Below are 72,089 nucleotides of genomic sequence, written 5' to 3' on the forward strand. Positions count from 1 at the left end.
CGATTTCAAAGTCAGGGGACCCGCTCATTTCAAGTGCAATTTGCACAACATCTGACACAGATCTCAATGCAAACCGCAAGAAAATGAATGCATGCACTACTTTAGAAATCTGTGTGGCTCCAACCAAGTCAGAACCGCAATGATATGACCGCTGTAATTGTGGACAATAAGGTGCGACTTGACATGCGATTTGCAAGTTGCCTGTCATGCAAATTCCATGCCAAATCGCACCAGATGTGACCGGGGGGCTTTGTGCACAAATGTGAATGGCCCTTACACAAAGATTAAACTGTGTCTGAGCACAAGCTGAAAATGCTATTCATTCATTTGTAATATTCAAAGCAATGGCACTATTCCATTTTTGTCTAAATACTTTATTTTGTTGAGAAATCACTTTGAAAAACGCCCATCTAGCATTTCTAGGCATCTTGTGTAAAGGCAGATAATCAATGTAGCATTTACTTCCTAGAATTAATCTGCCCTTAGCTCAGGCATGCAAGTAGGAGGATGTGCTTAGTTGAGAAAATCCCTCCTCCCCTCCTACAGATGGAAGAGAAAAAATGCCCATGAGGATTCCTGAAATGTATGACATCAATTTGGCCTAGGCCAGAAATCAGGAAGAAAAAAGATTAAAACAAGTAGGACCTAGATATTATATGCTTGTTAGGATAGTACCATGAGGATTCAAATGCTGAATGTTGACTGACAGAGTTTAGTTCTGCTTTAAGCTGAATGGACAATTTCCTCTTTTGCTGTAGAAGAGACGCCTCCTTAGGTTACACTTACAGGGATATTGTACTAGCTTTATTGTGCCACTAAAATGGAAGGCAATGCATTGCTAGCAACTGATCGCCAATCAACTGAACATACCATTCCCTATAAACTACAGGAGTAGCATGTAGTAGCATCTTGTAGTGATCAATCACACATGCTTAGAGTATCAGGGATCATGTAAAATCGATGGATATATCATAGCTTCCAACTATCCCCATTTCGAGGTACTGTCCCTCTTTTGAACCCAATCCCTTTGTCCCTTTTACTTTCTCCATCGTCCCTCCCGATATATCTATGGGTTCTTTCACACAGACGTTCCGATTTTTTCATCAGTTCAGTCATGTTTTTTCAAAGAAAAAACAGATCAGTTTACATCCATTTTTCATCCATTTACATCCGTTTTTTCATTGGTTTACATCCATTTTTCATCAATTTACATCCATTTTTTACATCAGTTTACATCCATTTTTCATCAATGTACATCCGGTTTTTTTTCATCGGTTTTTATCCATTTTTCATCAATTTACATCTGTTTTTTTCATCAGTTTACATCAGTTTTTTCATTGGTTTACATCCGTTTTTTTCATCGGTTTACATCAGTTTTTTTTTCATCAGTTTACATCCATTTTTCATCAATTTACATCTGGTTTTTTCATCAGTTTACATCAGTTTTTTCATCGGTTTACATCCATTTTTCATCAATTTACATCCATTTTTTTCACCAGTTCACATCAGTTTTTTCATTGGTTTACATTCATTTTTCATCAATTTATTATTATTATACAGTATTTATATAGCGCTAAAAGGTTTGCTCAGCGCTGTACATTATAGTGGGGGACAGTACATGAGACAATACAGTAACAAAACAAAGCACGAGGGGTTCAAGGGCCCTGCTCTTTCGAGCTTACAATCTAATTTACATCAGTTTTTTTCCATCAGTTTACATCAGTTTTTTCATTGGTTTACATCCATTTTTCATAATTTTACATCCATTTTTTTTATCAGTTTACATCCATTTTTCATCAATTTACATCAGTTTTTTAATGGGTTTACATCCATTTTTTCAATTTACATCCGTTTTTTTCATCAGTTTACATCAGTTTTTCCATCAGTTTACATCAGTTTTTTTCATTGGTTTACATCCATTTTTCATCAATTTACATCTATTTTTCATCAGTTTGCATCAGTTTTTTAATCCGTTTTTCTTCCGTTTACATCAGTTTACATCAGTTTTTCCAAAAGCTTTTCCATCAGTTTCCATCAGTTTTTTAATCCGTTTTTCTTCCGTTTTTCATCTGTTTACATCCGTTTTTCGTCCGTTCTGGGGTTTTTTTTTTGTACGGAAGAAAAATAGAGTTTTCATCCATTCAAAAAAACAGATGTTAATGGATACTGACATTAATGGAAGTAAACAGGTGATCATCAGTTTACATCCACTAGTCCATAGAAATACGTAGGTGTCCGTTTTTCATCGGTAAATGGACAGATGAAAAACGGACATGTGGAACGCCCCTGTGAAAGAGACTTCACTCTATAAAAAAATTAACTTTCTAACTACTAAAGTGTTTTTGCTTCTCTAAACCAACATCTAAATGATTGAATGTGTTATTTTGAAAAGCCAATATAAAGAAATATTAATGGTGGAAAAAAAGCCCTTTTCACTGTAACCAATCATTTTTACATGTTAATTTTATGTTGCCCATATAAGAGCTCATTTATGTTTAAGGATAATCACTCTTCAGAGGGCTTTTGACAGGTAGTGAGGAGGTGTTTTGTAATCTCCTCACTCCTTGTTGTAGCCCCTAAAAGCCTGTACCTAGTTGCATGCAGTTACTGGGCAGGTGTGGCACAGCCCCATTCACTTGAATGGGTTGCTATTGGCGGGCAGCACCACCCACCAAACACAACAGGGGGATACATTTTGTCTGCAGCATGTGTATGTCTCAGTACAACTGTCTTTGCATCTTGGAGGGTGGTAATGTGTTTTTTTTCCCATCTTGGAAAGTTGAGGGGGGGGGGGTTGTCCTACACTATGCTGCTACATGCTCCTTGTGTAGCCTGTTCCATAGGGAGCCATGTGTTCCATCTGTTTAGCAATAGGTTTCTACTAAAGTCACTAAAAACCTCCTGTGCAATTCTAGTCTGCTAAGGTGACTGTCTAAAGCAGTGTTTCTCAACTCCAGTCCTCATGGACCCCCAACAGGTCATGTTTTCAGGATTTCCCTCAGATGAAACAGATGTGGTAATTACTAAGGCAGTGAAACTGATCAAATCACCTGTGCAAAATAATGGAAATCCTGAAAACATGACCTGTTGGGGGTCCATGAGGACTGGAATCGAGAAACACTGGTCTAAAGGGTTAATTCCCCCAAACCATTGTTTCAGAACAGCCACCCCCATCACAAGTCTGCTGGGGCCTGGCTGCCTAGTTGAAAGGCAGCCCACATGGAAGAAAAATATATGTGAAATATATTTAAAAATATTCTTCCCAAACATATTGACATGTATTGAAATACTACAATTTTGGCTGTATTCAATATATTTAAAAAAAAAAAAAAAAAAAATATATATATATATATATATATATATATACTGTATGTTGAAATGTGTTGTTATTACAATATATATAAAAAATATTTTTAAAAGACATTTTCAAATATACTGTATGTCTTTAAAAATACAAATCTACATTTTTGGAATGCATTTACAAATACATGTAAAAATATATGTTAAAATTAATTTTTTATATGTTAAAAAAAATCTGAAGAATATATTTAAAAATAAATATTTAAAATGTTTTTTCGTATACTTTGTAATATCTAAAAAAATGCATTTCAACATGCAGTATATATACTGCATACTTTTTTATATATTACAAAATATATGAAAACTATTTTTAAAAATATATGTTTTTTAAATATATTCTTCAGATTTTTTTTAACATCTAAAAAAAAAATCCATCAGAAATACCATGCAGTGAGTGCAGACAGGAAGTGGCTGCAAAGAGGTTGTATGAGATCAGCAACACCGAGATGCAACAAAGGATGAAGAAAAACAAGCATTTTATTATAAAAAAAATTGCAGTGGTTTATGATACACAGCACTTTAGGAAACTAAATGTCATTGAGTTAGCATTTACATCTACTTTAAAGCTAGGTTCACATCTGTGCAGGTGGTGCCGCTGCGGATCCGCACGAAAATCCGTGCAGCCGCACCATCTGCACAGAGGAATGCGGACCCTCAGACGGGTGCAGGGGCGGACTGACAACTCATGGGGCCCCCGGGCAATAGGGGATCATGGGGCCCCTGTGTCCTTGCCCAAACTTAAAAAAACCTATGAAAAAGGTACCAGGGGCATCTCATGGGGCCCCCTACTGACCCCGGGCCCTCGGGCAGTGCCCGAGATTCCAAATGGTCAGTCCGCCCCTGGGCGGGTGCCATTAATTCTAATGGCACGCCGCCTACACTGGAAAACGCAACTGTACTGGGAACCGAGGTTCCCGTGTGGGCTGCGTTTTCAGAAGAAGTGCAGGGACTTCTTCCCTGCATATCACCGGGCATGGGAGTCCATTCAAATGAATGGTCTCTCCTGTCCGCACAAAAAGCAGCCCGCACGGCCGCATATACAGTTGCAAGAAAAAGTATGTGAACCCCTTGGGATTATGTGGAGTTTTGCATGAATTGGGCATAAAATGTGCTCTGAACGTCATCTAAGTCACAACAATAGAAGAACACAGTCTGCTGAACATAATACTACACAAACATTAGATGTTGCCATGGTTTAATTGCACATAACATGTAAACATTCACAGTGCAGGGAGGAAAAAGTATGTGAGGCCCTAGCTTAATGACTTCTCCCAGAGCTAATTGGAGCCAGGAGTGAGCCAACCTTGACTCCAATCAGTGTGATGATATTGGATGTGTTGCTGACAGCTGTCCTGCCCTTAAAAAACACACACCTGTTTTGGGTTTACTGGTTTTAAGAAGCACTGTCTGATGTGAACCATGCCTTGCAGAAAAGAGCTCTCAGAAGACCTACGATCAAGAATTCTTGACTTGCATGAAGCTGGAAAGGGTTACAAAAGTATCTCCAAAAGCCTTGATGTTCATGTGTCCACGGTAAGACAGACTGTCTACAAATGGAGAAAGTTTAGCACTGTTGCTACTCTCCCTAGGCGTGGTCGTCCTTTAAAAATGACTGCAAGAGCACAGCGCAGAATGCTGCATGAGGTAAAGAAGAATCCCAGAGTGTCAGCTAAAGACCTACAGAAATCTCTGGCACATGCTAACATTTTTGTTGACACATCTACAATAAGGAAAACATTAAACAAGAATGGAGTACATGGGAGGACACCACGGAGGAAGCCATTGCTGTCCAAAAAGAATATTGCAGCACGTTTGAAGTTTGCAAAAGAGCACCTGGATGTTCCACAGCACTACTGGCAAAATATACTGTGGACAGATGAAACCAAGATTGAGTTGTTTGGGAAGAACACACAACACTATGTGTGGAGAAAAAAAGGCACAGCACACCAACATCAAAACCTCATCCCCACTGTAAAACATGGCGGAGGAAGCATCATGGTTTGAGGCTGCTTTGCTGCCTCAGGGCCTGGACGGATTGTTGTCATTGATGGGAAAATGAATTCCAGAGTTTATCAAGACATTTTGCAGGAAAACGTATGACTATCTGTCTGCCAACTGAAGCTCCGCAGAGGATGGGTGATGCAACAGGACAATGACCCAAAGCATACAAGTAATTCAACAAAACAATGGCTGCAACAGCACAGAATACGGCTTCTGGAGTGGCCCAGTCAGAGTCCTGACCTCAACCCGATTGAAATGCTGTGGCATGACCTTAAGAGAGCGATTCACACCAGACATCCCAAGAATATTGCTACACTGAAACAGTTTTGTGAAGAGGAGTGGTCCAAAATTACTCCAGATCGTTGTGCAGGTCTGATCTGCAACTACAGAAAACGTTTGGTTGAGGTTATTGCTGCCAAAGGAGGGTCAACCAGTTATTAAGTCCAAAGGTTCACATACTTTTTCCTCCCTGCACTGTGAATGTTTAGATGTTATGTGCAATTAAACCATAGCAACATCTAATGTTTGTGTAGTGTTATGTTCAGCAGACTGTGTTCTTCTATTGTTGTGACTTAGATGACGTTCAGAGCACATTTTATGCCCAATTCATACAAAACTCCACGTAATCCCAAGGGGTTCACATACTTTTTCTTGCAACTGTATGTGAATCAGGGCTAAGGGCCTATTTACACTGGAAAAAATACATTGTGTATAATGTGCCCATAAGGTACTGCATTGGTATGCGTTGGGTGGATTTCAATGCAACATGCTGCATTGCAAATACAAATGAAGTGGCTTTGACACCTGCTGTGAAAACAAAAGAAAAATGTACAACAACGTCAAGCAGAACTTCATGCTCTCAATCAACATTGACTATTTTTAATCCCTATGCTGCCAGCATTGCTAAATATAAAGAAAGATGTATTATATTTACTTGTTTTAAACTTTTGTTTTTAACATTTCTTCGGTGGCTTTCTGGTTTTCAGGCATAGGCAAATTATGTCATACATCCCAGAAGCCTTCAGGAGGGGAGGAGGGGTTTTCTCAGCTAAGAGCACCCTCCTACATGCCTGAGCTAAGGGCAGATGGATTCTGGGAACTAAATGCTACATGAATCATCTGCTTTTACTCAAGATGGCCACTGCCAGAAATGTTAGGGGGTGTTTTTCAAAGTGTTTTCTCAGCAAAATAAAGCATAGAGGCATGGATGGCTGGGTGAGTTTGCTTTAACCACTTCGCAGCGATTCTGCCCACGATTCAAATGCCTAGGTGTGAATGGAGCCTAAGAGATGTATAGGGGTTGCTACTGCTGGGTTTCCTCTGACAATGCTAGTTTCCTGGCTATTCTTTTACCCACTTGCCCTCCAGAGGATTTACCCCCCTTCCTGACCAGGCCATTTTTTTGCGATACGGCGCTGCGTAACTGACAATTGCGCGGTCATGCAACGCTGCACCCAAATGATATTTACGCCCTTTTTTCCCACAAATAGAGCTTTCTTTTGGTGGTATTTGATAGTCTCTGTGTTTTTTATTTTTTGCGCTATAAACAAAAAAAGACTGAGAGTTTTGGAAAAAAAAAACAATATTTTTGACTTTTTTTGGTAAAACATATCCAGTAAAAAAATTTAAAAATCAAACGACTTCATAAATTTAGGCCAAAATGTATTCTGCTCCATGTCTTTGCTAAAAATCCCAATATGTGTAAATTAATTGGTTTATATGAACGTTATAGCGTTTTCAAATGGCGGTATATATACTAGAATTTGTTTTTTTTAAATACTAGTAATGGAGGCGATCAGTGACTTATAGCGGGACTGCGGCAGGCATTCTGACACTGGGGGGGAACTAACTGCCACTGCCCCAATGACACCAATACAGTGATCAGTGCTAATTAAAAACTGTACTAATCACACTGGGCAGTAAGGGGTTAACATCTGGGGAGATCAAAGAGTTAACTGTGTGCTGTGTGCCATTTTACATCATGTGCTGTGTGTGCTTTACTAGGGAGACATGCTGCTGTGCAGAGAAATACACAGCAGCATGTCCTTGCTGGCAGGAGAAAGACCTGTGTTATTTACACAGAGGTCTCTCCCGTTAGATTTTCTCAGCGATCGCTAGGTGCAGGTGGGGTATCTCCGGCTGGGACCCGCTGATTGACATCCATAGCCGCCAGTCGCGGTGCAGGTAGGGCGGCGCAGGTAGGGCGGCGCAAGCACACTCTCTACCCGTAAATGCAAATCAAATCACGTATGTATACATGATTTTGTGTAACCTTGCTGCCCTGTAGCAGTAAGTTAACTAATAAAAATGAATGAAATAGTGTTTTTGGTTTGTGGCGCACAGATGCTGTGTAGTTCTGCTTTAACAAGTTAAAAAGTGTACAGTATGTGAACACAAGTGTATTTAATGCACGTCATCGGATGTTAATTGTAATGTATGGGGTGCAAATTCATTGTACCAGGTAACGGAAGACCCCCATACACCTGCCAACATCCCTATTTAAGGAACATGCAAAAAAATAGTGTGTGCTGGAGGACTCCCAACACGTGATGCCGTCATACACAGCAGGCGGAGCGTGCCGATGTCTGACATCATCGCTTGCTGGGGTTTGCGTGGCGGCGCTTGCACAGCAGGTGCTCAGGGGATCCTTTATTGATGGGCATGGACATTTTGAGGGGTGTTTTTACCCTCTGCCCCCCATATCCTACAGGTGTTACGGAGCATTATATCAGTGTCACTATATATATTGGCATTTTTTTGGCAGGTTCATGCAGTCTTCCAAAGGTGTGCGTTAGATGTTTGCTTACCCACTGACACAATACACCAACGTAAGGATGGAGTACATTTTTGATTTCTGCCCAATGGCTGTTTTTTTGGGAAGAGTATTTTTACTTTTCTGCCTATTTATGCAGAAAGTTTTCTCTCCGTTTCTTTCACACACACACACACACACACATATATATATATATACAAGAGGGAGAGAAATCTTTCTGTATGTGTATATATATATATATATACTGTATATATATATAGTTTTGATAAATGGTTACTTTACATATATCTTTGTATTTGTTGATCTATTATAGATCCCCTTAGCTTGGAAGAGTGGAAGGGGTGACTGCACAGTGGATGAGGGCTATCCTCAAGTTTATGGGGAGTATTTTTCAACTTTTTTCATCTATTTCGCCTTTTATCTTCTTGGGTACAGGTGGGAGCTACCCCCCTTTTTTTCTGTTTTCTCACTTACACACATACAGTCCTCTTCCATTTTTCCTGGTATTTCAGGCAATCTCAGTGTCCGTTGTGTCAGACTGCAATATGAATTGGAGACCCCTTTTCTCTTCCCACTAAATATGCAAGTGGGTTTCTTTGTGGCAATCATTTTGGAAGACGATTTCCTTAATACATTTTAATCGATGTAGGTTTTGAACACATGAGTATTACATGATTACAACTTATAAATGCTAAATATGCAATGCGTATTATAATGATGTATGTTATTTCAGATTAAGACTGCTTTGTTTATACAAGATATCCCTGAAGAAGGAGCCATAGTCTCCAAAACGCATTGGACATTGATCCTTGGATCTTTGTAAACATGTAAAAAGTGTTATGTATTATGATTGTGTACAAATATATTGTAACTAACAATTCTTTAATATAAGAAAATAATTTTTATGATGATAACGGAATAAAGAGTATTGTACTTTTAATAAATGGTATTTTTGCTTTGAAAGTCCCATTTATAAGGGAGGAATCTTTTTTTGTGTGGTGCAAATTCAATACAATTAAAACTTAAGTTTAGTTACATTTTTTTCAGCAACAGTATTTACCTTGAACCAGAAGGGCCCTTTTGTTGGTGGCTGCTCTCTTATGCAGGTCATACATGGGTTGAACTCTGAAAAAGTTTAATTTGCAAATCATAACTAAGAATTTTCATTCGAATTTCGCACCATTAGTGATCATTTCGCACCATTAGTGGTCATTAGTGGTCAGCATTGGCCGATTTTTGTGCAACCATCAAATTTGAGTGATCGAGCATGTTGGAAATTTTTTGAAAAACAAATTTCTAATCAATGATGGGAGAATCATGCAAGAAATATAATCGAAAAAGAAATGAGCATGACCTGTGATCTGGAGAGAGGTGAAACTGAAGGCTTGGTTGGTCGAATTTCGAAATCAATGGTGGTACCATCGGATTACACAACACACAAAATTTCTGATTTTCTAAAGAAAATTCAGAATTCGACCCATGTATGGCCTGCCTAAGTTAAAATCCTTCATTATCTGCTCCCTCCAGGACACACCTGTCATAAGCACTCCTCAAGAGCCTATGCCCACCCTTTCTTGCCAACCCACCCTATCTCATTCAATGTAAAGCTTGGTTCACACTTTTCTGCTTTCTCAGTGCCATGATTTCGAGGGCACAGCATCCCAGTCATTTAAATGGGCTGTTGTACCTGCAAGAAAATGCCGGGAAAAGGTCCCTGCATCTTTTCAAAATCACAGACTCATGGAAACCACACGGTCCTTTTGCATCATGCAGTTTCATGCATCTGAAAACATGTTGTATGGGGGTGCCATCAGGAATTGCAGCTACCCTTCTTTCCCACCCCTTGGCCCGAACCTGTGCCCAAGCACCAGGGAGTAGATGCTAACCCTGGATAATGGCTGAACAAAGATGGCTTCATCCTTCTGGAGAGAAAAGTAGATGGAAGCATTACCATGGGGAGTTCTATGATCTCAATGAGAGGTAATACCTGAAGTGTTACTGTTACACAATACTTTGTGTAATTAAACTTAAATTGATTACATCCAATTTAAATTGATTACATCCAATTTAATATCGGTTCATATTAAAGCTGTGAAGTTTACTTGTCTTGCTCTGACAGGTTTCATGGCTTCACAACTCACTGCTCTCTATGGCACCCCAAGGATGCACAGACAATTGAACACCTTCCAAGGTGGATAAACCCTCAATGATCCTTCCTTGAAACAGTTAACAATTAAAGTATTAAATAGGGCATTGGGTCACAGGACTTAATGCAAATTCTCTTTAGCAGATTTGTAATTCTATCCACTTAAAGTAAGAATTCCTAGCCCAGAGGCTCCACATAAACCTGCTGGTAGCTCTTTTGTCCCATTCATAGGAACATTCTGCAGCCTTTGTTCCGGGTGGCCATAACAGCAATACAGTCTCCAGACTGCTATCCAATTTGTTGAATTTCATTATCTTCATTTCAGGAGCAGTGGGGGGCCATGGACCAGTAGATCTCTTACCAGGTAAAATGGCGTGGTAGTGAAGGCAACCTTAATTAGGTGCAGTCAAAGTGCTAGTCTTCTGGGGAGGAAGGGGAACAGTTTTCCATGTGGGGCATCTGCTGTTGAGGGATGAGTAGGGGAGGCACAATTAGGGTGTTTTTTATGGTTTTTGAGGGTAAAATGAGATTTGAATGGCTTTGGTGAGGATTGGGTGGAGGTAACGGAAGCTCCTTTCAACCATACCTTTAAAGTAAAGCTGGCCATATTCATTTAGCCTTCCTTTCAGATGCAGGCGCTGTTTGTCTGAATATTTTCCAGTAGTCAAATGATCAAATTTGCTGAACAGATCAGGACCAGCAGGGCCACCCACTGCATAAATTTTGGCCAGTCCTTGACCTGAAATTTACACAGTGTATGGTCTCAGCTTAATATAGAAAAGCTAAAATAGTATATGGTAATTGGTCAAACCTAAATGATTTCCCTCAATTTGAAGTCTATTATATACAATAAAAATTACACTGCTCAAAAAAATTAAAGGAGCACATTTGAATCAGAGTATAGCATCAAGTCAATTAAACTCCTGGGATATTGATCTGGTCAGTTAAGTAGCAGAGGGGGTTGTTAATCAGTTTCAGCTGCTTTGGTGTTAATGAAATTAACAACAGGTGCACTAGATGGGCAACAATGAGACAATCCCTAAAACAGGAATGGTTTTACAGGTGGAGGCCACTGACATTTTTTTCCCTACTCATCTTTTCTGACTGTTTTTCGCTAGTTTTGCATTTGGCTAGGGTCAGTGTCACTACTGGTAGCATGAGGTGATACCTGGACCCTATAGAGGTTGCACAGGAAGTCTAGCTCCTCCAGGATGGCACATAATAATGTGCCATTGCCAGAAGGTTTGCTGTGTCTCCCAGCACAGTTTCAAGAGCATGGGGGAGATTCCAGGAGACAGGCAGTTACTCTAGGAGAGCTGAACAGGGCCGTAGAAGATCTTTAACCCATCAGCAGGACTGGCATCTGCTCCTTTGTGAAGGGCTAACAGGAAGACCTCGACAATCAAACAATCAGAAACAGACTTCATGAGGGTGGCCTGAGGGCCTAATATCCTCTAGTGGGCCCTGTGATCACTGCCCAGCACCATAGAGCTGGATTGGCATTTGCCATTGAACACCAGAATTGGCAGGACCGCCACTGGTGCCCTGTGCTTTTCACAGATGAGAGCAGGTTCACCCTGAGCAAATGTGACAGATGTGAAAGGGTCTGTAGAAGCCATAGAGAACATTATGCTGCCTGTGACATTGTTCACCGTTTGGTGGTGGGTCAGTGATGGTCTGGGGAGGCATATCCATGGAGGGACACACAGACCTCTAGAGGCTAGACAATGGAACCCTGACTTCCATTAGGTATCAGGATTAAATCCTTGGACCCATTGTCAGACCCTAAGCTGATGCAGTGGGTCCTGGTTTCCTCCTGGTGCACGACAATGTCCGGCCTCATGTGGCGAGCGTATGCAGGCAGTTATTGGAGGATGAAGGAATTGATACCATTGAATGGCACCCATGCTTCCCTGGCCTAAATCCAATAGAACACCTCTGAGATATCATGTTTCGGTCCATCCGACACAGCCAGGTTGCACCTAAAACTGTTCAGGAGCTCAAGGATGCCCTGGCCCAGATCTGGGAGGAAATACTCCAGGACACCGTCTGTTGTCACATTAGGAGCATGCCCCGACATTGTCAGGCATGCATACAAGCCCATGGGGGCCATACAAACTACTGAGGACCATTTTGAGTTGCTGCAATGAAATTTCAGCAAAATAGACTAGCCTGCTGCATGATTTTTTCACTATGATTTTCTGGGTATCTTTGAATTCAATCCTCTGTAGGTTGATAATTTTAATTTCCATCAAATGATGGGGCATCCTTATGTTCCTAACACATTACCCAGTCCATATCAGTATAGATATCCAGCAGGAGATTTTTCCCCATTGAGATCTGATGTGTTTTCAAAGTGTTCCTTTAATTTTTTTGAGCAGTGTATAATGGATAGTAGTAGTGGAATGAATAGTGCTATACATATATATATATATACACAAACTATACTGCCAAAAGTATTGGGACACCCCACCAAATCATTGGTTTCAGGTGTTCCAATCACCTCAATGGCCACAGGTGTATAAAATCAAGCACCTAGGCATGCAGACTGCTTCTACAAACATTTGTGAAAGAATGGATCGCTCTCAGGAGCTCAGTGAATTCAAGCGTGGTCCCGTGATAGGTTGCCATCTGTACAATAAGTCCATCCATGAAATTTCCTTGCTACTAAATATTCCTCGGTCAACTGTTAGTGGTGTTATAACAAAGTGGAAGCAACTGGGAACAACAGCAACTCAGCCACAAAGTGGTAGGCCATGTAAAATGACAGAGCGGGGTCAGTGCATGCTGAAGCAGATGTCGCCAACTGTCTGCAGAGTCAATAACTAAAGACCTCCAAACTTTGTATGGCCTTCAAATTATTGCAACAACAGCGTGTACAGAGTTTAATGAAATAAGTTTCCATGGCCAATCAGCTGCATCCAAGCCTTACATCACCAAGTGCAATGCAAAGCATTGGATGCAGTGGTGTAAAGCATGCCACAACTGGACTCTAGAGCAGTGGAGACGTGCTCTGGAGTGAAGAATCATACTTCTTTATCTGGCAATCCCATGGACGTATCTAGGTTTGGCGGTTGCCAGGAGAATGGTACTTGCCTCACTGCATTGTGCCAAGTGTAAAGTTTGGTGGAGGGGGAATTATGGTGTGGGGTTGTTCTTCAGGGGTTGGGCTTGGCCCCTTAGTTCTAGTGATGGTAACTCTTAAGGCATCAGCATTCCATGACATTTTGAACAATTTCATGATCCCAACTTTGTGGGAACAGTTTGGGGATAGCCCCTTCCTGTTCCAACATCACTTCGCACCAGTGCACAAAGCAAGGTCCATAAAGATATGGATGAGCAAGTTTGTGTTGGAGGAACTTGACTGGCCTGCACAGAGTCCTGACCTCAACCCCATAGAACACCTTTGGGATGAATTAAAGCAGAGACATCAGTGCCTGACCTCACAAATGCGCTTCTGGAAGATTGGTCAAACATTCCCATAGACACACTCCGAAACCTTGTGGACAGTCTTCCCAGAAGAGTTGAAGCTGTTATGGCTGCAAAGGGTGGGCCAACTCAGTATTGAACCCTATGGGCTAAGATTGGAATGCCATTAAAATTCATGTGCGTGTACAGGCAGGCGTCCCAATACTTTTGGCAATATAGTGTATATATATTTGTGAGAGTGGACAGCACCAGCAGAAGGAAATGTAACAATCTATGTACAATCGGGAGCAAGGTGTGTTCCTGACAACTACCCAAACAAAAAAAACAGAGAGGGCTTGGAGACCACCATGTGATGTTGTAGTTAGTTTTGAGGTTATTGTGAAACTAAATGATATCCTTATTCTCCAAAAATAATCCATACACATTCATTACTTGTGATCTATTTATCATCAAATCATTGAGAGGGTGGCTACATTCCCACATACAGTGGGACCATAGGGGTGAATTTGGTCACCTCTAACAGGAAGTCTGATCACAGAGACAAAAAAAGAAATCTTGAGATTTCGAGGTGGCTGAGATCTATAGAAGGGATTGGATAGAATTCCTTTCTTTTTTTTTTACCCAGAGTTTGGTGTCACTAAGGGACTGCCATTTTCTCACTATCACTGGAAATGTGGTAATCTCTATGCTCAGCTTTCTGTTTGTATTGTAATCCTGAAGAGTGAAACCATTGGTAGATGGGTGTAAATATTGTGTGTAAACAGTGCTGGCATGTTGTCTATAGAGAGACTTTTTCATATTGTAATGTGAGCAGCAATTTACATTAAAAACAATGGGGACTTCTGAGAAGTGCTGGCTAAGAACCTTGTCCATTCTAGGACCTTGTGTGTCCTCCTTACATGGGTTTATATTTGTACTGTAAATACACTTACAAGCACAATCAGTGTTTTTGCACAAGGTACAGAATACAAACTGTCAGCTGGAAGCGATCACTTTCATATTTTTTTATTTATAAATTGTAAGTAAGAATGAGCATTTTATCCTTCAGTAATCTGTACCCTAGCACCATTCGTTCTGGAACTCAGTGATTGTACAATGGAAAACAGACACTTCTTTTTTGTGAAAGCTTTATTCAAAATATTGGATAATATATTTAAACAGATTTGTCTTTGTTCTTTTTTTACATTGCCATTTTACAAATTTGACATTTTGTCATACAACATGTTATTTCTAAATGTACCATATGCAGTATTTATAATAAAAAGAAAGTAACAAAAAATACACATTATAAAGAAAAACATTAACATGCAACTAAGAGGAATTTAGTCCCCTTATTGCTGTTCCCTCCCTTACTGGTGCTTCTTTGATGGTCTGGTGTGTACGCAGATGTGCTGAAGGGCTCTGTTCAGCCTTTGGAACCTAGCAGTACCTCTTGGCATATCTGAAAATGCTTCGAAAAATCAGTGCGTGCATAGACCAAATAGAGGTACCTCCTTTAATTCTCCATTATCGCACATGGGCATGAGCAAACCTGTGCACATGCAGATCTGCTGCAGGTTTTTGCTGGGTACTGAAGGCTGGGCAGAGCGCTTCAGCATATCTGCGCATGCGTAGATTGGGTGCAACATCATTCTCACCTAGGCAAGGAAGAAGGAAGTGCTTCCCTGCAGTACAAACAAAATAAAAAACAATTTAAAAAATTAAGAAAAAATACTTTAAGAAATAAACATCCAGTTGTGGGAGAGGGTGGGGGCTGGAGCCCAATACAAAGAATCTGTATTTTTGGGGAAACAGCTGTCCCTGTTGTATTTTTGAGGTGACAGGTGTCCCTGTTAATGATGGAACCAAAGGTCTAGTTGTGTTATTAATAGCAGAAGTAGTAGACATGGTAACTATAATATCAAAATAATAGGAAAGGCGGTGGTGTCTGTCTCTCTGTGAGAAGTGATCTCAGAGCAAGTGTGAAAGAGGACCTAGTTGATGGAGAGTGATGAGCTGAAGCATTATGGGTGGAACTGCACGTGGGGGTGCGTACTACAAAGGTAATCATTTGAGTTTGTTATAGGCCTCCCAGTGTTAATGAGGAGGTGGAGAATCGGCTCCTTGCACAGATCAAAAGGGCTGCAAGGGCTGCGACAGTGATAATAATTGGGGATTTTAACTACCAATTGACTGGAGTAATGGTACGGCAAGAACAGTTAAAGGACAAAAAAATTTTAAACCTACTATAGGACAATTTTATGGTACAGTTCATAGAGTCCCCAACTCAGAATGATGCTCTGCTGGACTTGGTAATCTCAAACCATGCAGAGCTTATTACGAATGTCCATATAAAAGAACATCTGGGTAGCAGTGACCATTTATTGTTAGCTTTAACAATCGCTTCTCGGCCTTTTGGCTAAGATCAAGTGTAGTATCTGTTCTTATCAGTGTCCAGTGGGGGTGCTACCGACCATTCTAGTTTACGGGGATGGTTGTTGTACAGTACCCTCACTGGTATGATGGGGGTCCGGAAGGCTAGTACCGGAGGGACAGAAACCAGGGAGCGCCATGATTCGTTCTGGGGCCTTGGGAGTAATTCCTCTGGGGAGACCGGAAAGACCCAGTTCCTCCTGGTTTGAGCAGGCTACCTTGGTCTGGCCTGGGGTCGGGGACGCAAAAAGTCCGCAAACTCAGTGCCCCCTGGGGAAGACGCTCTCAGGGGTGTCACTAGTAACACTTGGGTGTGGGACCCCACGGTGTGAAGATGACACATGGCCACTGTTTTTCACATCTTTTTGCACAGCGCCCTAAGGACCAGGTCTTTTGGCTAAGTCCAGGGCAATTTTTGCTACAGGCCTCAGGGCCTGGTCTGTGCACTATTAGGCACGGTACCACTTTTTTATTTTATTCTATTTATTTAAACCACTCCCACGTTTTGTCACTTTTTGCTTTCTTATGTGTGTGTTTTTCACGGATGGAGGGTGTGGGTCCTCGGGCCTTACCTGAAGTCTAGGGGGAGGATGTGTGGCCATACGGTTCCTTCCTCCCCTGATCCCTAGGGGGTTTTCTCTTCGGGAGAACCCCCTTGCCTAGTACTGGATGTCCGGCTTCGGCTGGGCATAAGGAACGGTGGTCCACCAGGCCTTTTGGCCAGGAGGACCAAATGGGAACCTTGTCCCTGTCAGGAGCTTCGTGCCCCGGGGGATCGGGTGAACGGTCCAACCCTTTCGGGGGTAGGACAAACACACCCCTAAGTGCACGTTTTTCGTGTGTGTGTTTCTGCACTTGCACTTTTTTGCGGACACTTACGGGTTTTTTCGTTACAGTTCCACGTTTGCGGACTTAAAAAAAAAATTTATTGTTAGCTTTAAACAGCAAGCACATACGGGAAAAATAAAAATGCTCAATTTTAAGAGAGCTAAGTTTCCAAGGCTGAGAGCTGCTCTCCAAGGCTTAGACTGGAAGGGAATATTGGCATCAATGAACACAACACAGAAATGGGAATTCTTCAAAAAGAATGTATGTGTACATACTGCAAAATATATTACAAAGGCTAAAAATCAAATTTATGTGGCTTATGGCCAAAGTTAAAAAAGCTATAGATAATAAAAAAAGAGCTTTTATTAAATATAAAAATGAAGGAGCATTATCATCATTTAAACATTACAAAAAATATAGCAGAATATGCAAAAAGGAAATAAAGGCCAGAAAAAACTGAAAACGAACGACAGATTGCAAAAGATAGCAGGACCAAACCCCAAAAATTCTTCAAATATATTAATGGTAAAAAGTTCCGGTACGAGCATGTAGGCCCTTTACAAAATAATCTAGAGTGGGTAACTGGGGACAAAGAGAAAGCAAATTTATCAAATACGTTCTTCAGCTCTGTGTATACAAAGGAGCATGGAGGAGCTCTTGTTCATAATGGGCATGGTATTGACACAGCTCCAGATTATCCTCATTGGCTCACAATTGATATGATCCAAAAATATTTAGACAGAATAAATGTGAATAAAGCACCTGGACCGGATGGCATACACCCACGGGTCCTTAAAGAATTGAGCTCTGTCATTTAAAAGCCATTGTTTCTAATTTTTAGGGACTCTTTAATGACTGGCATAGTACCACTGGATTGGCGTAAGGCCAATGTGGTGCCAATATTTAAAAAGGGGTCAACATCTTTACCAAGTAATTATAGACCTGTTAGTTTAACTTCCATAGTTGGTAAGATACTGGAGAGTGTAATAAAAGACCACATAGATGGAAAAAAATATTTTAAGTAACAGACAGCATGGATTCATGAAAGGCAGAAGTTGTCAAACAAATCCGATTTCTTTTTATGAGGAGGTGAGCAAAACCTTGGACAGAGGGGTGGTGGTGGTACTTGGATTTTGCAAAAGCGTTTGACACAGTTCCCCACACACGGCTAATTGGAAGGTAAAGTCTACAGGCTTGGAAAAATCTGTATGTAAATGGATAGAAAACTGGCTAAAAGATCGTATTCAGAGAGTAGTGGTTAATGATTCATACTCTGAATGGTCTGGGGTCATCAGTGGTGTACCCCAAGGTTCAGTGTTGGGACCCTTACTTTTTAATATATTTATAAACAATAAAGGGTCTGGGATTATAAATCCCATTTCAGTCTTTGCAGATGACACCAAGCTGTCCAGTGGAATAACGTCCTTACAGAATGTCTTCAACTTACAAGCCGACCTCAATGCACTGTGTAAATGGGCAACTATGTGACAAATGAGGTTTAATGTAGATAAATGTAAGGTTCTGCACTTGGTGGATAAGAATATGCATGCATCATACATACTGGGGGGGTACAACTGGGGGAATCAATGGTGGAGAAGGATATGGGAGTTCTGGTAGGTCTCAAGCTTAATAATGGCATGCAATGCCAAGCTGTGGTTTCTAAAGCGAGCAAAATCCTCTCTAGTATTAAAAGAGATATAGACTCCAGAGAGAGAGATATCATATTACCCCGGTACAAATCATTAGTAAAACCTCATCTGGAATATGCAGTTCAGTTTTGGGCACCAATTCACAAAAGGAACATTGGGGAACTGGAGAAAGTACAGAGAAGAAAGATTATTTATTTTCAAAATTTTATTTGGACTTTTTCATTTATATAGCAAAAAAAATAAAAATCCCAGTGGTGAATAAATACCACCAAAATAAAGTTTTATTTGTCTCAAAACAACTCTAAAAAATTCATATGGGTACAGTGTTGCATGACCGCACAATTGTCATTCAAAGTGTGATAGCGCTGGAAGCTGAAAATTGGCCTGGACAGGAAGGGGGTAAAAGTGTCCGGACTTGAAGTGGTTAGTGGTTGAACTGGATGGGCTTTTGTCTTTTTTCAGCCAGACTAACTATGTAACTATATGTCAGTATTAGGGGCTAGGGAGTAAAATGAAACTAGTAATAGAAAAATCAGTAAAAGTAGATGGAACCAGAAAGCTCTAGTTATGCTATTAATTGTGGTTAGCAGCAGTGCTGGTATCAATAACGGTAATACTGTAGCAACAATAGTAACCACTGTATTTAGATGTAGCATTAGTAGTAGTAACAGTAGTACAAAACAGTAACAATAGTATTGTAGTGGTAGCCATGGTGAAAGTCATAGTTGTAGAGCTATTACTAGTAATAGTAGTGATCAGTATTAACAGGTTGAAATAGTGAAGTGATAGAAGCATTGTAGTATTTTAGTACTGCAAATAGTACAAGTTACAAAAGTATCATGAAGAAATAGAAATAATAGTATGTTAGTACCAGTAGTATTGTACTTATAGTGATAATAAGATTGTAAGCTCCAAGGATCAGGCCCTCCTAACCCTCTTGTATTGAACTGTATTGTTGCTGTATTGTCTCCCTTTATATTGTAAAGTGCTGAGCAAACTGTTGGCGCAATATAAATCCTGTATAATAATAATAATATAATAATAAGAAGAAGAATAATAGTGGCAGTAGTAAAGACAATAGTAGGGGTGGTGGTAGTACTAGTTGTATTGCAGGATCAGCATTGGTAGTATCATTAGTAGTCATAGTAAAAGTAATAGTAGTAGCAGTGACATCAGTAATAACAGGTTATTTGTTCTAGTATTAGAATCAGAAACATTACACTATTGCCAGAAGAAGCCGTAGTAGTGGAAAGCTTATGTTATTAATTATTGTATCAGCAGCAGTGTTACTAATAGTGATAATAATATAGTAGTCAGGGGCGGACTGACCATTTGGAAACTCGGGCACTGCCCGAGGGCCCGGGGTCAGTAGGGGGCCCCATGAGATGCCCCTGGTACCTTTTTCATAGGCTTTTTTGAGTTTGGGCAAGGACACGGGGGCCCCATGATCCCCTATTGCCTGGGGGCCCCATGAGTTGTCAGTCTGCCTTTGATAGTAGTTACCAAAAAAAGTGGCATACAGATAATAGTATTGTAAAGGTAGTCATTCCATGATATTTTTGTTTTAGTTTTGTTTTGCGCTCACTTACCTCGTTATTATTCCATGATATCATTGCTGAGTGGACAACCCCCTGTGATCATTGTGCAGGGGGGAAGCCACTGGCACAGAATCTGAGGGGGACCCAGATGATCGCGGCTATCACTGTAGTAGTGCTGACTAATGCAATGATTTCCAGCTTCCCCAGCCATCCATCAGGTAAGATATATTAATAACATACAGTAAGTGTGCAATACAAATAATTCCTGGAATTCAACTTTAAATATATTTTATAAAAAAGTAGACTTCTAAAATACAATCCTTACAAAATTTGATAATTTGGGCAACTGTGTATTGTCTACTAGCCAATAGCAGGCACAAGGCTGCATGATTTTTCGGGGCCGCCAGTGTACTGGCTCCATTGGCTTTTTCGCTTATACATATTCCTGTCTCAGTGAGGATAATAGAGAGACCTGTGTGTAAAGTAATGTAGTCAGGTGTGTCTTGAACCTCTAATTGTCTACTGTCTCGGCATTGTCTACCTTTGGGTGATTTCTATGCAGTTGTGCTAATGATTTTGTGGCCATGTAATTATCGCTCTCTTTGAGGCGGCAGTTAAGTGATGCTCTTTAATGACTGAGATCTGCTATCACAAAAGAGAGAAATAAAAGGAGGCAATTTAGGAGTGGACACTGAATAAATAGCTATATATTTATAATGTAACCAGCTAATTTGGGGGTTTGTTATCATGATGAGGGCACACTGCTTCAAATGGATGTAAATATTGTGTCTAAACACTGCAGGCAAGACGGCTGGAGGAGTCTTTTTCATATTATAATCCGAAAAGGCCCCATGTGTTCAGCTGGAATGAAGACTTCAGAGTCATCTCCTAACCTTTTCTTTCTTGAATATAGCAAAGGGTGATAACATTGAGTGTCCTCAATACATAACCTTGCATTTGTGCTGTATATCGCTATACATACAGTGAAGGAAATAAATATTTGATCCCCTTCTGATTTTGAATGTTTGCCCACTCATAAAGAAATGATCAGTCTAAAAATCGAATGGTAGGTGTATTGTAACACTGAGAGACAGAATAGCAACAAAAAATGTATGTCTAACAAATGATGCACTGATTTGCATGTTCATGAGGGAAATAAGTATTTGATCCCCTTCACAAAACATGACTGAGTACTTGGTGGCAAATCCCTTGTTGGCAATATTCCAAAACTATACAAAAAACTTAATACAACAACACAATATAACATTTAAATTTTGTTCAACATAGCAGTGCATCATATTCAGAGAAGATGGTTCTTTTTGGCTCGATGCGTTTCTTGGGTGTAGTTCACTTCTTCAGGAGCCATCAGTATGTTTATGTACAAAACATTCTAACAAGAAATTCCCACAATCAATAAAATAACATCCGACAATTGTATCATTCATCATCCTGTTATATATTCCTGTTGTTGTACGGGGCCATATAGGAGGTGTGTCCAGAAAGTAATGAGAATGATATTTTAAAAATTATTTTATTGAAAAATTTTAAAATTGAACATTGTCTCCTTCAAAGTACGCACTTTGTGATTGTAAACAACACTCCCAGCACTTTTTCCATTTTTCATAGCATCCCTGGAAGCCTTCAAGTGGGATGGCGTTCAAGGCCTGCGAAGTGGATCTTTGGAGGTAATCCACACTATCAAAATGGTGTCCTTTCAAACCCTTCTTCATCTTTGGGAATATGAAAAAGTCGCAAGGAGACAAGTTGGGGCTGTAGGATGAATGGGGAAGCACCGTGATGTGTTTTTGAGCCAAAAACTCTTTGACAGCCAAAGCACTGTGACTCAATGCGTTCTCGTGATAAAGGATCCAAGCTGAACCAATCTCAAGACGCACAAGAAAAACTCTTTGTCTCAAGAAACCAGGAATTTCCAGGTAAAATCTTTGATTCACATTTTGATCAGTAGATACAAATTTCTTATAAACAATTCCATGTGAATCAAAAAAAAACAATGACAATTGATTTTACTTTTGATTTGCTTTTTTAAGCTTTCTTGGGGCGAGGTGACAACGGTGTGTGCTTTTCTGAACTTTGTGTCTTCGTCTCAGGATCGTACTCAAACACCCAGGATTTATCTCCCGTGATTGTTCGACTCAAAAAATCAGGCTCTCTTTCCAAATGGGCCAGCAGGTCTTGGCAAACAAGTTGATGGTGTCCCTATTGATCAAGTGACAAATTCTTTGGGACAATTTTGCACATACTTTTCTCACATTCGTGATTTCATGAACAATTGACTTGGTAATTCCTGTTTCCTCTGCAATCATTCTGGTGGTGAGCCAATGGTCATGGTTGAGAACAGACCTCCATCCACATTCTGTTCTGTTTTTGATGAAGAGGGGGTTTCTGATGCACTTTTACTCAATTTCACACAAAGTTTTATTGCGTACTGATTTTTAAAATTTGCTTGCATTTTTCTTACGACTCACTTGAACAGAGTGTTACAAACAAAATGTCTCAACTCTCTACAGGGCTGGAATGCAACTGATCAGTGTTCTAACGTATACCTGGCACCCCACCTCAAGTGGCCTTGGCCAGCTTCTCCCTTCACAGAGCCCTTCTCAAGCATAGGAACTTCCTTCATTCCTATTATATTCTGGAGACCCCTCATCTATTCCCAATTTGGGTAGCATACCCAGAGTGTGCCTAGGAAGGGGAAAAAACCAAGAGTGGGGACTTAAATGAGAGCTCATCAGCAGCCTGACCCCACTCCACACCCCTCTTCTAAAAATGTAAAAATGTAATAAAGGATCTCATAAATATAGACAATGAATATGTCATAAAAATATGTCTCACTGCACTTCATGTGCAAGCTTAAAAGACTACATCTAGAACACTGGATCACACATGGTGCTACCCTAAAACCTAGGGGATATGTGGGGAAGAACATGCAAACAATTCTACCTTTGTCAATACACCTGTCCCCTTCCAATGGCCAAAAATAGGAGAAGCTTTCATTTTACTCAAATATAAAACATTTCTCCTATTTTCGACCATTCGGCAAGCCTCTAGAGGAGTTTTTTGTTTATTATAATCTGAAAGGTCCAGCGTGTTTAGATGACAATGAATACTTCTGAGAAATGTCAGCTAATAACCTTTTAGGATAGCGCCATGTGGGATCCAGTGTTTGAGATGTGTTTCTAATTTGGAGTTTTGTTATCTTGATGATGGCATAAACCTTCAAATGGATATACATGTTGCATCTAAACAGTGCAGGCAAGCAAGCCAGAGGAGACTTTTTCATATTATAATCCAAAAGGTCCAGTATGTTTAGAAACAATGACGACTTCTGAGAAATGTTACCTAATAACCTTTACTTTCCTGAATATGGCTAAGATTGATAATGTTGAGTGTCATTATTACATGACCTTATATTGGTTTTGTCAATAGCTATACACATATACCGGATGTTTTCAAAGCACAGGAACACAGGGTATCATGCAATAAAAAAAAAAACTCTTTGGTTGCTGTATTCTAAACTGTGAGGAGCAGATCTTCATGGTGGGACTAGACAAGTAGCAAAAAATATAGTGAGAGCTGGGCAAATTGGACTTACTGTATATTGGAGCATTGTGGTATGAATGTAGCCTACAATTCCCATCACTGACCTTCTTGTGATTTAGATAATTTTATTACCCATGTTAGTAGTGACACGACTGTTACTGTTGCATGCGACCTGATTTTGTGTATATTTGAGGTATATCTGAGGCAATGCCAAAAGCCAAAGTGAGATGATCTGATCAGGCTTTAACATCTAAACAATGTCTGATGTCTGTGGCTAGCCAATGATGTGAAATGATAACTGACTTATTTGGGGTTTTGTTATCATGATGAAGGCACACTGCTTCAAATGGATGTAAATATTGTGTCTAAACAGTGCAGGCAAGCCGTCTAGAAGAGTCTTCTCATATTATAATCTGAAAGGCTCAATGTGTTTAGAAACAATGAAGACTACTGAGAAATGTCACCTAATAACTTTTTCTTTCTTGAATATGGCAAAAGTTGATAATGTTAAGTATTGTCATTACTTTGCCTTGTATTTGTGCTGTAAATATCTATACACACATAACAGATATTTTCAAAGGAAAGGAACAACGAAGATCATACAATTCATGAGAAAAAAATACCCTTCAGTTCTTGTATTCCAAACTGTGAGGAGCTGATCTTCATGGTGGGACCAGACAAGTAGCAAAATCATAGTGGGAGCTGGAATTTGTACTTACTGTATATTGGAGGTTTGTTGAATGAATGTAACCTACAATTCCCAACACACCTTCTTCAGAGGCAGATAATGTCATTACACTTATTAGTAGTGACTCGACTATTACTATTGCATGCAACCTGAAGCAGGGCCAAACGCCACTGTAAGATGATCTGATCAGACTTTCACATCCAAGCAATGTCTGGTGTCTGTGGCTAGCCAATGATGTGAAATGATGTTAACCATCTAATTTGGAGTTTTGTTATCATGATGACTGCACACTCCTTCAAGTGGATGTAAATATTGTGTATAAACAGTGCAGGCAAGCCAGCTAAGAAACTTTTTTTCATATTATAATCCAAAAGGCCCAATGTGTTTAGATATAATAATAATAATTTCTAAGAACTATCACTTAACCTTTTTCTTTTCTAGAATGAAGACTTCCAAGCAAAGTCACCTAATAAACTTTTCTTTCTTGAATACAGCAAAAGTTGATAATATTGAGTTTCGCCATTCATTTACCTTGAATTTGTACTGTAAATATCTATACACATATACCAGATGTTTCCAAAGCTCAGGAACACAAGAGATCACAGGAGACTAAAGAATTTCCTTTAGTAGTAGTGTTCCAAATTTGTGGAGCAGATCCTCATGGTGGGAACAGACAAGTAGCAAATTGGAAAATGGGACCTACATTGGAGCATTGTGGAATGAATGTAGCCTTATATTCCCAACACTATGGGATACTAGTTTCATATACACTTACAGGAACTGCACTATCCCTATGATTAAGAGCAATTTTTGGAAACCCTGACTGGGTATATACAATCTGGTATTTAGATGCCTGCATGACTTTTTTGGACTATGTATATGTAGACTACCTGGATTTCCACCCCCCTTTTCACCACATAGGATATTTTGGTCATAATTCAAGTGAGAAGGAATCTCTTTGATCTTTTTTCTGATAATATTTTTTATCATTTCCTTATATCTATATATTCCAAGTATCACTGTGACTTGATGTTTACCACTCACATTTATCCATCCTCAGAATCATTCATTTCTGTGGATACATTTCCAACTGGGGTGGTTACCCAGGAAGGTCTCACATCAATCATTTATTCATGATGGCACAGCCCAAGAGAAGGTAAAGGAGAGCCACTACATAGGTTCTTTGAGCATGCGTACCCTGTTTAGAGCATGACTAGTGAATTTCCCTATGTTTCCACTGCATTCATCACTTTTTCCATGATTTGATTCCTAGGAGTTCACTCCATTTCACTGTGGTATCTATGAAGGAACAACCTATGAAGAATTTCTCTTTACTAGGATACATTATATGGAACTTTACTTTTGATGTATGCAGAAAGGAAGCTCTATTGCCTCATATGGATCCATTCTTGCCCATACAGCCAGATTTGAAGACGCTGAATGGTTTCTTTTATTTTAATTCTTTGATTTTACTATGATTGCAACATGTTCACCATGTCAATGTCAAACCTTTCCATGATCTATGTGATCTAATAAATATTTCATTGCATTGAGCTTTTGTAGCAATATTACTCCGCATGGGATTTGAATTAACCACTTTTGCAGGCAGTCATGCACTAGTCAACCGCCATTTTTTCTGTGTTCAGTATTATGGGTTTATAATCCACGCTTACATTTAAGTGAGACGGAGATATAATTAGGACACGGGTTATCATGTCTATTTAGGTGGCTTTTTTGTTTTTGTCTGATATATTCCCAACACTGGCCTTTTTGAGATGTAGATAATGTAAATATTAATGGTAGCAGTGACACAGCTGTTACTATGGCATGCAGCCTGTTTCTGTGTATACCTGAAGCAGGCTGAAAAGCCATTGAGAGATGATCTGGTCAAGATTTTGCATCCCAGGAATGTCTGATGTCCATGTCTAGCCGATGTTGTGAACTTATGTTAAAGGAACTCATTGCAAAAGGTTTTTTGAAAGGGCCTAAGTCATTATAATTAATTAATTATAATTAATTATATAATTGTATTAATTATATAATTAATAAAATTATATTTTTGTAATAGGTGGAGGTTGCATGCATTGTTAATTTTGTTGACGAAAATATTTTAATTTTTGTCAGTGACATGTTTCCAGTGCCGAAAACTAAACGACAATTACTCTGAATTGACAAAAACTATGACGAAAATCAATTCCAATTTTCAATGACGAGGACAGAACAGGAATGTGAGGGAGGGACGTCTAGACAGTTCTTTCTGTCCCTCTGCTGATCAGATGCACCCTCCCAAAGAAAAAATAAACTTTCTAGTCATGCACACTAAACTGAGCATGTGCAGAGTGACTCCCAGAGCTCTGTACTATCAGTAAAAGAAGGGGAGGATCGGAGAAGACATGATCAAACAGCATTTTTACACAATGCAGAGGATTCACCCCTTAGGTTCCACAGTGAGTAAAACAAGCATGCTTTACTGCATATACAGACTGGTTTTACCATTGTGGGTTTAGTAACACTCTAAATAATGCATTACAATTTAACTATATCCATTAGATTTTAGTTGAGTAAAATGTACTGGAGATTTTAAGTCGACTAAAATGTGAGATATTTTATCCTACCAAATTGTACTGGAGATTTTAAGTTGACTAAAATGTGAGACTTATATGAACTGCATTGGATACTTCACCAGTAAGATCTCCTTAATACGATTCCCAACTACATTCCTGTCCACTCTGAACGTTTTGGTGTTCCTGTCCCCGTTTTCAAGTTCTAGCTCCTCTTGTTGCTTTTTAAAATATAATATAAAATAAAAATCAAGTAAAGATAATGGTAAAGATAATGGTAGCTCCTCACAATGTCCACACCGAGTTCACAGACCAGGGTACTCAGGCACAGATATACAGCAGAATCCTGAAGAAATATAAGATATACAAGGAGGTTTGGATTTCCAGTATTCAAATTTAAACATATCAATTTTGGGCTGACTGACCATTCAATAAAGACACCCATCCTCAAGATTAGTTGGCCAGAAGAGTGTGCAGAGGGAGCAGTGTGTTAACAGTCATGTGATAGTTTTCCAATCCAAACATTATTGGCCAGATTGGACATCAATCTTTTATCCCTGATTTCCTGGTGTAGCATTAGTGGCTGAGATTTGACTAGCTTACCCAGCTATTCCTAGGTACTTATTTGACTTCATGCTTCTTAAGATGTTAAAGGAAATTTTCATTGTGTAGTGGTTGTATATGAAGGGCAGTAGTCACTTTCTTGCCTTACATGCCTTACATATTAAAACTGAAACACAAAAGCATAACTCCAGAGCAGACTCACAGTCACGAAGAAAGGAATTTCCAAACCAAAGCTTTTTGTATATTCTCCCAGGATAGCAGGCCAATGGAGGTTCTTGTGTGTCCTTGAAGAATCTAATTTATCAAGGTCATGGTATATCTAGTAGTAATTAGTCACAATAAACTGGACTTGTTCTGCAATGTTGAAGACATTTCATAGCACATCCAATCCGCACAGGTAGCACAGTCAACTTAATTTGATCATCATAGAATGTGTCAAGGCAGATGTTGATTCTAGAACAACACAATGGGATGTGTGAAATGTAACCAGTTCTAATTAAATTATGCCATCTTTGGTGTCAGGAAGGGTGCACAGTAGATATTATTGCAATTTGCATGGTTGAAGGTGTGAATTGTTGCCAAATTGCAAGGGTAAAGAAGTTAAAATTGAATTATATGTAACTGACAGAAGGTGTTGAAGGCCCCAATCCCTGTTCAGGGATGGTTTTTCCACTTTGATGTAGATGGCCTCTTTCAAGTCTCTTGAATCTAAGGTCCCTAATTCACATACATACAGTATGTACCAGGGCCAATTTAAACAGGAGTCAGTTACCCTACCAACATGTCTTTGGAATGTGGGAAGAAACCCACGCAAACACAGGGAGAATATGCAAACTCCAGGCAGGTAGTGATATGGTTGGGATTCAAACGAATGACCCTAGTGCTGCTAGGCAGAAGTGCTAACCGCTTATCCACTGTGTTGTCTCTTTTCCCTGAATGGGTGAGGCATGGGGTTTGCTTTGTGCTATGACCAGCAATAGTATCTATCAGCAAGGATGTAAGGAGGGTCTATCAACTTTCTACTTGAGCATAGGTGTGGGTATTGAATCCAAGACACATGAAGACAAACGTATTCCTACACCATAAGGAATAAGGACATTCTTTCAAGCTCAGTGAGGTGCACATTCTGGAGAGAGGACAACTGAGATGGCCTCTTTCAAGTCGCATGGAAATATGTATTTTTTTTATTGTAGGCTGTAATTTTTAGGAAAAACTCACTGAAATCTGTCCGAACAAGAGTCTAGTAAGCATCCCGGGTATGATAAAATTTGAAACACAAAATCATAAATTATAATTTAATAAATAATCATAAAAATAATAAAAAATTGAATTCAATAATATAATCAAACCAAAAACACTGAAATGTGAAACAGAGCGCCAAGTTCGCACATTGCTGAGCTCAGTCGCAAAATCGTTTTCAGTGTCTGATGACAAATTTCCCCCACGAATCATTATCACTCAATTCTGCAAGTGGTTCTGATTTACTATCGCTGTTCTCTAGCTGATCTAAACCGCTTTTGACCTAAAGGGACACTTTTTGGACGCCATGGACATTTCTCAGTTTCCAGGCAGAAAGAACAGACAAAATGCAGGCAGGGCGCAGGACAAAGCACTAGGGACAATATGTATGTGAAATTGATTGAGACAGCAATGTTTTACTATGTAAAATGTAAAAAAAAAAAAAATGACATTTTTTAAAATTCTTAAATTTCCCGCCACCGCCGGCGGCGGCGCCCGTACGTCCCGACGTCACAGGGACAGGACACAGAAGCCGGATGCCGGCATCGGCCGAAGGAGATGGCCGGGGACGCTGCAGGGGACACATCGTGGGAGCGCAGGGTAAGGTAAGTGAAGAACACTTGCCGGAGCAGTGCCGCATGGTATTCCCGAGTGTAGCTCGGGGTTACCGCTTTTGGTACTGAAATGTTACCCCGAGCTACACTCGGGAATACCGCCAAGGAGGTTAAAGTGAAAAAAAAAGAAAAAATCCTTTAAATATCATGCCTGAGGGGTCTCCTTAAACTACCTGCAAAGTAGCACATCTGTACAATGTATAGAACCTGCTGCAGCAGGACTGACATTTTTTTAAAGGTAGGTAGGAAGGTTAGGAGGGACCCCACAGTGAACTTTTTTTAAAAAGTACCCTTTAGGCCTGATAGGGCTTTTAGGGGGAACCTCACCCCCCAAAAATGTGGGAAAAAGCATGGGATCCCCCAAATTCCTACAAGATTCTTGATCCGAGCACAGGCCTGGCAGGGCAGGAAAGGGGGGGGGGGTGATTGAGCACCCCATGCTGCTTACCAGGCCACATGCCCTCGGCATAAGGATGTTGTCCCCATGCTGATGGGGAAAAGGACCTCTTCCCCACAACCCTGGCCCAGTGGCTGTGAGGGTCGGTTGGTAGGGGTAGCTCATTAGCATCAATGTACTACTTTAAATAAGGGGGCACTCTGTTGTTGCCCCCCCCTTGTGAATGAGTAAGAGGTACTTGCACCCTTACCCATTCACCAAAGGGTTAAATTCAGTAAAAAAAAATAAAGAGACCAGTCTTTTGAACAAAAACCAAAATAACAGTTTTTGACACTTCCTTTAATTTAAAAAAGCCAAAAAAATGGTTCCATCATCAATTACAGTTTTTCACAATGACACCGACAGCCAGAATGTGGGCAAAAGGCCCTTGTCCCGATCAGCATTGGGACACCGTACCAATGCCAAGGGCACGTGGCCTGGGAAGCCGCAGGGATCGCCCCCCCCCCTTTCCTGCCCTGTCAGGCCTGTGCTTAGATTAAGAGTCTGGTAGGAATTTAAGGTGGACTCTCCCCCCCCCCATTTTTGGGGGGTGGGGTTCCCCTTAAAAGTCATATCAGGTCTAAAGAGCCTAGTTGGGCTACTAAGGGATACCCCATGCACTTTTTTTGGAATTTTTTACTGTGGGGTCCCTCCTAACCTTCCTACCAGACCTGACAAGCATGGTATGGATTGGAGGGGATCCCACACTGTTTCTTTTTTTTCTGTTTTTTTTTTTTTGTTTTTTATTTATTTAATTTATTACTACTATTTAAATTATTATTATTTATTTTTATTCTTTTTTGAGGAGAGTATTCTCCCCTCTTTGCTCGGCAGTGTAAGCAGACTTATATAGTGTGGGGTGGGGACTGTGCACTGTGATGCAGAAGAGCAAACAGCAATTATGCCCTAGATATTTTTGCTGCAAAAAAAATAAAAAATTTTATTACATTATTGAATTAAAATCAGAAAGCCAAGAGAAAATAAAGGGAACCACTGCTGACACAGAAGGAGGAACACCTGTGACGCATAATGGGGAAGAGCAATTATACCTTGAATATTTTTTCTGCTGCAGCAGCAAAAAAGTAGATAAATATTTTGTTTAAAAAAAATTAAGAGAGAAAAAAAAAAAAAAAAGGAGGAACTCCTGTGACACAGAAGGGGGAACGCCAAAGATGCAGCAACACAACCTGATGCTGCAAAAATTAACAAATTAAAAAAAAAATTGAAAAAAAAAATGTAACAAAAAAAAAATATGGGAGTAAATTGGGAATACTGTAAAACACACTGACACTTCATTGACACCACTACACTGCTCTTCACAACACCACACTACATGACTAGAGCACCAGAGATAGGTCATCCAAATCCCCCCCCCCCCTTACTATACTTAAATAAAAACCATGACACCAATTTTGGAGTAAATGGCCAACATGGCCCTTTATTAACAAACATTTTTTAACACCAACCATTCCTTATAACAGAAACATACAGAGTTGTTGTTGTTGGTCTTCGAAGGCACCCCACAAAAATGATCTGAAATGCACCTGCGGACAACCATATTACACAAAGGCCTCCAGCCGCAACCAACCAGCTCGGAGACAACCATACCGTCCGCAGTGCAGCACCACCACCTTCCAGTTAAACCTTGGTTAACTGGAATGTCCCCGGGCACACCATACCACCGATGGGTCCCACACCATTATCTGTACCTCCAAGATAAGAACCGCCTCCAAGACCAACAACCGCCCAAGACCGAAATAACCCCCTGTCCCCCGAGAGGAACACAATACTCCCTAAAACATGGGAGGGCGGGAGGGAATCTTACTCACCAACGTCCAGCTCCGAAATGATGCCTCCCCCTCCCGGGACACCCCACCCTAAGGTGCGGCAGAGCCCACCCACGCTCTCTCTCCACCAACCAGCACACCCAGCTATACTTTTCCACACCCCCCTGGCACATCATTAACCCTTTCTTATTCTCCTTCCCACTCTAGGCCTAGTCATGCCTGCCCTGCGCTAATTTTCCTTTCCTTTTTTCGCTACGGGCATTACTCTACACTCCTAACACACCACTAACTCCACTGAACTCCAGGAACACACTACACAAGGCTGCTGTATAAGCATAGAGCGTGGACTTAACAGTGAGCCATGACTGGCCGTGACTTTGGCCAATCATGCTTATCACAGTGCATTGTGCTGTGATTGACCAAAGCATAGCATCTAACCTGTGGTCAGGTGCATTGCTTTGGCCAATCATGTCTCTCACAATGCACTGTGAGAGCGCAGGCAATTGTGGGGCGCTCGGCGGGTGAACAGCCTGCCAAACCCTCTTACCGTTCGTGTGTTAGGTGAATACATGAATGGCCAATGTTCAAGTCAAACGTGTGTTTGACTCGAGCATCAAGTCCAACACTATTCACGGGAACTAGTATACCCATTGGAAGATTTCCCTCAACCCAAAATATGGTATTTTCTTTTACTTTCACTCTCAGTGATAACTGTAGACAGAACAAAATGGGTTAGGGGGATCTCTCTAACTGGGACACAAACAGCAATAAAAATTTGTTAGGTGTTCTAATCCCACATCACTCTAAAACTAAAGTTGCCTTTAGGTATACCCAGGGGCGTATCTACCGCAAGGCAAACAAGGCGTTTGCCTAGGGTGGCAATTTTTAGGGAGGCGACACCGCCCCCCCGGAAAGACAGCGGACAGAGCCATGCAGGGCCACCAGCAGAAGGATCTCACCGGTACCCTTGCAGTGGCCCGGACAGCAGAAGGATTGATGGAGGGCAGTTGCAGAACAATTCTCCTGTACCTCTCCCTCCAGCAGCTGAGGAGCCAGGACCAGGGGATAGTCTGGAGCAGCGAGAGGAGAAGTGTTGGAGATGAAAGAGCCTAGAAGAGGTGAGCTGTGCTATATTCTGTGGGATCTCCCTGCCTCCCTCCCTATACTGACAGATATTATGAGGCTGCACACATCTCCCCCCCCCCTCCTTCCTGCTGCACGGAGGGGGGAAGAGAGAGAGGGAGAGAGAGAGGGGAGGGAGAGAGAGAGGGGGGGGAGAGAGAGAGAGGGGGGAGAGCGGGAAGAGAGAGAGGGGGGAAAGAGGGAGGGGGAGAGAGGGGGAAGAGAAAGAGAGGGAAAAGAGAGAGAGGGGGGTGGGAAGAGAGAGGGAGGGGGAAGGGAGAGAGGGGGGAGTGGGAAAAGAGAGAGAGAGCGGGTAGAGAGAGAGGGGGAAGGGAGAGGAAAGAGAGGGGGGAGAGAGGGGGAAAAGAGAGAGGAGGGGAGAGAGCTGGAAAAAAGAGAGAGGGGGAAGAGAGAGGGGGGGAGATGGGGGCAGGGAGGAGGGAAGAGAGAGAGGGGGAAAGAGAGTGAGGGAGAGAGAGTGGGGAGGGGAAGAGGGGGGGGAGAGAGAGATGGAAGAGAGAGAGATAGGGAAGATAGAGGGGAGGGGAGGGGGGAGAGGGGGAGAGAGAGGGAGAGGGAGAGAGGGAGAGAGAGATAGAGAGAGAAGGAGGGAAGAGAGGGAAGGAAGGGAGAGAAGAAAGAGAGAAAGAGGGAAGAGAGAAAAGAGAGGGGGGAGAGAGGGAAGAGAGAGAGAGAGGGGGAAGAGAGAGGGGGGAGAAGAAAGAGAGAGAGGGAGGGGGAAGAGACAGAGGGGGAAGAAAGGGAAGAGACAGATGGGAGAGAGAGAGAAGAGGGAGAGAGGGAAGAGGGGAGAGAGATAGAGAGAGGGGGGGCTGAGAGAGGGTGAGAGAGAGAGGGAAGAGAGAGAGGGAAGAGAGAGAGAGAGGGAAGAGAGGGAGGGAAGTGAGAGAGAGGGAAGAGAGGGGGGGAAGTGAGAGAGAGAGGGAAGAGAGAGAGGGGGAGAGAGGGGAGAGACAGAGAGGGAAGAGAGAGGGGGAAGAGGGAGGGAAGAGAGGGGGGAGGGAGAGGGAGAGAGAGAGATGGGGGGGGGGTTAAGAGAGGGAAGAGAGAGAGGGAAGAGAGAGAGAGGGAAGAGAGGGAGGGAAGTGAGAGAGAGAGGGAAGAGGGGGGGGGGGAAGAGAGAGGGAAGAGAGAGGGAAGAGACAGAGAGGGAAGAGAGGGAAGAGACAGAGGGGGGAGAGAGGGAAGAGGCAGATAGGGAAGAGAGAGAGGGAAGAGGGAGGGAAGAGAGAGGGGAGAGGAGAGAGAGAGAGGGGGGAAGAGAAAGGGAAGATATATAGAGGGCAGAGGGGGAGGGAAGAGGGGGAGGGAAGAGAGGGAGGGAAGAGAGAGAGGGGGGAAGAAAGAGAGAAGGAAGAGACAGAGAGGAGGGAGAGAGAGAGAGGGAACAGAGAGAAAAGGGGGGGAAGAGGGGGGGGGCAGAGAGGGAAGAGAGAGAGAGAGAGAGAGAGGCAAGATAGAAGAGGGGGGAGGGGGAAGAGACAGAGAGGGAAGAGAGAGAGGGGGGGGGAGACAGAGAGGGAAGAGAGAGGGGGGGGAAGAGACAGAGATGGAAGAGACAGAGAGGGAAGAGACAGAAAGGGAAGAGAGAGAGGAAAGAGAGAGGGGGAGAGAGAGGGGGAAGAGAGAGAGAGGGAAAAGAGAAAGAGATAGGGGAAGAGAGAGAGGGAGAGAGAATCATATATACATACACATACTTATCTCGCTCTCTCATTGGGGGGGGGCGCTAAATTTTTGTGTTGCCTGGGGCAGCACAAAATCTAAATATGCCACTGGGTATACCTTCTTCATGATTCTATTTCACAGTGTTGAGCCAATTGCTGCCACATGAGAGGAAGGGAAGTGAGTAACTTGCTCCTCCATACCTGGAAGTACCGAGTTTTGCCTTCACTCCAGTCCAGACCTTTGAACGGAACTGCGGGAGAGGGCACCAAAAGTAAAAGAAATCCCTAAACAATTTATCTTAGGCCTGCCAAAATAACCATGAACATGTAAAAAGGACTGATGCATAAGGACTTAGGGACGGGATCCTTATTCAAGAACAGCCCTGAAGTCTGACCCTGGAAATGTTGAGCAATGTTTAAAATGATAACCAAAGCCCTGTTTTTGAAAGGTAACATGCACTTACTTTATTTTTATCTCTGTTCTTTTTTGTTAAAGTGCCTTACCAAGACAAAGTGGGGTTGATTTACTAAAGCTGGAGAGTGCAAAATCTGGAGCAGCTTCCAGTTTTTTTTTTGGTCAACATTTAACTGAACAAGCTCAAGTTAGTATGCGTGCCCCTGAAGACGTTCATGCGCACAAAATGCGTTGGGTGAGACTTACGTGCTGACGTCACGCTGCCGCAGTCGGAGTTCTGAGCAGCGGCCATCTTGACATGCTTTTATGCATTTAACTCTTTGCTGTATACACGTGGATTACTTTTAACTATTTACAATAAATACTACACTATATTGCCATACCTTTGGCTCCCGTGGGGAGCTTCTACCCCTAGGAGGATCCTTTGCTGGTTTTGCATAGCCCTGACCCTGGAGAAGTCCGGTCCCTATTTATGGCTTCCTGAGACCCCCATAAGGATCAGCATTAATGCCATCATACAAGTAGCGTTCTGGTGAGTGCACATCCATATAAGATGGTGGATTCCCATGCTGGATCATGAGCACTCTCGAGCATCCCAGGTGGTATTGCTGCACCTTGTAGTTCCACAATCACTGGGCATTGCTGTGACCTGTAGTGCCACTAACTATGTATAATCACTAATATTGCTAAAAAGCACACACGTATCACTCGGCACTTCTGTGACCTGTAGTGCCACGGACTATTTATATTCGCTATTTATGTTCAAAATTTTTTTCGCCTTTTCACAGACAATTAAAAGGTCAATTAACACCTTAAACTATCTCTCTCCACCAATTTCAAACCCCCCATCCTCCCCAGTACCATAGGTGATTAACGGTTGCTGTCTACACAGCCAATGCAGAGGTTCAGGGATTTGGAAGCCCCACTCTTCTTCCCCTTCTCTCCTTAAGGCTTCCTGGACAGATCAGAGAGATTCCAGTTGGTCAACATGGTCACATTCCAACAGAGCAATCAGAATTGCTCTGATCTGTCCCAGAAGCCTTAAGCAAAGATGGAGAAGCAGAGAAGGGCTTCCAAATCCCTGGACTTCTGTACCAGTTGCATGGGCAGTGACAGCTAATCACCCACAGAGGTAATGCAATGGTGATCAGAGAGTTGAGGGTGTAGGATACTAGTTTACCTTTTACCTTTTTTTTGTGTGGAAAGGAAAGCTAATGCAGCCATTACTTCAAGAACTGGGAAGCAACAATATAATATACTGTTGGGTTTGGGTTTAATACTACTTTCAGTTGACCTTTCCAGCCAGCCTGTGCCTATTTCAAAGGCATAATAATAATTTCCAAAGCCAAACATCATTCGCAATTGGGCAATGCTCCTCTTATGTCTATGGGTTACCGTCTTTCATTTCATGCTGTAACCTCCATAGCTGCTACACATTGTGGCCCTTATATTGTTTGTTGTGCCATCAGAACCTAAACCCCTCTCTTTGTTTTCAGATGAGAAGACTGGAAGAGAAAATGCTGTCAATTGTGATTCAGTGCAAAGCAATGGAAGATGTCTTAAGCTTGTTTACATAGTCTTTTGGTGTCATCCTATTTCGTTCTGTGAATGGATTAATAGCTTTACAGCTCGGGTAGGTTTAAATGATAAGCTATGCAATAGTGGGTAACCCTACACCAGGGCTTCTCAACTGGAGTTGTGTGAGAGGTCTCTAAGGGTGCCACCACTGGAGGTGGCTGGAGGACGGGGCTATGTGCCTGGAAGGAGGATTGTGGCTGGGCTGGAGGAGGCAGAAGAGTTCCAGGCAGAAGCAGCATTAAAATTTCCACTAGCAGCAATCACACTGGATAGAAGTAGAACTAAGGACAAAACTTTCTTTTTTTATTTTGAATAGAGTAAGGGAGGGTTATAACATCTGGTAGTTTGTTTTGCCACTTGTCAGGTACATACACCACTCTCATTCACTATGAGGGGCATATTACTCTCAATGACACCAATGTGAGGGATTTTATTTTCCCACTGACGCCAATGTGATAGGCATTGGTTTTCCACTGATGTTAATTTTAAGGGCATTGTGTTCTTAATTATGTCAATGTGAGGGGCTTTGTTTTTCCACTGATGCCAGTGAGAGGGGCATTATTTTCCCACTGATGCCAATGTAAGGAGGTTTATTTTTCTACTGATGCAAATGTGATAGGCATTATTTTATCACTGATGCCAATGCAAAGGGCTTTTTTTCACTGATGCCAATGTGAGGGTCATTATTTTCTCATTAGTGCCAATGTAGGGGCTTTATTTTTCTTCCAATGCCAATGTGAGTCCTGTATGTGTTAACATGTTTTGCAGCTCACAGTACATTGAAGTATTTTTAGTCAATGCAAAAGTATTTTTTTGGCACCGGATACTAGTGCCATTATATTGTTTCCACTGAATTGAATTTTGTGCAGCAAAAAACAAGCATGTTTCTTATTAGAAAGTTGCTTTTTATTATTTATTCTCTAATTTGTTTTTATATAATAACCTCTCTGAACACGCAAACATACAATGAGCTATAGATCTGAAAAAAATGGAGGCAATCCCAGAGACCTGAAACCTCTTTGGGAAAGAAAGAGAGAAATGAAAGAAAGAAAGAAAGAAAGAAAGAAAGAAAGAAAGAAAGAGAGACATATAGAAAGATAGAAGGAAGAAGGGAAAGAAAGAAAGAAAGATGGAGGGAAAGAAGGAAGTAAGGAGGCAAAGAAAGAAAGAAGGAGTGAAAGAAGGAAGGAAAGAAAGAAGTAGAGAAAGAAAGAAGGAAGGAGGAAACCAGGAGACAGAGAGAGAGAAAGAAAGAGAAAGCTGTATAGAAGGAGGGAAAGAAAGAAAGAAGGAAGGAAATAGAAAGGAGAGAAAGAGGGAGAGAGAGAGAGAGAGAGAGAGAGAGAGAGGGAGAGAGAGAGAGAGAGGAAGAAAGAAAGAAAGAAAGAAAGAAAGAAAGAAAGAAAGAAAGAAAGAAAGAAAGAAAGAAAGAAAGAAAGAAAGAAAGAAAGAAAGAAAGAAAGAGGGAGGGAAAGAAGGAGGGAAATAAAGAAGAAGGGAATGAAAGAAGGAAGGAGGAAACCAGGAGAAAGAAAGAAAGAAAGAAAGAAAGAAAGAAAGAAAGAAAGAAAGAAAGAAAGAAAGAAAGACATATAGAAAGATAGAAGGAAGAAGGGAAAGAAAGAAAGAAAGAAAGAAAGAAAGAAAGAAAGAAAGAAAGAAAGAAAGAAAGAAAGAAAGAAAGAAAGAAAGAAGGAGTGAAAGAAGGAAGTAAGGAGGAAACCAGGAGACAGAGAGAAAGAAAGAGAGAGCTGTATAGAAGGAGGGAAAGAAAGAAAGAAGGAAGGAAATAGAAAGGAGAGAAAGAGAGAGAGAGAGAGAGAGAGAGAGAGAGAGAAAGAAAGAAAGAAAGAAAGAAAGAAAGAAAGAAAGAAAGAAAGAAAGAAAGAAAGAAAGAAAGAAAGAAAGAAAGAAAGAAAGAAAGAAAGAAAGAAAGAAAGAAAGAAAGAAAGAAAAAGAAAGAAAGAGGGAGGGAAAGAAGGAAGGAAATAAAGAAGAAGGGAATGAAAGAAGGAAGGATGAAACCAGGAGACACAGAGAGAGAGAGAGGGAGGGAGAGAGAGGGGGGGAGAGGGGGGAGAGAGAGAGGGAGGGAAAGAAGGAGGGAAATAAAGAAGAAGGGAATGAAAGAAGGAAGGAGGAAACCAGGAGAGAGAGAGAGCTGTATAGAAGGAGGGAAAGAAAGAAGGAAGGAAAGAGAAAGGAGAGAAACAGGAGACAGAGAGAAAGAAAGAGAGATGTATAGAAAGAAATAAAGAAGGAGGGAAAGAGAGAAAGAATGGAGGAAAAAGAGGAAAAACAGGAGACAGAAGGAGAGAGAGGGAGAGAGAGAGAGAGAGAGAGAGAAAGAAAGAAAGAAAGAAAGAAAGAAAGAAAGAAAGAAAGAAAGAAAGAGAAAGAAAGAAAGGATAGAAACATGAGACAGATGGAGAGAGAAAGAAAGAAAGGAAGACCCATATGGATCCATATTGGTGATCCTCGGTGTGCTGGTGACATTCTCCTTTGCAGTTCTGTTCGGTTCCAGCCGACGGTCGCTGCAGCACCCACTTATACACTCAGCTATTTTTAACATAGAAACGTGTGTTTGGATTGTACACTTCTTTTCTGTATCAAGACGCATGGTTCAGATCAACAGCTTTCTGTATTCTACTTTACTTGTTCAGTTTTCTTACAAATAGGGATCACTAATCTATATAACCTCATAAGACTGTCAATGGAAAAGCAGTTTATTTAAGCCTTGAGCTTGTATAAACTAGGAAGCTGTAATGACTTCCCCAATTCATATGAGTCTTGTCTGTTGGCCAACACTTTAATCCTTTCCACTCACAATAGTCCTTGTAATAGTACCAGGTTCCTTTTATCCCCAGTAAAAAAAGTCACACTGGTGATGTGTGATAGCTAATAATGCCTTGAGTAAACATCAATAAAGCACTCCAATGTTACAAGCAAGTTATTTTTACAGACTCATGACGACTTGCATAAAAACATGGACACTCAGTCTGGCCATGTATGAGTAGAATTGCACTGAATTTTAATTGTAAGAACATTTTTTGATTCTCTAATCATTGGGGTTGAATTATAGTTTATTTTCAACTGCAGTGATGAGAAAATTTGAAGGAACAAAATGGAACATTTTTCTCGAACTAATTTCTAACAGTGTATGTCTTTTTTATCCAGGATAGTCCATGTGTTCCAAAATGAATAAGCCATAAAGAGAATCAATAGTAAACAACATTTTGAAGTACTTTCAAAGAACATTGGTCAAGTCATCAAATGTACCAAGAATTTTCATATGAATTTTCCTACAAATGTTCAAAAATCTACTAGTATATGACTAGCACAATATTGCTCAATATAGCTAATTAGAATTTTGTCTTATTGACCATTGCACAAAAATTGAGGTGATAACCAAAATATTACAATTTCCAATGAAACAGGAATAGAGGGGAAATAGCCCAATGGGCACTATACATTGTTTTTCTGATTTGCTCCTGGATCTCTGGGAAGGAAAATGAATTAAAATTTCCCCAATAGGAGAAAACAGAAAAAAAAATCTACCAGGTGTTCAACCATTTCACTGCTCTAAAAGTGGGGAAAAAAAACTTCTGACTTAAAATATATATATATTTTTAATTAAATATCCATCTGAAAAAAAAAAACATAATTGTGTGTGTGAGAGTTTCTGTGTGTATATATTTATTTTCAGAGCCTGCAGTGACCAATTGATTGGTCTGTCTCATAAACATATCAAAAAGCTGTGTTAAAGGTAAAAAAGGGGAATGTAATTTAAAAAAAATTCAAAAGCAGGTTTAGCCTGTTTCTCATGCCAACCTTTAAGACTAAAAGCCACATTATCTTCTCACAGATTTGAAGCTTACTATTCCAATATTCACAATTATATTTTTTCTACGTAACTCTCAAATTAAAGATGAGTAATTTTTTTTTTAAGCTGAGATTTTAATCATAAAGTATAAAAAGGCCCAAACTTTTTTTTATCTTTGTAGATAAAGGAAGAATGGTGAAAACACCTGTCAAGTTTTGTTTTTTTTTTTCAAATAATCTGTGATTATTATCACATTTCTGTAATTTTTATTATTATTTCTGTAATTTTCTTACCTGTAGAGAAAGCAGTAGCAGTCTCTTCTCCATCTACACCTCCTCCCTTGGCCAACTCATACACTCTCACAGCTTCAACTACCACCTATATGCCAACGACACACAAATCTATCTCTCACCCCCTCAGTCTCTGCCCGAATCACACACCTACTGAGTGACATATCAGACTGGATGTCGCTCCACTTCCTTAAACTGAACCTCTCCAAGACTGAATTTCTTGTCTTCCCCCCAGCCCGGACACCACCCCCCATTGACTTCTCCATCACGTCCAGCAACGCCACCATCAAACCCGCCCGCAGGCCAGAGTACTGGGTGTCATTCTGGACTCCAACCTATCCTTCCAGCCCCAAGTCCAATCTTTAAAAAAACTCGTGCAGACTCCACCTCCGCAACATCGACAAAATCCGCACGTTCCTAACCCCAGAAACCACTAAACAGCTCATCCACTCCCTCATCATCTCACGACTCGATTACTGCAACTCCCTCCTCACTGGCCTCCCTCACCACTGGCTATCCTCGCTTCAGTCGATCCTGAATACGGCTGCCAGACTCATTCACCTTTCCAACCGCTCCATCTCCGCCACCCCCCTCTGCCAATCCCTCCACTGGCTTCCGATTGCGCAACGGATCAAATTCAAAATCCTAACACTGACGTACAAAGCCGTCCACCATACTGCCCCAAACTACATCACTGACCTAATATCCAAGTACCGCCCAGCACGCACACTCCGCTCCTCACAAGACCTCCTTCTCTCTAGTTCCCTGGTCTCCTCCTCCCATGCCCGCCTCCAGGACTTCTCCAGGGTGTCACCCATCCTCTGGAACTCCCTGCCCCAACCCATCAGATTATCACCTACTCTCCTCTCCTTTAGGCGCACCCTGAAAACCCATCTCTTCAGGGAAGCCTACCCCACCCCCTGCTAACTTGCCGACCTCCTCCACTCTTCCTACCACTCCATCCCCCACAGCTATCTCCTCCTGTGCCACCATCCCCTCCCTCCTAGATTGTAATCTCGAAAGAGCAGGGCCCTCAATACCCTCATGTTTTGCATTGTATTGGTATTGTTCTGTCACATGTTCTGTCCCCCTTTGTAATGTACAGCGCTGAGCGAACTATTGGCGCTTTATAAATACTGTATAATAATAAAAAGTAAGAGGAAATCTCTGAAATCTCTCCAACATGAAATGCCAAATTAAACTGTTGTCATAAGAATAGGTCTCCCCATTGGAAGATTTCACCTCTATTCCTGTTCTGTGGCAACTCTAATATTTGATTCCTCCCTTGCTTTTAGTCCTAGTGAACAATGGTCTTATATAGATAAAGTTAATGATCACCAAGACAAAATTTGCCACAAAAATAATAAAAAATCAGACCCCCTGCAGGTTTAAGTCATAATGTACTATAATGCACTGCATGCTAGCACATTATGACAGACTTACCTGCACCCTTCAGCGCAGTGCTGTCATGGCTCCCTAGGGCTTCCATCTTCCTCCCTCCTTCTGAATGGATGGGGCCGCAGTGATGTCATTCCCGTGTATGCGCACAGGAGCCCAGGCACAGAGCTCTGAAGGTACGGCGTGGGTATGCCGTTGCTTCAGAGCACATGCACAGGTGACATCATCGGCTGCATCCTGTGTGAATGCCTCCTAAACAGTTCAAGTTTAGGAGATGAACAAAAAACAAAAAAAGGGCGCACTCTCATCGTGCATTACCGTGGTATACCACGTATTTATTGTGTAATCAAATAGATACATACTCACAGACCAAAGCATAATAAAAGCAGTATGAATAGTCCGCAATGGTAGTCAATGCAATGCTGTGCCTCAATTGGGGATAAGCTGACACGTTTTGGGAGACAAACCCCCTTCCTCCCGAAACGTGTTGGTTTGTGAGTATATATCTATTTGATTACACAATAAATACGTGGTATACCACGGTAATGCACAATGAGAGTGCGCCCTTTTTTTGTTTTTTGTTCATCAGTACCCAGATTTCCCGATCTTTGAAGGGCTGCACCTCTTCGTTTGCCATTGTGAATGTGGAGATTTGAGCGCTGGTTTTGTTTGTTTGTCAAGTTTAGCAGATATTCACTGTACCTACAGGCAAGCCTTATTATAGTCATACCTATGGGTACAAGTTAAAAAGTAGACTTTATTTGAACTTTAAGAATAGCGCTGGATATTTTACTGACCACCAGCTGCCCATGTGAAAGCTGCCTAAGTGTATGCATTTCCCATTCCCACTTCTTTATCTGTACTAGAACAGTTGTCACTGAGAATGTACATGACGGGAAAGTTGTTCCCAGAAGATAAGGGGAAACCTTTCAATGATGACATCAGTTTAATGACATGGTCGGGGGAATTGTTGCCCACCTTTGTGTGTATTCCAACTGGTAATCTAGCACTTCACACATATATATTGTACATTCACATCAGTCCCTTACCCTCAAGGAGCGTACAATCTAAGGTCCCCAAATCACATTCATACATACACATACTAGGGACAATTTAGACAGGAGCCAGTTAACCTACCAGCATGTCTTTGGAGTATGGGAGGAAACCAGAGTGCCTGGAGGAAACCCACACAAGCACAGGAAGAACATGCACAGTGGCCAAATGGTCAACACTTCCGCATGGCAGTACTAGGGTCGTTGGATCAAATCCCAGCCACGGCACCTCCTGCCTGGAGTTTGCATGTTGTCCCTGTGCCTGCGTGGGTTTCCTCTGGGTACTCCAGTATTCTCCTATACTCCAAAGACATGCTGGTAGGCTCATTGGATCCTGTCTAAAATTGGCCCTAATATGTGTATGTAAGTTAGGAACCTTAGATTGTACACTCCTTGAGGGTTAGGGACTGATGTGAATGTACAATATATATGTAAAGTGCTGTGTAAATTGACAGTGCTATATAAGTACCTGTAATAAAGAAATAAACATGCAAATTCCAGTCAGGTAGTGTCATGGGTGGGATTTGACCTGAGGACCATTCTCCCTATTTTATAAAAAAAAAATTAACTTAACTTTCATAGGTCCTTGAACCTATTGTAGATACCACCTTGAGGACATTTTCCACTGACCAATTGTACAATGGCACTATATAAGATTGACAAGCAAGACAAGTAAGTACCTGAAATAAAGAGCAACTGAGTAAAAACTGATTCACTGGAAAGACTGCCATGGACTGCATTCTAATGGCCGGTCATGGGTCATTGTACATTTGATCATGGCCATCTTGCTCTACATTATTTAATAGTTTGTTCTTTCAAAGGGCAGCTGTGCAGATCTTTACACACTACTAAGTATGAAGTGAAATCTATTGCTTCAGAAAAAAAAAGAAGTACAACGTTTTGCCAATTTAAAAACTTTATTTCACTTAAATAAAAAAATAGCCATAAAACCATAATTTACATTTGACTAAATGGCATTTACAGCAGGGCTTGAAAAAGCTGCTCACCCACTCGCAGATGCGAGTAGAAATTCTTTAGCGGCGAGCACAGATGATGGAGTGGCTGCGCTCCAAGCCTCATTGTGAAGCCGAGTTCCGGTTTTGCACTTCTGGTTTCCGGCTTCTTCGGCACCGCTGCTGAGATGACAGGTGCAGGAGGGGAGACACCCTCTCCACCGCCGCGGGGGACTCGAGGTGTAAGTACTGTATACATGTCATATCACTATAATGGAGTACAGGGGAGCTGGGATATACATTACTCAGTAATGTATATCCCAGCTCCCCTGTACTCCATTATAGTAATATTATTATTATTATTATGCAGTATTTATAAAGCGCCAATAGTTCGCTCAGCGCTGTACATTACAAAGGGGGACAGAACATGTGACAGAACAATACCAATACAATGCAAAACATGAGGGGATCGAGGGCCCTGCTCTTTCGAGCTTACAATCTAGGAGGGAGGGGATGGTGGCACAGGAGGAGATAGCTGTGGGGGATGGAGTGGTAGGAAGAGTGGAGGAGGTCGGCAAGTTAGCAGGGGGTGGGGTAGGCTTCCCTGAAGAGATGGGTTTTCAGGGTGCGCCTAAAGGAGAGGAGAGTAGGTGATAATCTGATGGGTTGGGGCAGGGAGTTCCAGAGGATGGGTGACACCCTGGAGAAGTCCTGGAGGCGGGCATGTATACATGATATGACATGTATACAGTAATGTATATCCCACCTCTGCTGTACTCCATTAGTGATATGACATGTATACAGTAATGTATATCCCCCCTCCCCTGTACTGCATTATAGTGATATGACATGTATACAGTAATCATTACTGTATACATGTCATATCACTATAATGGAGTACAGGGGAGGGGGGATATACATTACTGTATACATGTCATATCACTATAATGGAGTACAGGAGAGGTGGGATATATATACTGTATACATGTCATATCACTATAATGGAGTACAGGAGAGGTGGGATATACATTACTGTATACAGTTTTAGATCTTGGACTCTTTATTCAAATTCAAATTTAATTTTTAAGGGGGCGTGGTTGGGGGCAGGGCTGGGGGTCTGATTTACAGACTATGGTGTCCTTTTATGAAACAGAGATCAGCGGCGATCCTGAGGATTGAGAATTGGAGGAACCACAAACGAAGCAGCGATAATTTACCTCTGCTTAGCAAACGGTGTTTGACGGATCTCTTACTGTAATCTCATGGGATTATAGTAAAAGCAGCCGTTTTCCAGCGTTTGTAGATCGTTCTCCCTTCATTCAGAGAACTGATCTACACCGCTTCATAAAAAGGCATTCATAGGAGAACTGGGTTCTCCAAGAATGCCGGAGAACTGAGCAGCGGTCATTTACTACTGCTTGATAAAAGGACACCTATACACGAAATTAAAGGGCAGCAAGTCATAAGAGAATATAGCTGAAGTAAAACTACTTTGTACTTTCATTGTCCTTTGATCATGATGATGATGAAAAAATACTGATCAGTTGGACAAAAAGAAGAGAAAACCTTTCCCTCCTGAAGAAAAATGCTGGCCTTGTTAATACTTCCCATATATGTGAGGCTGTTGTAGTTGCTGTAGAAACTGTGGTGGCTTTTGGTTGGTTGTGGAAAAGGAGTTGTAATAAGGCATTCTGCTGTAGAACAGGCTATTTTCTGGTATGTCTCCTGATGAATCTGCAGGAGAGATTGAGCTAAAGCTGTTTATGGTTGAAATATTCCTTTGAGAAAGTTCGTTCGCCAGACCAAAGGGCATTTGTTTGCTCGCCGAGTTTGTGTCCATGGATGCCATGCTGTTAAGAAAGTTGCTCAAGCAAGGTGTATAAGAAACCGCTGGTGCTGATGCTGGTACTGGTGCCAAGTTGGATTTTGTGTCATGCGGTGATGTCTCCAAGGATGGGGAGGACAAAGCTGGACTATCACTTTCTTTTTTACTTGAGATGGTGCCATCTTCCTCATTTGTTATTACCTTGTTTGTGTTTGACTCAGATTTGCTCTTTCTTTTACGACGGAAATTCCCATTGTCGAACATTTTCTCACAGTTGGGATCCAGAGTCCAATAATTTCCTTTACCTGTAGTAAACATAGCAGAGAGATAAGTAGAAGAAACATACCAATGGTTTTGCATAACAAATACCTCTACCCTTACTAACAGTACACTCCATAGTTACAGAAAACAGAATGTAAAAAGACAAATGAAGAGGAAAATGGACAACCAGAAATAAACTGGAATAAATAACTCTATAGTCCAATAAAAAAGAGCATTGAATATGCCTTAGGCTCACCTCAGAAAGCTTTAACACAAGCATAAGGATCTGATATTTTGAAATTTGATTAGACTGAGCTGATAACTTTTTTGTAAAAAAAAAAGATCCTTATCTTGGTGTGTTAGCTTTTCAAATTGAGCCTGCTATGTTGATGTTTTGGATTTTGTTTATTAAAAAAAGGAAAATTAAATGTTTTCTTCCTTATTTTTTATATATTTAAAACTATTCTTTAAAAAAATATAATTTTTAATTGATTAGGTAACTAAATGGGTGGATAGATACAACCATACAGTACATACAAATACAACTGAGAACAAGAAGTTTAAGTTATGTAATAAGAGATGACCTAATAGGTTTCACCAAATGTTTTATGTGGAAACTATGTTCAAAGAACTTTTAGAAACTGAATAAATGTACCCAAAAATGAAATGAATGAAACCTATTTGACTTAGTGGGGTTGATTTACTAAAACTGGAGAGTGCAAATTCTTGTGCAGCTGTACATGGTAGCCAATCAGCTTCTAACCTCAGCTTGTTCAATTAGGCTTTGACAAAAAAAACCTGGAAGCTGGCTGGTTTCTATGCAGAGCTGCACCAGATTTTGAGTGTACCAGTTTTGGTAAATCAGCCCTGTGCTTCAAAGGGGATAGTAACATATGCTTCACACATAATATGTTTCAAAGATTTTTCTTACCTGGATCATTTTCATCTCTAGCAATTTTCTTGAAGCAATCGTTAAGGGACAAATTGTGCCTGATGGAATTCTGCCAGCCTGCTTTGGTCCTCTTGTAGAAGGGAAAGTTGCCGGACACATAATGGTAGATTTGGCTCAGAGTGAGTTTCTTTTCGGGAGCATTTTGTATTGCCATTGCGATGAGGGCGGAATAGGAATATGGAGGCCTCACCAGCTTGAGAATTTCCTCCTGAGAAGCAACAGACAGCCAGCCAAGGTCTGCGCCACCAAAGCCAGTTGAATTTGGCAGAAACTGTCTCTGAGATCCATAAGATGAAGGCATGTAAGGAGAGGGGTTGTTGCTGTAAGGATAGCTGGTGGAATTGTTGACTCCAGGGCCACCAAGCCACAAGTAAGGATTTGCTGGAGGAGCAAAGTCTCCTATTCCATAATTTGGTGGTCTCTGAGAAGTTTGCAGGTTCTGTTGGTACATGCTAAAGTTGTCGCAGTACATAGACATCTCTGGAGCTTCCTGAGCACTTTTTGGGTGAAGCTGCTGTGGGCTTGAAGCAGGAGGTCTCTGATGAGCTGGAAGCTTGATGGGGTTCATACTCTTCAACTACACCTTTCAACCGTACAGTGCATCAAACGATGTGTGACAAGTATGAAACATTGTCATTATACCTCTTGAGACAACCAGCCTGGGGCCAAGAATAGGTGTGTCTTTCTCTGAGCAACCATTCAGAAAGCTCAATGGAAAGCTTGGGGAGTGTCCAGAACTGGTCTGTCCATTAGATAGGCTCCAAAGAAGACAATGGATTCTTTTCATGGGGTCCACCTCATCTGTCTGCAGCTGCAGGACCTCATTTCCTCTTTTCTTATGTTAATTACTCTTTCCCAGGTAGGAGTTAAACATGAACTCTGAGTTTACATACCATGGATCTCCCTCTTTGTACATGATATAGACTGTGGGACATTTTTGTCAGAAATTTTTAATAACTTTTAAAGTTCTGATTTTAAATCAGATGTAATAATGTCATTTTATCATTTAAGACCTGTTTAAAAGATGCTAATAACTAAAATAATGCATAACTTGAATCTGCCCATGATAAGGATCTACCCTGCAATAACTGTTAAAAATAAAGACTTATATCTACCCAATAGCTATTTTCTTTTTAAATTGGAAGCTTTTACAAGTCACTGAACTCAGCCTAATAGATATTTAAACATTTCAATAGCTCCCAGAAACAAATATATATATTTTTTCTGTTTAATTATATATAATATAATTTATACATTTACTTTGTAATACAATTGTGTTTATAAAGAATTACAATATAAATAAACTCAGTCATACTTCAACTAAAATTTTTGTGTGTGTATACAGTATACTTGTTTAATATCTATATATGATGATTGTTTTTTTAGACATTTGCATTATAATATATTAGTATATTTTTTGTATTCATAATATAAATAATAATACACGCACATACCCAGTAATACTTCAAATATATGTATATGCGTGTACTATAATTTTATACATGTATATATTTTTACAAGTATTAAACAATGCTTTTTAAAAAAAATTACATATTTTTTACAATCTTTATAAAAAATTAGCTTTATCACAGAGTAATATAATTAACATTTTAGGACGACTTTTTTTTTGCAAGTGAATACATTTCTAACAGTGTATGTGGTGTTCATTAGGTAAAGCCCATTCAGTTCAAATCATATATTAAAAGCAAACAAAATCTTTTGAACAACATTCAAATGTTCGAGAATTTTTCAAGGCTTTTCTTAAGAATTTTCAGTAGAAATTCTATCCATCTTTGGTCAGCTTAATGCAGGACATAGACGGGTTCGTTTAACGGACGAATTTTCGTCCGCACGAAAAATTGGCCGATAATCACACAGTTAGTGGGGCCAGCCCGTCGGCCGTTTTTCGCAGATCTTCTCATTTATTTTTATCGGTCATGTTGGAAAATCCACGAAAAACGGACTGTTTCGTGGACATTGGTGGCAGCATCGCTGCCAGCAACGGCCAATTTTTCTTTTATCGGCTGAAAATTCGGCCGATAAACGACCCGTCTATGGCCTGCCTAAGTGTGCAAATCAAAAGTTCTGATTAAATTTGTTTTTCAAAGTACAGGTTTCCTTTATGGTTGTTACTTGCTACACATGCACAGAGATAGCAATAGGAGTATATACAGAGGGCATCCTTTAATCACATTGAATATAAATACATCTTACAGATTTTTTTATCATAAGCTGGGAACCTACTAGAAGTTTTGTTTTGTTCAACCCAGCACTGTACTAACAAAAGTGATGTTGGTGCGGCACTCTCCTACACTGTGCTTTTGTGTAGACAGGGGGACTGGCCCCCCACCAGAACACACTGATCAGGATCCTGGTTTTCCAGCTTGCCCATTCCACAGAAGCCAGCAGTGAGACTGGCTTCTGTAGAACAGACAGCTGTACACACAGGCCAAAAGTTGGCCAGTTCCTGCCAAACAGACTGATTTCAGCCAATTTGTGGCCCATGTGTACAACACTTTACACTTTTTTTCTTTTTTTTCTGATTTAAGTGACTCTATAGCCACATATATATTTCTTTTTTGTTTTACTTTTGTTTATAGTGGTTTTTTTTTACTTTTGGATAGAGTAGGTATGGGTAGAGTGGGTATGGGTTAGACCTTTTAGGTTAGACAAATTTTTATTGCTGTCTGATTTTCTACCAGGTAGAGTCACCCTCTCTATTTCCCACTCCATTGTCTCTGTCCAATAGAGACAGAAAGTTATGGGAAATCAAAATGATACCAATATCTCCACAAAGTGAGAGTAGATTCCATGGAGACACCTGCTCTAGTGACAGCTGTCTAAGAATTCCTGTCACTTTGTAGAGATTTCCTTTCTAAACTCTGATAGGGGTTTTGACCCTTCTCTACTCTATCCAAAACTAAAAATACAATTTCTGAGTTACCTGTAAAATCCAGTTCTCTGAGTAAAGTAAAGGACACAGGCATAGCCTTAGGTGACTGTGTTTTATTCAGATACCAATTACCATTAGGTAGCTGTACACAACCCAGTTGTCTATGGCTCCATTCACACACAAGGAATTGCATGACAATGGAAATCCCATGGTTTGAATGGTACCTATTCACATAGATGCAGCTCAACATAGCACAGTCTTGGAAATGGGTTTCTCTACTACTGTGGTGAGTCCAGTGCTATTTTTACCCCATAGAATATGCAAACCACATCCAAGTTGTAGTCAGGTTGCAGCACATAATCACACTGAAAAAAGAAACCAGCCTAAGACTATGATTGTGTCCTGTACTGTAGGATGAAGAAAGAAAGTTTTACCTATATATTTGATTAAATATAGACAAATAAAAGAAAAAAAGATTTATTTGTATTCCCTGTGATAAAAGAATGTCTTCTTTAAATACACATTAATGTACATTTATAGCAACCATTAAGGAAACCTGTACTTTGAAAAACAACCATTACATAAACTTCCTACCAATAGAAGCTTAACAAGTGACCTGATTACAAAATGCTGAACAAATAATTTTGATTGTTGTTACTCTTCTACTACTTAAAGTATAACCATAGGCATTTTCTTCTTTTGGATAAAGTAAGAAAGTGTTATTTTTTTTATTTATTTTTTTTGCTATCTGTGTCTCAATAAGGAGATATAGATTCTCTTCCTGCCCATAGCCAAGACAGGAAGTGATAGGAAAGCCCTACAAATTAAAGGAATCCCTTGGGGACCCCCAGACCATCAGAACCAGCGTCCCCATTAGAAGATTTCCCCTCTATTACTTTTGTAGGGACAACCCAAAATTCTGGATTTTTTTTTTACCTTTATTTTCTATAATAATAGTAACCAGAACTGAGAGGGTGAATCTCCCTAAAGGGGACATAGACAGAAATAAAAACTAACAGGTGTTTTAATTCCTTTAAACTCTATCTAAAACTAAAACAAAAAGTTTTGCTTTTAGTTATATTTTACTGGTATATATCAGTGACTGTTTGTATAATTACTTGCACCTTATACTATTTAGAATTTTCTGCTGTGGAGTAGTTTGTACACACTGGGGGCTTACCTAATTGTTTAATAGATATGCAAATGGAGCTGGAGCTGCCTAGGAGTGCATGGGACAGGTGATTATCTTGTGTGTGGGGGAGGAGTGTTTTGTTGGTCCAGGCACTCAAGCACTCAGTAGAGTGGACACATCCTTCACATATCAAAAGTTACTTATTATATCCAAGTAAAAATACATTTATTAGCCCATTTACATTTATTACAACACAAAAGATTTTTTTTAAATATTTTCCCCTCCTGAAATTGTTCTATTTTACAACTTTATGATTCTTGGTTTCTTAAAATATGCAATTATTTCTTTATTTATGGGGAATATTAAACAACACAGATTTCACAAGATCAATTGATAGTCATTATTTTTAGTCCAGCTGCTGCCATCTGATAGATTGGTCAATCCAAGACTAAGCTAAAATTGTCCTTCCTGGTTCCCGGTTGTTTGCAAGCAGTCACAGCTGCTAATGGGAAAGATCTGTGCAGCAAAAGGGGGGGCCTCTTACTGTATTTTTTTTTTAAGTCTGCGGAAGTGTGAAAAATGAAAAACCCGTAAGTGTACAAAAAACGTGCTAGTGCAAAACCAACACAAAAAAGTGCACTTAGTGGTGTGCTTTGTCCACCCCCCAAAGGGGTAGGACCTCTACCCTGATCCCCCGGGGAGCGAGGCTCATGACAGGGACTAAAGTTTCCACATGGTCTGCCTAGCCAAAAGGCCTGGTGGACCCCTTTCCTTCTGGCTAGCCAAAACCAGCCACCAAGTACTAGGTCAGGGAGCTCTTCCGAAGAGAGACCCCCCAGGGACAGGGGAGGAAGGAACCAAAAGGCCATACATCCTCCCCCTAGACTTCAGGGTAGGCCTGAGGACCCACACCCTACCGTCCGTGAGAAAAAACACACCCATAAGTGAAACAAACCTGGGAGAAAAATAAATTAAATAAATAAATAAGTAAAAATAAAAAAGTGGCTGTGCAATTGTGCACTGGCTAGGCCCTGAGGCCTGTAGCATAAAAATTGCCCTGGACTTAGCCAAAAGGCCTAGCCCTAAAAGGCGCAGTGCAGATAAAGTGTTTTGCAGCAGTGACCATGTGCACGTTTCACACTTGGGATTCCATCCCCATGTGCTACTAGGAGCACCCCTGAGGCGACCACTCAGTGGGCACTGTTCCGTGGACTCTCTGCCTCCCTGGCCCCTGGCCAGACAAGATAGATCAGTTCAAACCAGGAGGTACTGGGCCCCTCCAGCTTTCCCGGGGGAATTACTCCTGGACCCCAACTGCCTGTGGGCACCTTGGTTTCTGTTCCAGTCGGTACTAGCCTTCCGAGCCCCCATCATTCCAGCAGGGGTGCTAAACAGCCAACCATCCTCGCTAAGCAAGAATGATGGTGAAGCACCCCCACTGGACACTGATAAAAACAGATACTACACTGGATCTTAGCCAAAAGGCCGAGAAGCAATGAACCTCTCACTGTATCACTGCTAAAAAGTATTTTTGCATTAAAAAACATCAACACAGGATAAAATTTGCCACTGCATGTAGTGTATTTGCCTGTCAGCCAAGTCAGGGATTAGATTGTAGATTGATCCAAAGGTGGAAAAATAAGACTGAAAATTAAAAGTTACTTGATATATACCCTTTGAGCATGTTCCTGGGCAAGGCCTGGAGTGAGGTGGTGTTAAAGCAACTTCCAATAGGTTGACTTGTATCAGCAGAGATAAGAATCATCCGCACACCACAGATTCATAATCGAAAGTTCAGAGCTTTATTGAAGCAATCACGTCACAATAAGTGCAAGTGCAATGTTCTGAGACAATGCAGGACCTTTTCATTAGATGGGCATTTAAATCTTCTACTTGCACTTACTGTAAGTTCAGAAACATTTGGACTTTTGATCAAGGATCCATTGGGGGTTGGCAACATATGTTCTTTTCTGAGGAAGGAAAGCTGTTGAGTGCTTGCCATTCTAGAGGTCCTCTGATGTCCTATTTGCTATCTGTGGCTAGAAGGCAGGTACCTGGAGGACTGAATTTATCATACTTTATTCTCTGATTAGAGGGGGCAGAAACAAGCTCCAAAATATATTAAATGTGTTCCCACTGAATGTTTTTTCCCCCATTCCTGTTCTGGTGATAACTGAAAATATTGGATTTTTCCTAACCTTCAGCACCTGTGACAATGGCCACAAGGATACATAGAGAAGGCAGCTTTTCTTAGTGGGGAAACTATAAAAATCTGGCAGGGGTTCTAATCTCTATCCAAAAATTTAAAATAAATGTTTGGCTTTAAATATGCTTTCAATTAATATTAAAGGAAATATCAGTTTTCAAAGAAGCAGATGTCAGTCCTGTCTATCCTTTGATGGATATAGAAAAAATCCCACTGGATTGTTCAGAAGGCACTGGAAGACTGAGGAGCAGGGGCGGACTGACAACACATGGGGCCCCCGGGCAATAGGGGATCATGGGGCCCCTGTGTCCTTTCCCAAACTCAAAAAAGCCTATGAAAAAGGTACCAGGGGCATCTCATGGGGCCCCCTACTGACCCCCTGGGCAATAGGGGATCATGGGACCCCTGTGTCCTTGCCCAAACTCAAAAAAGCCTATACAAAAGGTACCAGGGGCATCTCATGGGGCCCCCTACTGACCCCGGGCCCTCAGGCAGTGCCAGAGTTTTCAAATGGTCAGTCCGCCCCTGCTGAGGAGTGGTGGCTCATTTTAGGGTTGAAAGCTTTGCTTATGCAATGGATACCAGTGCCAAAACACCCAATCTTTATTAGTAGTGTAATGGAGGGGGCTTACACAGGACAAAGAAATGGTCAGAACAAGTGGCATGGTGTGCAAATGAGAAGTTGTGGGACATAAATGTTTTATTTTTATTTTTTCAAATGCCATGAGATCTTATTTACATCCTGTGTTTGCCCTTTGGTCAACTCTGGGGACTGCAGCTATTTTGCCTGTACTCGGATTCTAGACTGTTAGGGCTGTCTGGTAAGATGGTCTGGATTGTCAGACTGTAAGAGTAAGGAAGTGTTTTGCAGCAAGCTGCAGTCTACACACATGGCACACACTTCATTAGAGACAATTCCTTTTTTACAGTGCACATGTCCAGATACGGTTTGTGGACGGAGTTCAGCTTTAATACTATGACATGGTTTCAGCAACTGAAATACAAATGCGCTACCTGAGACTGCTGAATCCATGACAACGTATAACCATTTACAAAAAAAAAAAATCTCAGTTTACAAACTTCCTCCACTTGCCCTCCAGAGGATTTACCCCCCTTCCTGACCAGGCCATTTTTTGCGATACGGCGCAGTGTTATTTTAACTGACAATTGCGCGGTCATGCAACGCTGCACCCAAATGAAATTTACATCCTTTTTTTTCCCACGAATAGAGCTTCTTTCAGTGGTATTTGATCACCTTTGCATTTTTATTTTTTGTGCTATAAAAAAAAACATCGACAATTTTGAGAAAAAACAATATTTTTGACTTTTTGCTATTAAACATGTCCAGTAAAAACATTTTAAAAATTAAATCCAGTAACAAATCAAATGCATTTTTTTGCATACAAATACATTTAAAATAGAAATTTCCTTCTTTCCAATAAAGCTGTTTACTTCTATTGAACAGTGTGAAGCCAGCCTTAGAATCTGTAGATTCATGCTGTAATGGCTTACTTGTTCCAAATTTCATTAAAGTTTAAATTGTTGATTGCAAGCTGTCCTGTTATTCATTTACAGTATTACATTTATGTAGCTTAATACAAGTACATATTTTATACTTATTCCACTGCTAATGTGAGTTTACATAAAATACCCCAATATCATCTTAGTGGGATGGAAGATGTGTTTGTTTTAGAACCACCTGTGTATGTGACTCCAGTAGATCATTTCTAATATCTGCTGAATTATATGTGCCATTGGCATTTGCTCTACTTGCCCATATTTGTCAGAAGGCTATCTATAGATAGATGGGCAACATCCACTGCAGCTATTTTAAACCAGATTGATCAACAGTCTCATATGTATGATTGCCCCTGAACCCGAAGGCTGCCAACCAAGACCTCTTGGAGGAACATATAACTAACAGGTTAGAAAGCCACTTTGGAGAGATCTCCTTTCACTTTCTGTGTATCTACAGGACAGTATTTTGTTTTATATATATATATATTTGGAAGAAAATGAAGGAGAGTCTTTACAATGAGGCATAAGTAAATTTTTTAATCACTTCAAAAATGAGAAAATATTCATTTGAGCTTTACATATACCTTAGGAGGGTTAATAGAAATTGAATAAAGATACATGGTTGACAAGGTCAACCTAACTATTAAACAAAAACTTTTTTCCCCAATACATCTAAATAGTTGATCCAGTAGAAGACAAATCCTATCTATAAAGATGTGTCAATATGCCTTAATAGACAAAGGATGTGCCTAAGTGCCTACGTAATGATAAATGCAATCTCATGTGAGCCCTTGATACACCCGTGTATGAATGTGAGGATGGTGAATTATGTTCTTGGAGAGAGTCAGAGTGCTCTATGAACACAAAATTCTTGACCTGTGGTGGCGCCAACAGCGATATAACCACCCTTGGCTCAAATGTTGGTCGATTGAGCAGGAACTGGCTGAGATTTGAGCTCTTTATGCACTGAGGTCCCAATGGAGCCTAGATCTGACCCTGATGGATACAACAGTACTTTATTTTTTTCTCCCTTTTACTTGAAAGAGTCAACCATTGAGTGTCCTTACAGTGGGATATGATGGTTTTAAAATCTCCCTGCAGAATTCTAAATGTTTCTAGCTACCTGTGTTTAGCATCAGCCTGGTATGTCCAAGCAATGCTCAAAACCAGGAGCCTAGTTTGTAATTATCAAACCATCTATGCCCAGACTAATTATTTTGCAGATTGGCCTGCCCGCAGCCAAGAAGCAGGAACCCACAGAAGTCCAATTTGTGCATGTACAGGGTGCTTTAAAGAGCAATGCAGTATCACTTAAATGTTGTCCCATTAGTTGGTTAAATAAAGGAGTGATCTCTCCCATAGATAGCAAGTCTCTGTCCTCATGATAAGGAACTCTTGTCAGCAAGCTCACAATCAACTGAGCAGTCTGCCAGTGATCGATGGCTGCATTATCACTTCTAGCTACTGTAGGTTTCTGCTTACAGCTACAGGCTACTTGTTAAGACCTCATGCCTTTATTGTCAGTCATCACACCTGAGACTGCAACAATTAATATCTAGGGGGTGAAGGGTGTCTGCTTTTATCATTCAACTCACCTTAAAGCCATTTAGCTGTCTAAAGAGGACGTAAAATGACCACGTGCCACTGATCAAGATGGAACCGGCACCATTTGGAATAACTCATGTAAAAATATGGAACTGGCCACAAGTGATAAACTACCCTTCCTGATATACCTTTAGTAAAAAATAAGGCCAATTTACTAAATGATTTGGAAATGTTAACCTAAATATGAATATTAATTTTAATTATCCAATCATGTGCAAAAGTAATAAGCAGACAGGAATTTTCTTTTCATGTGACTGGTTAATTAAAGTAAATATTTACACATTGTGTGATTAATAGATCAGCTCCAAACTTACAGTTTTTCTTTTATAATGTTAGATGGAGTGTAAAAACTTTAGAGTCCCCATCAGGTTTATATTGCTCTTTGTGTCCTCTCTGGGTAGATTCCATTGTCACAGGGGTTGAAAGTGAAGGAAAATACAACATTTAGAGTTGTCACAGGATTTTTAATTTCTTTATTTCAATTTATGTTTTTTTATTTTTCCTAAGTTATTTATTTAAAAAGGACTGGCAATAAAGGAAATCTCTACAAATGGACACAGATGGCAGAAAAAAATTACTAGGATTTCTTTTCATTTCCTAATTTACCTCAAATTAAAAATATATATATATTTGGGTTTTAAATATAGTTTAAAAGGGTTAACTTCAAAAGAGATATGTTAGCCAAGGTCAACCAATATATTAACAAAACCCTCTTGTCATCCTAGAAAAGTTGATCCAAGAGAAGACAAAAACTTTTTTTTCCGGGTGTGCCAGTAAAGAAATAGTGTGCCAAAAAGCCTGTTTATTAAATTTCATGCAAACCCATGAAACATTCTGTTATGTATTTGAGGATGGTGAATTACATTATTGGATAGAGTCAGAGCACTTGTTGAACACACAATTCACTACCTGCCCTGGGTATGGGTGCAGTGGGAATTGCTGATTGGCATCAGGATTTGTTGTGATGTTTCTGAAGTCACATTTGCAGCCAGTTGTTTAACCCTTGGGATGTTACTGTCTGTCTAATTGGTTCAGGCATGGGTGGAGACCTTCCTTGTGGCAGCACTTATTTGTATACTTTGTATTGATGTGCAAAGTAAAAGAGACACACAATTGTATTTCTAAACAACCAATACAATGAACATTAAAGACGCTCTACTAACTACATTTAGGCACTCCCCTTTTCTCTACTGTCACCCACCAATTTGGATTAGTGAAATGTTAACCTCTTCACGCCGGCCGAACATAAATGTGCAGCCTCCTGGCGTCTAGGCTTAGACGCCGAGAGGCCGCACATTTGCGTTCTATTAAAAAAGAACATATGTGCTGAGAGCACGCGCCCTGCTCGCTCCCAGCGCACACGTCCGGTACTCACGGAAAGGTCCCAATCTCCTCTTTTGATCAGGACCTTTCCCGATCAGGTGACCGCCGTGACCGCGTGTCATGGGGTCACTTGACCCTAAACCCCGCCCCGCCTCCCGGCTTCTGAAACCCTTAAAGGGCCAGGAGGCGCCGGTGCCAAGGGGTTAAAGCATGTTTATCATTACTTAGTTTTAATATAGTTATTTTAGTGTTATTTTATTATTTCCACATGCTGGCAGCTATAGTCATTACAAGGTCAGTGCCTTGCCATATCAACCGATACTGTCAATGGTGACAACTCACCAACAATAGGGATGAGCTCAGTGTTTGGACCTTTGTCCGAAAGCTGAATGTTTAGGACATTCAACACGAATGAACATGATAGCTTCCAGCTGAAACCGCTGTGTCCTTACCAACCATTAAAGTCCCCAGCCCATTCTTACATGGACAGGAATCCCCATAAGCCTAGCCACAGTAGCAAATGAGCAAGGGTAGCAGTGACACCATTGGCCATATTATTATTATACATTATTTATATAGCACCAAAGGTTTGCTCAGCGCTGTACATTATAGTGGGACATGAGACAATACAGTAACAAGACAAAACACAAGGGGTTCGAGGGCCCTGCTCTTTCAAGCTTACAATCTAGGAGGGAGGGGATAGTGGTACAGGAGGAAGTGGCTGTGGGGGATGGAGTGGTGGGAGAAGTGGAGGAGATCGGCTGTTAGGTGAGGGTGGGGTAGGCTTCCCTGAAGAGATGGGTTTTCAGGGTGTGCCTAAAGGTGAGGAGGGAAGGTGGCAGTCTGATATATATTTTGTCGATGATATCATCCTCACCCCCCCCCCCCCCGTTTATATAGCCTATGATAACTCAGGTTTTTATTTTCTGGCAAGGCAGAGGTGATTGACAATGGATTGACACATGACTCTTTTCAGAATTTTTATTTTTTAATAAAGGACTTGTGAAATGCTTGTGTTTTTGTTACCACTAGGCTATCCCATACGTGCTAACATAAAGGGGGTTGTATCTGGGGAGCTAACTTATTATTAAAGGGGCTTCCAGGTTCCAATACCCCCCTGCCCACAGACCCCCACATCCACCAGGCATAGGTTGTGGGGATGAGGCCCTGGTTCTCATCAACATAGGCACAAGGTGCTTTGTCGGGGGTCTCTCCTGGTACCCGCCCATGTTGAGGGCATGTGGCCTGGTATGGTTCAGGGAGGGGTCGACACAGTGGTCACCCCCTTTTCCTGGTCAGCCAGGCTACATGTTTGGATTAAGGGTCTAGTATGGATTTTTAGGGGAACCTCATGTGTTTTTTTTTAGTCCCCCTTAAATCGATACCAGATCTGAAGGGTCCGGTACGGATTTCTTGGAGGACCTACCAATTTTTTTGGTATTTTTTGTGTGACGTATTTAATATCCATCCAAAATTTCTGTGCAAGTTACTTTATATAAATCTTAGGCACAAAGTGTAGATCATAAATTGTCCAGCTTGAGGGCAATGACAGTAATCAAAGTAAGTGGATTTCTTAGGGAAAAAACTTAGCCCTGTCCATGGTTTGACACCAGATTCCTATAGATTCTGGGGATTTTTTTTCTCCTCCCTCTGTGCTAGTTTCAGCATAATTTGTTGTTGTATTACTCTTATTAAATGTAGAGTGGGCTGGTGTATCCACATTTACACCAGCCTCTTTATCACTGGTGTGCACTGTAAAAGGGTGGTTAGATTCATTGTTACTACGCACCACATTTTTAACTTTTTTTTTTCTTTTTTTTAAACACTATTGAAATACCTCAGAAATACATTTTGTTCCTTTGTAAGCACAGCAGCATGTTACAATGTGGCATAGTGTGGTGCAACGAGCAGAGTTGCATATAAATAATAATAAATACTGCATGTATTACTTTTTTTTTTTTTACCATATACCAATATGCTGTGAACCGCACTGATAGGACAAAAGGCAAGTGCTCTGTCTGTGTGTTGGACTCAATGCAATCCAATGCATATGATTTGAATAGACCTTTTTCTTGTATGGAGTGCACAGTAGCAATGGGGGCAGGGGCGGACTGACCATTTGGAAACTCGGGAACTGCCCGAGGGCCCGGGGTCAGTAGGGGGCCCCATGAGATGCCCCTGGTACCTTTTTCATAGGCTTTTTTGAGTTTGGGCAAGGACACAGGGGCCCAATGATCCCCTTTTGCCCGGGGCCCCATGAGTTGTCAGTCCGCCCCTGAATGGGGGGTTTCCCATTGACTGCTGCAAAGCCAACTAAGCATTCCTGTGTGTTTAACAGGCTACAGTGAATGTAGTGCATTTTTTTCTAAACACCAATATATAATTATACTATATATATATATACAATATACAGTATATATATATTGTGGCAGTGTGGTGTCCTGCCACGGTCAAAATCAAGCTGATAACCCTGGATTCTCAACCAGGCAGGTTGAGGGGCTCCAGAAGATTGATGTAATGCAGAGGAAACTGGCTTTTCGGTTTTCTCATTTATTCATAGAGTCTGTTTTGGGATCTGGAGCCTGGAGATTTCAAAGAGATCTGGGAGGGATGAAATCTCCAATCCAGGGTCCGTGTTTTGAGAACCCCCAGCACACTGATTGTACAGGTGGGTGCAGGGCTTTTTGTAGAGGCCTAACCATGGTTCTGGGATCCACCTCAGCAGACAGGAGTCAGGAGGGCTCCACCCCAGCAGATTGGAGTCAGCTGGGCTTCACCTAGTAGAGGTGGAAGCCAGACAAGCTGTGTGCTATTGGCTAGCTGTGTGCGGTAAAGCCATTTTTGGATAGAGTCTGCAGGAGACAGACGGAAATCGGTGTACCAGCCAGAAGGCTGAATATTATTTGCATTTGTTTGATGTGGATACCCCTTTTTCTTTCAAATAAAATTGGGCAAAAAGGCCCTAATAAGAAGCGAGTTGCTGTGTGCTTTAACAAGAAAAGCTCTACCATTTTGAAGCGAGTTCCCACAATATATATCATGTGTCCCCACGTGACCGGAAGTGATGTATCTATGAACTGGGAACGCCATAGATACGTCACTTCCGGTCACGTGGGGACGCATGTCCGGACATAGCGGCCATATTGGTTTCCCTCCCTGTATGTGAATGCACCCATGGTATGAGGTGGAAAGCGCTGTATACAAGGAATACATGTGAGTGGAAACAGTATGCTACATTGAGTGTTCTTAATAAACGGTATTATACTATGGGAAGCTCTGTTTGTGTCCTATATGACGTTTGAGAGGAGGTGGAGTGGAAGTCCTGTGGTCCCTTGCTGAGCTGCCTGGAGTAAAGGATTGCCTTTGAGGAGAATCTTTGCCTTGTGGCCCTGTGTGGGTCGAGGTGGGGAGGTGAGCAGGCATTGCTGCCATTGGAGGATTCCTTTTGAGCACTAGAAGTGAAGATCACAGAGTGTTTTCACATTATATGCATGGACTTTTGAGTTTATTTTAGACACAGTGTTTATGTATTTATCACATAATTAAGTGGATTTTATTTTTACTCTGATATATAGTTTTACCACAGAATTTATGAATCACGTATTTATTGGATGAAGAATCACAGTTTATTTCAATTCATAGACTTGTCACAATTCATCACGGATAGTTACACTTTTTATTTATTATGAATTAGCACAATTATGATTATTGATTTCATATCACTGATTTATTTGAGGATTAATTAAGAATATATCATTTGTTATTTTCCATCACGGATTAATTATGAGGTATTAATGGTTAGTTTATATATGAGATATTTATGTATTTTAGTTTCTCACCAATAGACCTATTATATATATTTTTTATCACTTTATGGTATTTATTATTATAGGTTCAGATGGTATTTATGATGCACATATAGGGAATTTTTTTAGGTATTTTTTAGCGCTTCACTATTTAGTATGTGGTATTTATGACTTATTGGTTGAGGCAGAGTGATAGCAGCTGTAAGATAGGGACGCATCCATATTAAGCGCAGGAGGATATTTCCTTTTTTATCAATTTTTAATGTATTGTTATTGGTATTTGAAATACTGTGAATGATTTTTCTTACACTGATGAGGTTTTCCTTAGTTTCCATGTTTTCCTGTCCAAATACTAGTTATGTTTCTGCAGGGGAAAGTAACGTAGTGTAATAACTCACAAGTATTTGTTAGAATAAGCTTGATAACATTTGCAAAAAAATCCTGTTACTAAGGTTTTACTGTCATTGATTTTAAACGTAAAATTGATAAGTGTACTCTATCCACGGCCACTATTTGAACTGCATGCTACATTTTAAATTTAAGTGAAAATTAAGTTTGTTTTTCCTTTTATTTTTTGGCTTGATTGGCATGCATTTAGCTTTTCTGCTCCTTTTCTCATCTATTTCTTGTTTAGTTTACATTTTGAAAGAAAACATTACCATAAGCAACACTCAAGCACTGGTCATGTCAAATCAAATGTAAATGTCAGGTTTACCTCCACCCTACTAGACCCATTAATTGGAGACAGCTGGAAGATGTTATACAAAACATCTGATGTAATTATAAAAGTGGACCTATATGGGGGGGAGTGTTAATGAAAAGTAAAGTTTACCCTACACTTTTCCAGCTTCCACCACTTCTGTCTTTGCCCTTGTTTGGACACAGGTTCAGTAAACCACCTCTCACTTACTCATAACTCTCGTAACTCCGCCCCCCATATTTGGAGTGAACAGACCAAAACCTGTGTAGGATCTAAAGCTGACCATATAAAAGCAGAATATCATTCGAACATTCAAAGTATTCGATTATGCCATTGTGGACTCAGCAAATTTTGTATGAAAACCCTGAAAATGTTGTTTGATTGCCATGCCAATGTTTTGAATTCTATGTTTGATTTTGGAATACACATGTGCATTACAATAAATACGATTTTTCCCGACAAAATACCACTTTCACAGTTAGAATTTAATTTGGTCAATAAAAGTTTTCTATTCTGTTCCTTCAATTTTCCTTGTCACTTTAGTCAGCTTAATGTTGTGACTTAGAATAGGACCAATGTGACTGCATATATGCCTGAGCTGCCAAACACCAAGCACCAGCACTGTCTTGTAGTCTTGTGGTCAGAAGGGAGTCAGTCACATGCTCCCCATATCTGGAAGCACCAAAAAGGCATATATAGTTGATGAGTATTTACTGTACAGAAAAAAACTTTTTTTTAGATTTGGGTAAAATATGGAATAGTTAAGATCTCTATAGTGTTTCTTTTTTGTTGCCTTTGAATTTTGTTTCATTTCCTGTCTCGGAGACACAACAAGAAATGAGACAAAGTTTCTCCAAAGTGAGAGGAAATCCCCTCTTAGGCTAACCATACCTGCAAATCCTGTTGAATTGGCCTAAAGTCATATTTAACAATCAATTGGATGGTTATGTTGATATATGCATAATCCTCTGTAAGCTTGCCATACATTATTAGTATTCCATTCTATTTTTTTGTTTTAAGAACATTCATTAGATTTCTAGTCATTAGTTGGATCAAATCAACATTTGCTTTTGACTGTAGTGGCAAGAAAATTGAAAGGAGCAGCATGGCATTTTTTTCTTAAATGACTGAATTTTTTTTTTTTTAATTCTATATTTAAGGGTGCACAAAGGATGACAATAAAAAGACAATTAACAAGAGGCTTACTCAACAGTTAAAAATACAGCCAACCAAATTGGCATAAGTATCCTTTAAAAGACAAATAGAACAGATACAGTCTAAACAACACAAACTAATAAGGTCAAAACATTCTGGCAAGTAAGATACCTTTGGGTGGCTAAGGTGGCCAAGACCCATTGGTAGCAATAAAGTATGTTAGCACCCCAGTCCAGAAATGTGAAATGCCTGGAATGTTGCCAAATCTGGATGGGTATGTCACTGTACACTGGGAAGTATGAGTAAAAAGATAATTAAAAAAGGGAAAACATGACCTTTAGCGGCACGCAAATGCCTAGTGCACCAATTAGAGATGAGCGAATCGAACCAGGCGAAGTGGAATTCGTTTCGAATTTCAGGAAAAATTCGATTCGTGCCGAATCCGAATATTAGCCAACTTCGGATGCACGAATCAAATTTTTCCCGATCAGCCGGCAAAAAGTGTCCCTGCAGAGAGCTCCGCTATTTCTGACAGTTCTCTGACAGTTCCTTCACATTTACAGTGGTTGAAACATTGTATCTATTTGTTTCCATTTAGGATACAGATGCTTTTATTCGGAAACAGATACAATGTTTCAACCACTGTAAATGTGAAGGAACTGTCAGAGAACTGTCAGAAATAGCGGAGCTCTCTGCAGATACACTTTTTGCTGTACTGGAATACTTCTTCTTTTCATTCTTCTCATTCTTCTTTTCATTCTTCTTTTCATTCTTCTTCTCATTCTTCTTTTCATTCTTCTTCTTCTTCTTTTCATTCTTCTTTTCATTCTTCTCATTCTTTTTTTCATTCTTCTTTTCATTCTTCTTCTTCTTCTTTTCATTCTTCTTTTCATTCTTCTTCTTCTTCTTTTCATTATTCTTCTTCTTCTTTTCATTCTTCTTTTCATTCTTCTCATTCTTCTTTTCATTCTTCTTCTCATTCTTCTTTTCATTCTTCTTCTTCTTCTTTTCATTCTTCTTTTCATTCTTCTCATTCTTCTTTTCATTCTTCTTTTCATTCTTCTTCTTCTTCTTTTCATTCTTCTTCTTCTTCTTTTCATTCTTCTTTTCATTCTTCTTCTTCTTCTTTTCATTCTTCTTCTTCTTCTTTTCATTCTTCTTTTCATTCTTCTTCTTCTTCTTTTCATTCTTCTTTTCATTCTTCTTTTCATTCTTCTTCTTCTTCTTTTCATTCTTCTTCTTCTTCTTTTCATTCTTCTTCTTCTTTTCATTCTTCTTTTCATTCTTCTTCTTCTTTTCATTCTTCTTCTTCTTCTTTTCATTCTTCTTCTTCTTTTCATTCTTCTTCTTCTTCTTCTTTTCATTCTTCTTTTCATTCTTCTCATTCTTCTTTTCATTCTTTCCATTCTTCTTCTCATTCTTCTTTTCATTCTTCTTCTCATTCTTCTTTTCATTCTTCTTCTTCTTTTCATTCTTCTTTTCATTCTTCTCATTCTTATTTTCATTCTTCTTTTCATTCTTCTTCTCATTCTTCTTTTCATTCTTCTTCTTCTTCTTTTCATTCTTCTTTTCATTCTTCTCATTCTTCTTTTCATTCTTCTTTTCATTCTTCTTCTTCTTTTCATTCTTCTTCTTTTCATTCTTCTTTTCATTCTTCTTCTTCTTTTCATTCTTCTTTTCATTCTTCTTCTTCTTCTTTTCATTCTTCTCATTCTTCTTTTCATTCTTCTTTTCATTCTTCTTCTTCTTTTCATTTTTCTTCTTTTCATTCTTCTTCTTCTTCTTCTTCTTTTCATTCTTCTTCTTCTTCTTTTCATTCTTCCTTTCATTCTTCTTCTTCTTTTCATTCTTCTTCTTCTTCTTTTCATTCTTTTTCTTCTTTTCATTCTTCTTCTTCTTCTTTTCATTCTTCTTCTTCTTCTTTTCATTCTTCTTTTCATTCTTCTTCTTCTTTTCATTCTTCTTCTTCTTCTTTTCATTCTTCTTTTCATTCTTCTCATTCTTCTTCTCATTCTTCTTTTCATTCTTCTTCTCATTCTTCTGTTCATTCTTCTTCTTCTTTTCATTCTTCTTTTCATTCTTCTCATTCTTCTTTTCATTCTTCTTTTCATTCTTCTTCTCATTCTTCTTTTCATTCTTCTTCTTTTCTTTCATCTTTTCATTCTTCTCATTCTTCTTTTCATTCTTCTTCTTCTTCTTTTCATTCTTCTTCTTCTTCTTTTCATTCTTCTTCTTCTTCTTCTTCTTCTTCTTTGTCGTGCCCCGTGACTGCCCAAATGAGTGAAGTGTGCGGTGATTCTAAGATCGACGGCACTCATCTGCATGTCATACTGACTGACAGTATTATTTCTCTTCCCCAGCAGACTCCAAGGGCATTTAAATTAAAGGTACAGTGTTCTGCACTAATATAAAGGCTCTCTGAAGCCTAGAAACCCTTTTAATAAGTTCAATTCGCAGCGAATAAATTCGCATCGAATCGAATTTCTCCCACAAATTTGGCGAATCAGCCGAATCGAATTTTTGAATAATTCGCTCATCTCTAGCACCAATGTTTTCTCTTAACCTCCTCGGCGGTATGATTATTTCCGATTTTTTGTGCTGAAAGCGGTACCATTTTTTTGCATGGAAATATGTAGTTTTTTATTGTAGGCTGTAATTTTTAGGAATAACTCACTGAAATCTGTCCGAACAAGAGTCTAGTAAACATTACGGATATGATAAAACTTGAAACATAAAATCATAAACTATAATTTAATAAATAATCATAAAAAATAATAATATAATAATAATATATTTAATTCAATAATATAATCAAACCAAAAACACTGAAATTTGAAATACAGAGGCAAATTCGCAGATCGCTGAGCAAAGTCGCAAAATCGTTTTCAGTGTCTGATGACGAATTTTCCCACAAATCATTATCACTCAATTCTGCAAGTGGTTCTGATTTACTATCACTGTTCTCTAGCCGGTCTAAAACCGCTTTTGACATAAAGGGACGCTTTTTGGACGCCATGGACGTTTCTCAGTTGACAGGCAGAAAGAACAGTCAAAATGCAGGCAGGGCACAGGACAAAGCACTCGGGACAAAATGTATGTGAAATGCATTGAAACAGCAATGTTTTACTATATAATAATCATTTTAAAAAAAATGAAATTTTTTAAAAATTTCAAATTTTGCCCGTACATCCCGACGTCACAGGGACCGGAACATGGAAGCCGGCATCGGCCAGAGGAGATGGCCGGGGACGCTGCAGGGGACACATCGTGGGAGCGAAGGACAAGGTAAGTGCTGCAGGGACTCCCTGAGCAACGCTGCATGGTAAGCCCGAGTGTAGCTCGGGGTTACCGCTCTTGGTACTGAAATTTTACCCCGAGCTACACTCGGGAATACCGCCAAGGAGGTTAAGAAAGGTAAGTGGGGTATAGAGGACAAAATTATTGAATTTCCAACAGTAAATGTGGTTTTCATTTGGGAAAGTCTATGCACTACAACTTTGAATGCTAAAAGCAAAGGTTTTTTTTAAATACTTTGGAAAGACATTCATCAAGTCATCGAATGTACTGATGAGAATTTTCAGAATGTTTGTTTGAAGCTATAGCTAGCTTAAGAATTACAGCTGCTTGCAGGAAGAGCTCTGTGTGCAATAATCAGGCTGTCTTAGGAGCTCATTATCAAACTCTACAGAGTTCTGAGAAGGTCTTGTAATTGCAAAGCGAACTTTATTTTGGCAGCATCCCCAGCACCTTTTGAGACATCTAGATGCAGCTTAGCTCTAAAGTAGGTAAAAGTACAAGGCTAAAGAAAGACACGCTTGATAAATACTGTGTGACTGTTTGCAACATGGAAGCAGATAAAGAGAGCTGTCTTTTATTTTCTATGTGTATGTTGGCAGGGGTCAGGCAGGAGGTCTTCCTTTAGACCAGGGGTGTCCAAACTATTGCCCTCCAGCTGTTGAAATACTACAAGTCCCATTATGCCTCTGCCTCTGGGAGTCCTGACTGTGGATGTAAGAGTCTTGCAAGGCCTCATGGGACTTGCAGTTCCTCAACACCTGGAGGGTCGTGGTTTGGATACCCCTCCTTTAGACCATCCAGCTAGCAGTATTATTCTGAACTAAGCCATAGCACTTTAGCGTTTATTTGGAATAGGTCAGTAAAGGAAGGTTCAGGGATGATCCAGTTTCAATAAAAACTATACAGTTTATGCAACTGTAACATGTGCTGTTTTATAATTATATCTAAGGGGACCTTGCACTAAAAAGTAATGTCTGCTTATTACATCAGTGCCCCTCTTCTGTAGCAAGGATAAGATATGTTGTCAGCAGGAGCAGACTGAGAACTCATGGGGTCCCCAGGCAATAGGGGATCATGGGGCCGCTGTGTCCTTGCCCACACTTCAACCACACCCAAAAAAGCCTATGAAAGGTACTAGGGGCATCTCATGGGGCCCCCTACTGCCCCTGAGCTCTCAGGCAGTGCCCAAGTGCCCGAATGGTCAGTCCGCCCCTGGTTGTCAGCACACCAACAAACTTGTCTCAGAGTGCAAAGCTCTTCCTGAGGCCTTTTTCAACCACCTACATCGAAGATAACATGCAGTAGCTCATGGTTGTAGACATGCTGAAGCCATAGTCATTTGCTTTGCAGCTGCTGGGAAAATTATACCCCATGTTGCATTTGGCAGGCAGTACTGCCACCATAATAAGCGTATATTGGTTGCTTTGTGTGAAAGTTATAGTGTCTACAGACTATGGTATTGATACTGCAATTTACGCCATTTTTTGCTATACAGCGCTGCACTAGTTTAACTGACAATTGCGCGGTCATGCAATACTGTACATAAATGAAATTTATGTCCTTTTTTTTTCACAAATAAAGCTTTCTTTTGATGGTATTTGATCACCTGTGTGCTTTTTATTTTTGGCGCTATATACAAAAAAAGATATTTTCTCATTTCGGTCATAAAAAATATCCAAAAAAACAAAAATTTTGTCATAAATTTCTGTCAAAATGTATTCTGCTACATGTTTTTAGTTAACTAAAATCCCAATAAGTGTATATTGATTGCTTTGTGTGAAAGTTATAGCATCTACGAACTATGGTATAGATAATGGAATTTACACAGCTTTTACTTTTTGACTGCTTATCACATTTCTTGAGATGCTAAAATACCAGGACAGTACAAACACCCCCAAATGACCCCTTTTCGGAAAGTAGACACCCTAAGCTATCTGCTGAGAGGCATATTGAGCCCATGGAAGATTTATTTTTTTCCACAAGTTTGTGGAAAATGACAAAAACATTTTTTTTTTACACAAAGATGTACTGTATTTTTCGCTCCATAAGACGCACCTGACCATAAGACGCACCTAGGTTTTAGAGGCAGAAAACAGGAAAAAAAATATTCTGAACCAATGGACTGCAGACATAGTACAGGAGATTACCAGAGACTGTGGACACAGTACAGGAGATGACCAGAGACTGCGGACATAGTACAGGAGATGACCAGAGACTGCGGACATAGTACAGGAGATGACCAGAGACTGCGGACACAGTACAGGAGATGACCAGAGACTGCGGACACAGTACAGGAGGTGACCAGAGACTGCAGACACATTACAGGAGATGACCAGAGACTGCGGACATAGTACAGGAGATGACCAGAGACTGCAGACACATTACAGGAGATGACCAGAGACTGCGGATGTAGTACAGGGGATGACCAGAGACTGCGGACATAGTACAGGAGATGACCAGAGACTGCAGACACATTACAGGAGATGACCAAAGACTGCCGACATAGTACAGGAGATGACCAGATACTGCAGACAGTACAGGGATGACCAGAGACTGGGGACAGTACAGGAGATGACCAGAGACTGCAGACATAGTACAGGAGATGACCAGAGACTGCAGACATAGTACAGTAGATGACCAGAGACTGCAGACATAGTACAGTAGATGACCAGAGACTACAGAAATAGTACAGTAGATGACCAGAGACTGCAGACATAGTACAGGAAATGACCAGAGACTGCAGACATAGTACAGTAGATGACCAGAGACTGCAGACATAGTACAGGAGATGACCAGAGACTGCGGACAGTACAGGAGATGACCAGAAACTGCGGACACTGCAGGGATGACCAGAGACTGCGGACAGTACAGGAGATGACCAGAGACTGCAGACATAGTACAGGAGATGACCAGAGACTGCAGACATAGTACAGGAGATGACCAGAGACTGCAGACATAGTACAGGAGATGACCAGATACTGCGGACAGTACAGGAGATGACCAGAGACTGCAGACAGTACAGGGATGACCAGAGACTGCGGACAGTACGGGAGATGACCAGAGACTGCAGACATAGTACAGGAGATGACCAGAGACTGCGGACAGTACAGGAGATGACCAGAGACTGCGGACAGTACAGGGATGACCAGAGACTGCGGACAGTACAGGGATGACCAGAGACTGAGGACATAGTACAGGAAATGACCAGAGACTGCAGACATAGTACAGGAGATGACCAGAGACTGCAGACATAGTACAGGAGATGACCAGAGACTGCGGACAGTACAGGAGATGACCAGAGACTGCAGACATAGTACAGGAGATGACCAGAGACTGCAGACATAGTACAGGGATGACCAGAGACTGCGGACACAGTACAGGAGATGACCAAAGACTGCAGACATAGTACAGGAGATGACCAGAGACTGCAGACATAGTACAGGGATGACCAGAGACTGCGGACATAGTACAGGGATGACCAGAGACTGCGGACATAGTACAGGGATGACCAGAGACTGCGGACACAGTACAGGGATGACCAGAGACTGCGGACACAGTACAGGAGATGACCAGAGACTGCAGACATAGTACAGGAGATGACCAGAGACTGCGGACACAGTACAGGAGATGACCAGAGACTGCAGACATAGTACAGGGGATGACCAGAGACTGAATTTGACAGGTTCCTGCTCTTACTTCCGCGGAGTTGTTCTTTGGTTAGTGTCCGCTCTGCAGCGGGACCTTACCTGTTCCTCTATCCAGCGGCGCGCTGTCTTCCCGGCTTCTGTAGTGTGGGCGCTCGGCTTGACAGCCGGGTGCCCGGTGCGCATGAGCGAGAAGCGCTGCGCTTTGTGATTGGTCCGGCGGCTTCTGGGACCTGTCATGTGTCCCAGGTGCCGCCTTACCATTCACAAAGTGCACCGCTTCTTGCGCATGCACACTTGGCACCCGGCTGTCAAGCCGAGCGCCCACACTACAGAAGCCGGGAAGACAGCGCACCACTTGGATAGAGGAACAGGTAAGGTCCCGCTGCAGGGCTGAGCGGCCGGCCCAGTATTCTGACACGGCGGCGGTGGAAATACCGGACCAGCCGCTCCATATTCGCTCCATAAAAAGCACTGATATATTCCCCCTTTTTTTGGGGGGAAAAAAGTGCGTCTTATGGAGCGAAAAATACGGTAATTTAAATGATATATTGCTCACACAAGCCATGGGTATATGTGGAATTATACCCCAAAATACATTCTGCTACTTCTACCGAGTATGGGGATACCACGTGTGTGAGACTTTTTGGGAGCCTAGCCACATACAGGAGCCTGAAATCCAATGACCACTTTGAAAGCCTGAAGGTGCGTAACTTCCCCATTTCACTTCCTCACTACCTATCACAGTTTTGGAGGCCCTGAAATGCCAGGATAGCACCAACCCCCCCCCCCCCCAAATGACCGCTTTTTTGGAAAGTAGACACCCCAAGGAATTTAAAAAGAGGCATGGTGAGTATTTTGCAGATCTCACTATTTTTCACAAGGTTTTGAAGTATAAGAAAACAAAAAATATGTGTCAGGGAGCCTGTCGCCGTGCAGCCGTGCAACGGCGACGGATCCCCTCGGGCCGTGGCGGTGCAAGTGCGCATGTGCGGGAGCGCATGCTCAGAAGCGCGGAAGTGCGCACATGCGCAGTACCGTACACATCACTGCAAGGCGTGCTATTTAAACCTGCAATACAGTGAAATCAATGCCTTCTGGTCTATAACGTCCCTGCACTCTATTACCTGATTCTGTTGCCTGTATCCTGATCTGACCTGACTAAGAAAGAACTCCGCCTGCACCGACCCCGGCTATCCCTGACTATCCACTTGCCTGCTCCCTTGTACTTGATCTGCTCGTTTGATACTGACCTGGCTTGTCTGACTCTGCTGCACCTACTTACCTGTACCTGCACTTGGCTTGCATCCTGACGGCTGCCATACTTACCTACTGCTGCACCCACGGTCCTGCACCCAGCCTGCATCCTGGTCACTGCCATACCTGCCTGCTGCCACATCCACGCTCCTATGTCCAGTCCCAGTCTGCATCCTGATTGCCGCAAGACCTACCTGCTGCTGCACCTATGCTCGTGCATCCGCACCTGGCCTGCATCCGGATCTCCTAGGTTTTCATCTGCCTGCTACCAGCTCCAGACCTACCCGACACTCGTGCCACTCCTGGCTCTGCACCCTCTGTTCCTACTATCAGGGGCTCCGAGCGGGAGTCATAAGAGGACGCCTCCTCTCCACGTCAGGCTCCCCAACTAGGTACGTGACAATATGGTTTTGTTTTTATTCTTCATTTTCCAAAAACTTGTGGCAACAAACGAGATCTGCAAAATACTCACCATGCTTCTTATGAAATTCCTTGGGGTGTCTACTTTTCAAAAAGGGGTCATTTGGGGGGGTTTGGTGCTATCCTGGAATTACAGGGCCTCCAAAACTGCGACAGGTAGTCAGGAAGTGTAATGAGGAAATAAAGCCCTTTA

The 72,089-nt window shown here is 40.9% G+C and overlaps 1 protein-coding gene and 2 pseudogenes across 1 annotated transcript; 1 reads left to right on the forward strand and 2 right to left on the reverse strand.

Annotated features, from left to right (window-relative positions):
• Positions 1-16,087: 16,087 nt before the first annotated feature.
• LOC149442194 (U2 spliceosomal RNA) lies at positions 16,088-16,202 on the forward strand (annotated as a pseudogene).
• A 29,297-nt stretch (positions 16,203-45,499) lies between these two features.
• Positions 45,500-47,508, reverse strand: LOC149442195 (forkhead box protein I1-like). Its single transcript, XM_089656398.1, has 2 exons — positions 46,920-47,508; positions 45,500-46,032 (listed from the first exon to the last, which is right to left on the reverse strand). Exons 1-2 carry the CDS (start codon positions 47,506-47,508, stop codon positions 45,500-45,502), a joined length of 1,122 nt encoding a protein of 373 aa, XP_089512524.1.
• Positions 47,509-52,344: 4,836 nt separating this feature from the next.
• On the reverse strand, positions 52,345-52,462 carry LOC149442196 (U2 spliceosomal RNA; annotated as a pseudogene).
• Between the last annotated feature and the right edge of the window lie 19,627 nt (positions 52,463-72,089).

The sequence above is a fragment of the Staurois parvus genome, unplaced genomic scaffold (genome assembly GCF_062004578.1).
Source record: "Staurois parvus isolate SC_StPar_1 unplaced genomic scaffold, SC_StPar_1.0 ptg000903l, whole genome shotgun sequence".
Taxonomy (NCBI): Eukaryota; Metazoa; Chordata; class Amphibia; order Anura; family Ranidae; genus Staurois; species Staurois parvus.

Coding starts and splice junctions, on each gene's coding strand:
- LOC149442195 (XM_089656398.1), bottom strand. CDS start 47,508: ATGAACCCCATCAAGCTTCCAGCTCATCAGAGACCTCCTGCTTCAAGC. Junction 46,033..46,919: donor TAGAGATGAAAATGATCCAG/GTAAGAAAAATC, acceptor TGTTTACTACAG/GTAAAGGAAATTATTGGACT.